This window comes from Somniosus microcephalus, chromosome 11 (genome assembly GCF_052327205.1).
Source record: "Somniosus microcephalus isolate GS21.2 chromosome 11, FLI_Smic_1.0, whole genome shotgun sequence".
Classification (NCBI taxonomy): domain Eukaryota; kingdom Metazoa; phylum Chordata; class Chondrichthyes; order Squaliformes; family Somniosidae; genus Somniosus; species Somniosus microcephalus.
In genome coordinates, this window is record NC_140997.1 from 137,132,012 (window position 1) to 137,204,100 (window position 72,089).

Consider the following 72,089-nt stretch of genomic DNA (forward strand, 5'->3'; position numbering starts at 1 on the left):
GGACACTCACCCTGGACACCACCACCTACTGGAATCATTGGTCACTAAATCTGGACACCGCCACCTACTGGAATCAGTGGGACACTCAACCTGGACAGTGACACCCACTGGATTCAGTGGGACAGTCACCCTGGACACCACCTCCAACTGGAATCAGTGCGACAATCACCCTGGACAGCACCAGCTTCTAGAATCAGTGGGACACTCAAGCTGGACACCGCCACCTACTGGAATCAGTGGGACATTCATCCTGGACACTGACACATACTGGATTCAGTGGTAAACACACCCTGGACACCACGAACTACTGGATTCAGTGGGACACTCAACCTGGACACCACCAACTGGAATCAGTGGGACACTCACCCTGGACAACGCCACCTACTGGATTCAGTGGGACACTCACCCTGGACACCACCACCTACTGGATTCAGTGGGAAACTCGCCCTGGAGACCACTACCTACTGGAATCAGTGGGACACTCAACCTGGACACCGCCACCTACTGGAATCAGTGGGACACTCATCCTGGACACCAGCACCTACTGGAATCAGTGGGACACTCACCCTGGACACCACCACCACTGAAATCAGTGGGACACTCACTCTGGACTCCAACACCTACTGGAATCAGTGGGACACTCCACCTGGGCACCACCACCTACTGCAATCAGTGGGGCAATCAACCTGGACAGCGCCACCTACTGGAATCAGTGGGACACTCATCCTGGACACTGACACCTACTGGAATCAGTGGGACACTCAACCTGGACACCGCCACCTACTGGAATCAGTGGGACACTCATCCTGGACACTGACACCTACTGGCTTCAGTGGTAAACACACCCTGGACACCACCACATACTGGATTCAGTGGGACACTCATCCTGGACACCACGACCTACTGGAATCAGTGGGATACTCACGCTGGACAGCGCCACCTACTTGAATCAGTGGGACACTCATCCTGGACACTGACACCTACTGGTTTCAGTGGTAAATACAACCTGGAAACCACCTCATACTGGATTCAGTGGGACACTCACCCTGGACACTGCTACCTATTGGATTCAGTGAGACACTCACCCTGTACAATGCCACCTACTGGTATCACTGGGACACTCACCCTGTAGAACGCCACCTACTGGAATCACTAGGACACTCACCCTGGATGTCGCCATCTACTGGAATCAGTGGGACCCTCTTCCTGGACACCGCTACCTACCGGAATCAGTGGGGCACTCAACCTGGACACCGCCACCTACTAGATTCATTGGGATACACACCCTGGACACAGCAACCTACTGGAATCAGTGGGATACTCAACCTGAACACTGCCACTTACTGAAATCAGTGGGACACTCACCCAGGGCACCGCCACCTACTGGAATCAGTGGGGCACTCAGCCTGGACACCACCACCTACTGGAATCAGTGGGTAACTCACCCTGTACATTGCCACCTACTGGTATCACTGGGACACTCATGCTGTATAACGCCATCTACTGGTATCACCGGGACACTCACCCTGCACACCGCCACCTACTGGTAGCAATGGGACACCCACCCTGGACATCGCCACCTACTGGAATCAGTGGGGCTCTTACCCTGGACACTGACACCTACTGGATTCAGTGGGACAGTCACCCTGGACACCACCACCTACTGGAATCAGTAGCACACTCACCCTGGACACCACCACCTACTGGAATCATTGGTCACTAAATCTGGACACCGCCACCTACTGGAATCAGTGGGACACTCAACCTGGACAGTGACACCTACTGGATTCAGTGGGACTGTCAACCTGGACACCACCTCCTACTGGAATCAGTGCGACACTCACCCTGGACACCACCACCACTGAAATCAGTGGGACACTCACCCTGGACTCCACCACCTACTGGAATCAGTGGGACACTCAACCTGGGCACCACCACCTACTGCAATCAGTGGGGCAATCAACCTGGACAGCGCCACCTACTGGAATCAGTGGGACACTCATCCTGCACACTGACACCTACTGGAATCAGTAGGACATTCACCCTGGACACCACCACCTACTGGAATCAGTGGGTAACTCACCCTGTTCAATGCCACCTACTGGTATCACTGGGACACTCATCATGTATAACGCTACCTACTGGTACCACCGGGACACTCACCCTGTACACCGCCACCTACTGGTATCACTGGTACACCCACCCTGGACATCGCCACCTACTGGAATCAGTGGGGCACTTACCCTGGACACTGACACCTACTGGATTCAGTGGTAAACACACCCTGGACACCACCACCTACTGGATTCAGTGGGACACTCAACCTGGACACCACCACCTACTGGAATCATTGATCACTAAATCTGGACACCGCCACCCACTGGAATCAGTGGGACACTCAACCTGGACAGTGATACCTACTGGATTCAGTGGGACAGTCACCCTGGACACAACCTCCTACTGGAATCAGTGCGACAAGCACCCTGGACAGCACTAGCTTCTTTAATCAGTGGGACACTCAAGCTGGACACCGCCACCTTCTTGAATCGGTAGGAAACTCAACCTGGACACCGCCACCTACTGGAATCAGTGGGACACTCACCCTGGACACCACCACCACTGAAATCAGTGGGACACTCACCCTGGACTCCACCACCTACTGGAATCAGTGGGACACTCAACCTGGGCACCACCACCTACTGCAATCAGTGGGGCAATCAACCTGGACAGCGCCACCTGCTGGAATCAGTGGGACACTCATCCTGGACACTGACACCTACTGGAATCAGTGGGACACTCAACCTGGACACCGCCACCTACTGGAATCAGTGGGACACTCATCCTGGACACTGACACCTACTGGCTTCAGTGGTAAAAACAACCTGGACACCACCACATACTGGATTCACTGGGACACTCATCCTGGACACTAACACCTACTGGATTCAGTGGGACACTCAACCTGGGCACCGCCACCTACTGGAATCAGTGGGACACTCAACCTGGACACTGACACCTACTGGAATCAGTGGGACACTCATCCTGGACACCACCACCTACTGGAATCAGTGGGACACTCACCCAGGACACCGCCACCTACCAGAATCAGTGGGGCACTCAGCTTGGACACCACCACCTACTGGAATCAGTGGGTAACTCACCCTGTACATTGCCACCTACTGGTATCACTGGGACACTCATGCTGTATAACGCCACCTACTGGTATCACCGGGACACTCAACCTGTACACCGCCACCTACTGGTATCACTGGGACACCCACCCTGGACATCTCCACCTACTGGAATCAGTGGGGCACTTACCCTGGAAACTGACACCTACTGGATTCAGTGGGACAGTCACCCTGGACACCACCACCTACTGGAATCAGTAGCACACTCACCCTGGACACCACCACCTACTGGAATCATTGGTCACTAAATCTGGACACCGCCACCGACTGGCATCAGTGGGACACCCACCCTGGACACCACCAGCTTCTAGAATCAGTGGGACACTCAAGCTGGACACCGCCACCTACTGGAATCAGTGGGAAACTCAACCTGGACACCGCCACCTACTGGAATCAGTGGGACACTCATCCTGGACACTGACACCTACTGGATTCATTGGTAAACCCACCCTGGACATCACCACCTATTGGAATCAGTGGGGCACTTACCCTGGACACTGACACCTACTGGAATCAGTGGGACAGTCACCCTGGACACCACCAACTGGAATCAGTAGCACACTCACCCTGGACACCACCACCTACTGGAATCATTGGTCACTAAATCTGGACACCGCCACCCACTGGAATCAGTGGGACACTCAACCTGGACAGTGATATCTACTGGATTCAGTGGGACAGTCACCCTGGACACCACCTCCTACTGGAATCAGTGCGACAATCACCCTGGACAGCACCAGCTTCTAGAATCAGTGGGACACTCAAGCTGGACACCGGCACCTACTTGAATCAGTGGGAAACTCAACCTGGACACCGCCATCTACTGGAATCAGTGGGACACTCATCCTGGACACTGACACCTACTGGATTCAGTGGTAAACACACCCTGGACACCACCAGCTGCTGGATTCAGTGGGACACTCAACGTGGACACCAGCACCTACTGGAATCAGTGGGACACTCACCCTGGACACTGCCACCTACTGGATTCAGTGGGACACTCACCTTGGACACCACCACCTACTGGATTCAGTGGGAAACTCACACTGGACACCGCCACCTACTGGAATCAGTGGGGCAATCAACCTGGACAGCGCCACCTACTGGAATCAGTGGGACACTCATCCTGCACACTGACACCTACTGGAATCAGTAGGACATTCACCCTGGACACCACCACCTACTGGAATCAGTGGGTAACTCACCCTGTACAATGCCACCTACTGGTATCACTGGGACACTCATCATGTATAACGCTACCTACTGGTACCACCGGGACACTCACCCTGTACACCGCCACCTACTGGTATCACTGGTACACCCACCCTGGACATCGCCACCTACTGGAATCAGTGGGGCACTTACCCTGGACACTGACACCTACTGGATTCAGTGGTAAACACACCCTGGACACCACCACCTACTGGATTCAGTGGGACACTCAACCTGGACACCACCACCTACTGGAATCATTGATCACTAAATCTGGACACCGCCACCCACTGGAATCAGTGGGACACTCAACCTGGACAGTGATACCTACTGGATTCAGTGGGACAGTCACCCTGGACACAACCTCCTACTGGAATCAGTGCGACAAGCACCCTGGACAGCACTAGCTTCTAGAATCAGTGGGACACTCAAGCTGGACACCGCCACCTTCTTGAATCGGTGGGAAACTCAACCTGGACACCGCCACCTACTGGAATCAGTGGGACACTCACCCTGGACACCACCACCACTGAAATCAGTGGGACACTCACCCTGGACTCCACCACCTACTGGAATCAGTGGGACACTCAACCTGGGCACCACCACCTACTGCAATCAGTGGGGCAATCAACCTGGACAGCGCCACCTGCTGGAATCAGTGGGACACTCATCCTGGACACTGACACCTACTGGAATCAGTGGGACACTCAACCTGGACACTGCCACCTACTGGAATCAGTGGGACACTCATCCTGGACACTGACACCTACTGGAATCAGTGGGACACTCAACCTGGACACCGCCACCTACTGGAATCAGTGGGACACTCATCCTGTACACTGACACCTACTGGATTCAATGGGACAGGCACCCTGGACACCACCACCTACTGGAATCAGTGCGACACTCACCCTGGACACCACCACCTACTTGAATCAGTGGGACACTCAACCTGGACACCGCCACCTACTGGAATCAGTGGGACACTCATCCTGGACACTGACACCTACAGGAATCAGGGGGACAGTTACTCTGGACACCACCACATTCTGGAATCAATGTGACACTCAACCTGGACACCGCCACCTACTGGAAGCAGTGGGACACTTATCCTGGACACTGACACCTACTGGATTCAGTGGGACAGTCACCCTGGACACCACTACCTACTGGAATCAGTAGGACACTCACGCTGGACACCGCCACCTCCTGGAATCATTGGGACACTCAACCTGGACACCGCCACCTACTGGAATCAGTGGGACACTCATCCTGGACACTGACACCTACTGGAATCAGTGGGACACTCAACCTGGACACCGCCACCTACTGGAATCAGTGGGACACTCATCCTGGACACTGACACCTACTGGATTCAGTGGGACAGTCACCCTGGACACCACCACCGACTGGAATCAGTGCGACACTCACCCTGGACACCACCACCTACTAGAATCAGTGGGACACTCAACCTGGACACCGCCACCTACTGGAATCAGTGGGACACTCATCCTGGACACTGACACCTACAGGAATCAGGGGGACAGTCACTCTGGACACCACTACATTCTGGAATCAATGTGACACTCAACCTGGACACCGCCACCTACTGGAAGCAGTGGGACACTTATCCTGGACACTGACACCTACTGGAATCAGTGGGACACTCACCCAGGACACCGCCACCTTCCGGAATCAGTGGGGCACTCAGCTTGGACACCACCACCTACTGGAATCAGTGGGTATCTCACCCTGTACATTGCCACCTACTGGTATCACTGGGACACTCATGCTGTATAACGCCACCTAATGGTATCACCGGGACACTCAACCTGTACACCGCCACCTACTGGTATCACTGGGACACCCACCCTGGACATCTCCACCTACTGGAATCAGTGGGGCACTTACCCTGGACACTGACACCTACTGGATTCAGTGGGACAGTCACCCTGGACACCACCACCTACTGGAATCAGTAGCACACTCACCCTGGACACCACCACCTACTGGAATCATTGGTCACTAAATCTGGACACCGCCACCTACTGGAATCAGTGGGACACTCACCCTGGACACCACCAGCTTCTGGAATCATTGGGACACTCAAGCTGGACACCGCCACCTACTGGAATCAGTGGGAAAATCAACCTGGACACCGCCACCTACTGGAATCAGTGGGACACTCATCCTGGACGCTGACACCGACTGGATTCAGTGGTAAACCCACCCTGGACATCGCCACCTATTGGAATCAGTGGGGCACTTACCCTGGACACTGACACCTACTGGATTCAGTGGGACAGTCACCCTGGACACCACCAACTGGAATCTGTAGCACACTCACCCTGGACACCACCACCTACTGGAATCATTGGTCACTAAATCTGGACACCGCCACCCACTGGAATCAGTGGGACACTCAACCTGGACAGTGATACCTACTGGATTCAGTGGGACAGTCACCCTGGACACCACCTCCTACTGGAATCAGTGCGACAATCACCCTGGACAGCACCAGCTTCTAGAATCAGTGGGACACTCAAGCTGGACACCGCCACCTACTTGAATCAGTGGGAAACTCAACCTGGACACCGCCATCTACTGGAATCAGTGGGACACTCATCCTGGACACTGACACCTACTGGATTCAGTGGTAAACACACCCTGGACACCACCACCTACTGGATTCAGTGGGACACTCAACCTGGACACCAGCACCTACTGGAATCAGTGGGACACTCACCCTGGACACCGCCACCTATTGGATTCAGTGGGACACTCACCTTGGACACCACCACCTACTGGATTCAGTGGGAAACTCACACTGGACACCGCCACCTACTGGAATCAGTGGGACACTCAACCTGGACACCGCCACCTACTGGAATCAGTGGGACACTCAACCTGGACACTGACACCTACTGGAATCAGTGGGACACTCATCCTGGACACCACCACCAACTGGAATCAGTGGGACACTCACCCTGGACACCACCACCACTGAAATCAGTGGGACACTCATCCTGGACTCCACCACCTGCTGGAATCAGTGGGACACTCAACCTGGGCACCACCACCTACTGCAATCAGTGGGGCAATCAACCTGGACAGCGCCACCTGCTGGAATCAGTGGGAGACTCATCCTGGACACTGACACCTGCTGGAATCAGTGGGACACTCAACCTGGACACCGCCACCTACTGGAATCAGTGGGACACTCATCCTGGACACTGACACCTACTGGCTTCAGTGGTAAAAACACCCTGGACACCACCACATACTGGATTCAGTGGGACACTCATCCTGGACACTAACACCTACTGGATTCAGTGGGACACTCAACCTGGACACCGCCACCTACTGGAATCAGTGGGACACTCAACCTGGACACTGACACCTACTGGAATCAGTGGGACACTCATCCTGGACACCACCACCTACTGGAATCAGTGGGACACTCACCCTGGACACCACCACCACTGAAATCAGTGGGACACTCACCCTGGACTCCACCACCTACTGGAATCAGTGGGACACTCAACCTCGGCACCACCACCTACTGCAATCAGTGGGGCAATCAACCTGGACAGCGCCACCTGCTGGAATCAGTGGGACACTCATCCTGGACACTGACACCTACTGGAATCAGTGGGACACTCAACCTGGACACGGCCACCTACTGGAATCAGTGGGACACTCATCCTGGAAACTTACACCTACTGGCTTCAGTGGTAAAAACACCCTGGACACCACCACATACTGGATTCAGTGGGACACTCATCCTGGACACTAACACCTACTGGATTCAGTGGGACACTCATCCTGGACACCACCACCTACTGGAATCAGTGGGACACTCACCCAGGACACCGCCACCTACCAGAATCAGTGGGGCACTCAGCTTGGACACCACCACCTACTGGAATCAGTGGGTAACTCACCCTGTACATTGCCACCTACTGGTATCACTGGGACACTCATGCTGTATAACGCCACCTATTGGTATCACCGGGACACTCAACCTGTACACCGCCACCTACTGGTATCACTGGGACACCCACCCTGGACATCTCCACCTACTGGATTCAGTGGGACACTCATCCTGGACACCACCACCTACTGGATTCAGTGGGACAGTCACCCTGGACACCACCACCTACTGGAATCAGTAGCACACTCACCCTGGACACCACCACCAACTGGAATCATTGGCCACTAAATCTGGACACCGCCACCTACTGGAATCAGTGGGACACTCACCCTGGACACCACCAGCTTCCAGAATCAGTGGGACACTCAAGCTGGACAACGCCACCTACTGGAATCAGTGGGAAATTCAACCTGGACACCGCCACCTACTGGAATCAGTGGGACACTCATCCTGGACACTGACACCTACCGGATTCAGTGGTAAACCCACCCTGGACATCGCCACCTATTGGAATCAGTGGGGCACTTACCCTGGACACTGACACCTACTGGATTCAGTGGGACACTCACCCTGGACACCACCAACTGGAATCAGTAGCACACTCACCCTGGACACCACCACCTACTGGAATCATTGGTCACTAAATCTGGACACCGCCACCTACTGGAATCAGTGGGACACTCAACCTGGACAGTGATACCTACTGGATTCAGTGGGACAGTCACCCTGGACACCACCTCCTACTGGAATCAGTGCGACAATCACCCTGGACAGCACCAGCTTCGAGAATCAGTGGGACACTTAAGCTGGACACCGCCACCTACTTGAATCAGTGGGAAACTCAACCTGGACACCGCCACCTACTGGAATCAGTGGGACACTCATCCTGGACACTGACACCTACTGGATTCAGTGGTAAACACACCCTGGACACCACCACCTACTGGATTCAGTGGGACACTCAACCTGGACACCAGCACCTACTGGAATCAGTGGGACACTCACCCTGGACACCGCCACCTACTGGAATCAGTGGGACACTCACCCTGGACACCACCACCTACTGGATTCAGTGGGAAACTCACACTGGACACCACCACCTACTGGAATCAGTGGGACACTCAACCTGGTCACCGCCACCTACTGGAATCAGTGAGACACTCAACCTGGACACTAACACCTACTGGAATCAGTGGGACACTCATCCTGGACACCACCACCAACTGGAATCAGTGGGACACTCACCCTGGACACCAACACCACTGAAATCAGTGGGACACTCACCCTGGACTCCACCACCTACTGGAATCAGTGGGACACTCAACCTGGGCACCACCACCTACTGCAATCAGTGGGGCAATCAACCTGGAAAGCGCCACCTACTGGAATCAGTGGGACACTCGTCCTGGACACTGACACCTACTGGAATCAGAGGGACACTCAACCTGGACACCGCCACCTACTGGAATCAGTGGGACACTCAAGCTGGACACCGCCACCTACTGGAATCAGTGGGAAAATCAACCTGGACACCGCCACCTACTGGAATCAGTGGGACACTCATCCTGGACGCTGACACCTACTGGATTCAGTGGTAAACCCACCCTGGACATCGCCACCTATTGGAATCAGTGGGGCACTTACCCTGGACACTGACACCTACTGGATTCAGTGGGACAGTCACCCTGGACACCACCAACTGGAATCTGTAGCACACTCACCCTGGACACCACCACCTACTGGAATCATTGGTCACTAAATCTGGACACCGCCACCCACTGGAATCAGTGGGACACTCAACCTGGACACTGATACCTACTGGATTCAGTGGGACAGTCACCCTGGACACCACCTCCTACTGGAATCAGTGCGACAATCACCCTGGACAGCACCAGCTTCTAGAATCAGTGGGACACTCAAGCTGGACACCGCCACCTACTTGAATCAGTGGGAAACTCAACCTGGACACCGCCATCTACTGGAATCAGTGGGACACTCATCCTGGACACTGACACCTACTGGATTCAGTGGTAAACACACCCTGGACACCACCACCTACTGGATTCAGTGGGACACTCAACCTGGACACCAGCACCTACTGGAATCAGTGGGACACTCACCCTGGACACCGCCACCTACTGGATTCAGTGGGACACTCACCTTGGACACCACCACCTACTGGATTCAGTGGGAAACTCACACTGGACACCGCCACCTACTGGAATCAGTGGGGCACTCAACCTGGACACCGCCACCTACTGGAATCAGTGGGACACTCAACCTGGACACTGACACCTACTGGAATCAGTGGGACACTCATCCTGGACACCACCACCAACTGGAATCAGTGGGACACTCACCCTGGACACCACCACCACTGAAATCAGTGGGACACTCATCCTGGACTCCACCACCTGCTGGAATCAGTGGGACACTCAACCTGGGCACCACCACCTACTGCAATCAGTGGGGCAATCAACCTGGACAGCGCCACCTGCTGGAATCAGTGGGAGACTCATCCTGGACACTGACACCTGCTGGAATCAGTGGGACACTCAACCTGGACACCGCCACCTACTGGAATCAGTGGGACACTCATCCTGGACACTGACACCTACTGGCTTCAGTGGTAAAAACACCCTGGACACCACCACATACTGGATTCAGTGGGACACTCATCCTGGACACTAACACCTACTGGATTCAGTGGGACACTCAACCTGGACACCGCCACCTACTGGAATCAGTGGGACACTCAACCTGGACACTGACACCTACTGGAATCAGTGGGACACTCATCCTGGACACCACCACCTACTGGAATCAGTGGGACACTCACCCTGGACACCACCACCACTGAAATCAGTGGGACACTCACCCTGGACTCCACCACCTACTGGAATCAGTGGGACACTCAACCTCGGCACCACCACCTACTGCAATCAGTGGGGCAATCAACCTGGACAGCGCCACCTGCTGGAATCAGTGGGACACTCATCCTGGACACTGACACCTACTGGAATCAGTGGGACACTCAACCTGGACACCGCCACCTACTGGAATCAGTGGGACACTCATCCTGGAAACTTACACCTACTGGCTTCAGTGGTAAAAACACCCTGGACACCACCACATACTGGATTCAGTGGGACACTCATCCTGGACACTAACACCTACTGGATTCAGTGGGACACTCATCCTGGACACCACCACCTACTGGAATCAGTGGGACACTCACCCAGGACACCGCCACCTACCAGAATCAGTGGGGCACTCAGCTTGGACACCACCACCTACTGGAATCAGTGGGTAACTCACCCTGTACATTGCCACCTACTGGTATCACTGGGACACTCATGCTGTATAACGCCACCTATTGGTATCACCGGGACACTCAACCTGTACACCGCCACCTACTGGTATCACTGGGACACCCACCCTGGAAATCTCCACCTGCTGGAATCAGTGGGGCACTTACCCTGGACACTGACACCTACTGGATTCAGTGGGACAGTCACCCTGGACACCACCACCTACTGGAATCAGTAGCACACTCACCCTGGACACCACCACCAACTGGAATCATTGGCCACTAAATCTGGACACCGCCACCTACTGGAATCAGTGGGACACTCACCCTGGACACCACCAGCTTCCAGAATCAGTGGGACACTCAAGCTGGACACCGCCACCTACTGCAATCAGTGGGAAATTCAACCTGGACACCGCCACCTACTGGAATCAGTGGGACACTCATCCTGGACACTGACACCTACTGGCTTCAGTGGTAAAAACACCCTGGACACCACCACATACTGGATTCAGTGGGACACTCATCCTGGACACTAACACCTACTGGATTCAGTGGGACACTCAACCTGGACACCGCCACCTACTGGAATCAGTGGGACACTCAACCTGGACACTGACACCTACTGGAATCAGTGGGACACTCATCCTGGACACCACCACCTACTGGAATCAGTGGGACACTCAACCTGGACAGTGATACCTACTGGATTCAGTGGGACAGTCACCCTGGACACCACCTCCTACTGGAATCAGTGCGACACTCACCCTGGACACCACCAGCTTCTAGAATCAGTGGGACAATCAAGCTGGACACCGCCACCTACTGGAATCAGTGGGAAACTCAACCTGGACACCGCCACCTACTGGAATCAGTGGGACACTCATCCTGGACACTGACATCTACTGGATTCAGTGGTAAACACAACCTGGACACCACCACCTTCTGGATTCAGTGGGACACTCAACCTGGACACTGTCACCTACTGGATTCAGTGGGACACTCACCCTGGACACCACCACCTACAGGAATCAGTGGGAAACTCACCCTGGACACCACCACGTACTGGAATCAGTGGGACAATCAACCTGGACACCGCCAGCTACTGGAATCAGTGGGACACTCAACCTGGATACTGACACCGACTGGAATCAGTGGGACACTCAACCTGGACACCGCCACCTACTGGAATCAGTGGGACACTCAACCTGGACACTGACACCTACTGGAATCAGTGGGACACTCAACCTGGACACTGACACCTACTGGAATCAGTGGGACTCTCATCCTGGACACCACCACCTACTGGAATTAGTGGGACACTCACCCTGTACACCACCACTACTGGAATCAGTGGGACACTCACCCAGGACACCGCCACCTACTGGAATCAGTGGGGCACTCAGCCTGGACACCACCACCTACTGGAATCAGTGGGTAACTCACCCTGTACATTGCCACCGACTGGTATCACTGGGACACTCACCCTGTATAACGCCACCTACTAGTATCACCGGGACACTCACCCTGTACAACGACACCTACTGGTGTCACTGTGACACTCACCCTGTGCAATGCCACCTACTGGTATCACTGGGACACACAACCTGGACATCGCCACCTACTGGAATCAGTGGGGCACTTACCCTGGACACCGCTAACCACTGGAAACAGTGGGACACTCAACCTGGACACCGCCACCTACTGGAATCTGTGGGACACTCATCCTGGACACTGACACCTACTGGAATCAGTGGGACACTCAACCTGGACACCGCCACCTACTGGAATCAGTGGGACACTCATCCTGGACACTGACACCTACTGGATTCAGTGGGACAGTCACCCTGGACACCACCACCTACTGGAATCAGTGCGACACTCACCCTGGACACCACCACCTACCAGAATCAGTGGGACACTCAACCTGGACACCGCCACCTACTGGAATCAGTGGGAAACTCAACCTGGACACCGCCACCTACTGGAATCAGTGGGACACTCATCCTGGACACTGACACCTACTGGATTCAGTGGTAAACACAACCTGGACACCACCACCTTCTGGATTCAGTGGGACAATCAACCTGGACACCACCACCTACTGGAGTCAGTGGGACACTCACCCTGGACACTGCCACCTACTGGATTCAGTGGGACACTCACCCTGGACACCACCACCTACAGGAATCAGTGGGAAACTCACCCTGGACACCACCACGTACTGGAATCAGTGGGACAATCAACCTGGACACCGCCAGCTACTGGAATCAGTGGGACACTCAACCTGTATACTGACACCTACTGGAATCAATGGGACACTCAACCTGGACACCGCCACCTACTGGAATCAGTGGGACACTCAACCTGGACACTGACACCTACTGGAATCAGTGGGACACTCAACCTGGACACTGCCACCTACTGGAATCAGTGGGACACTCAACCTGAACACTGACACCTACTGGAATCAGTGCGACACTCATCCTGGACACCACCACCTACTGGAATCAGTGGGACACTCACCCTGTACACCACCACTACTGGAATCAGTGGGACACTCACCCAGGACACCGCCACCGACTGGAATCAGTGGGGCACTCAGCCTGGACACCACCACCTACTGGAATCAGTGGGTAACTCACCCTGTACATTGCCACCGACTGGTATCACTGGGACACTCACCCTGTATAACGCCACCTACTAGTATCACCGGGACACTCACCCTGTACAACGACACCTACTGGTATCACTGGGACACTCATCCTGCACACTGACACCTACTGGAATCAGTAGGACATTCACCCTGGACACCACCACCTACTGGAATCAGTGGGTAACTCACCCTGTACAATGCCACCTACTGGTATCACTGGGACACTCATCATGTATAACGCTACCTACTGGTACCACCGGGACACTCACCCTGTACACCGCCACCTACTGGTATCACTGGTACACCCACCCTGGACATCGCCACCTACTGGAATCAGTGGGGCACTTACCCTGGACACTGACACCTACTGGATTCAGTGGTAAACACACCCTGGACACCACCACCTACTGGATTCAGTGGGACACTCAACCTGGACACCACCACCTACTGGAATCATTGATCACTAAATCTGGACACCGCCACCCACTGGAATCAGTGGGACACTCAACCTGGACAGTGATACCTACTGGATTCAGTGGGACAGTCACCCTGGACACAACCTCCTACTGGAATCAGTGCGACAAGCACCCTGGACAGCACTAGCTTCTAGAATCAGTGGGACACTCAAGCTGGACACCGCCACCTTCTTGAATCGGTGGGAAACTCAACCTGGACACCGCCACCTACTGGAATCAGTGGGACACTCACCCTGGACACCACCACCACTGAAATCAGTGGGACACTCACCCTGGACTCCACCACCTACTGGAATCAGTGGGACACTCAACCTGGGCACCACCACCTACTGCAATCAGTGGGGCAATCAACCTGGACAGCGCCACCTGCTGGAATCAGTGGGACACTCATCCTGGACACTGACACCTACTGGAATCAGTGGGACACTCAACCTGGACACTGCCACCTACTGGAATCAGTGGGACACTCATCCTGGACACTGACACCTACTGGCTTCAGTGGTAAAAACAACCTGGACACCACCACATACTGGATTCACTGGGACACTCATCCTGGACACTAACACCTACTGGATTCAGTGGGACACTCAACCTGGGCACCGCCACCTACTGGAATCAGTGGGACACTCAACCTGGACACTGACACCTACTGGAATCAGTGGGACACTCATCCTGGACACCACCACCTACTGGAATCAGTGGGACACTCACCCAGGACACCGCCACCTACCGGAATCAGTGGGGCACTCAGCTTGGACACCACCACCTACTGGAATCAGTGGGTAACTCACCCTGTACATTGCCACCTACTGGTATCACTGGGACACTCATGCTGTATAACGCCACCTACTGGTATCACCAGGACACTCAACCTGTACACCGCCACCTACTGGTATCACTGGGACACCCACCCTGGACATCTCCACCTACTGGAATCAGTGGGGCACTTACCCTGGAAACTGACACCTACTGGATTCAGTGGGACAGTCACCCTGGACACCACCACCTACTGGAATCAGTAGCACACTCACCCTGGACACCACCACCTACTGGAATCATTGGTCACTAAATCTGGACACCGCCACCGACTGGCATCAGTGGGACACCCACCCTGGACACCACCAGCTTCTAGAATCAGTGGGACACTCAAGCTGGACACCGCCACCTACTGGAATCAGTGGGAAACTCAACCTGGACACCGCCACCTACTGGAATCAGTGGGACACTCATCCTGGACACTGACACCTACTGGATTCAGTGGTAAACCCACCCTGGACATCACCACCTATTGGAATCAGTGGGGCACTTACCCTGGACACTGACACCTACTGGAATCAGTGGGACAGTCACCCTGGACACCACCAACTGGAATCAGTAGCACACTCACCCTGGACACCACCACCTACTGGAATCATTGGTCACTAAATCTGGACACCGCCACCCACTGGAATCAGTGGGACACTCAACCTGGACAGTGATATCTACTGGATTCAGTGGGACAGTCACCCTGGACACCACCTCCTACTGGAATCAGTGCGACAATCACCCTGGACAGCACCAGCTTCTAGAATCAGTGGGACACTCAAGCTGGACACCGGCACCTACTTGAATCAGTGGGAAACTCAACCTGGACACCGCCATCTACTGGAATCAGTGGGACACTCATCCTGGACACTGACACCTACTGGATTCAGTGGTAAACACACCCTGGACACCACCAGCTGCTGGATTCAGTGGGACACTCAACGTGGACACCAGCACCTACTGGAATCAGTGGGACACTCACCCTGGACACCGCCACCTACTGGATTCAGTGGGACACTCACCTTGGACACCACCACCTACTGGATTCAGTGGGAAACTCACACTGGACACCGCCACCTACTGGAATCAGTGGGACACTCAACCTGGACACCGCCACCTACTGGAATCAGTGGGACACTCAACCTGGACACTGACACCTACTGGAATCAGTGGGACACTCATCCTGGACACCACCACCAACTGGAATCAGTGGGACACTCAACCTGGACACCACCACCACTGAAATCAGTGGGACACTCATCCTGGACTCCACCACCTACTGGAATCAGTGGGACACTCAACCTGGGCACCACCACCTACTGCAATCAGTGGGGCAATCAACCTGGACAGCGCCACCTGCTGGAATCAGTGGGAGACTCATCCTGGACACTGACACCTGCTGGAATCAGTGGGACACTCACCCTGGACACCACCACCACTGAAATCAGTGGGACACTCATCCTGGACTCCACCACCTACTGGAATCAGTGGGACACTCAACCTGGGCACCACCACCTACTGCAATCAGTGGGGCAATCAACCTGGACAGCGCCACCTGCTGGAATCAGTGGGACACTCATCCTGGACACTGACACCTACTGGAATCAGTGGGACACTCAACCTGGACACCGCCACCTACTGGAATCAGTGGGACACTCATCCTGGACACTGACACCTACTGGCTTCAGTGGTAAAAACACCCTGGACACCACCACATACTGGATTCAGTGGGACACTCATCCTGGACACGAACACCTACTGGATTCAGTGGGACACTCAACCTGGACACCGCCACCTACTGGAATCAGTGGGACACTCAACCTGGACACTGACACCTACTGGAATCAGTGGGACACTCATCCTGGACACCACCACCTACTGGAATCAGTGGGACACTCACCCTGGACACCACCACCACTGAAATCAGTGGGACACTCACCCTGGACTCCACCACCTACTGGAATCAGTGGGACACTCAACCTCGGCACCACCACCTACTGCAATCAGTGGGGCAATCAACCTGGACAGCGCCACCTGCTGGAATCAGTGGGACACTCATCCTGGACACTGACACCTACTGGAATCAGTGGGACACTCAACCTGGACACCGCCACCTGCTGGAATCAGTGGGACACTCATCCTGGACACTAACACCTCCTGGATTCAGTGGGACACTCAACCTGGGCACCGCCACCTACTGGAATCAGTGGGACACTCAACCTGGACAGTGACAACTACTGGATTCAGTGGGACCGTCACCCTGGACACCACCTCCTACTGGAATCAGAGCGACACTCACCCTGGACACCACCAGCTTCTAGAATCAGTGGGACAATCAAGCTGGACACCGCCACCTACTGGAATCAGTGGGAAACTCAACCTGGACACCGCCACCTACTGGAATCAGTGGGACACTCATCCTGGACACTGACACCTACTGGATTCAGTGGTAAACACAACCTGGACACCACCACCTTCTGGATTCAGTGGGACACTCAACCTGGACACCACCACCTACTGGAGTCAGTGGGACACTCACCCTGGACACTGCCACCTACTGGATTCAGTGGGACACTCACCCTGGACACCACCACCTACAGGAATCAGTGGGAAACTCACCCTGGACACCACCACGTACTGGAATCAGTGGGACAATCAACCTGGACACCGCCAGCTACTGGAATCAGTGGGACACTCAACCTGGATACTGACTCCTACTGGAATCAGTGGGACACTCAACCTGGACACCGCCACCTACTGGAATCAGTGGGACACTCAACCTGGACACTGACACCTACTGGAATCAGTGGGACACTCAACCTGGACACTGACACCTACTGGAATCAGTGGGACACTCATCCTGGACACCACCACCTACTGGAATCAGTGGGACACTCACCCTGTACACCACCACTACTGGAATCAGTGGGACACTCACCCAGGACACCGCCACCTACTGGAATCAGTGGGGCACTCAGCCTGGACACCACCACCTACTGGAATCAGTGGGTAACTCACCCTGTACATTGCCACCGACTGGTATCACTGGGACACTCACCCTGTATAACGCCACCTACTGGTATCACCGGGACACTCACCCTGTACAACGACACCTACTGGTATCACTGGGACACTCACCCTGTACAATGCCACCTACTGGTATCACTGGGACACACAACCTGGACATCGCCACCTACTGGAATCAGTGGGGCACTTACCCTGGACACCGCTAACCACTGGAAACAGTGGGACACTCAACCTGGACACCGCCACCTACTGGAATCAGTGGGACACTCATCCTGGACACTGACACCTACTGGAATCAGTGGGACACTCAACCTGGACACCGCCACCTACTGGAATCAGTGGGACACTCATCCTGTACACTGACACCTACTGGATTCAATGGGACAGGCACCCTGGACACCACCACCTACTGGAATCAGTGCGACACTCACCCTGGACACCACCACCTACTTGAATCAGTGGGACACTCAACCTGGACACCGCCACCTACTGGAATCAGTGGGACACTCATCCTGGACACTGACACCTACAGGAATCAGGGGGACAGTTACTCTGGACACCACCACATTCTGGAATCAATGTGACACTCAACCTGGACACCGCCACCTACTGGAAGCAGTGGGACACTTATCCTGGACACTGACACCTACTGGATTCAGTGGGACAGTCACCCTGGACACCACTACCTACTGGAATCAGTAGGACACTCACGCTGGACACCGCCACCTCCTGGAATCATTGGGACACTCAACCTGGACACCGCCACCTACTGGAATCAGTGGGACACTCATCCTGGACACTGACACCTACTGGAATCAGTGGGACACTCAACCTGGACACCGCCACCTACTGGAATCAGTGGGACACTCATCCTGGACACTGACACCTACTGGATTCAGTGGGACAGTCACCCTGGACACCACCACCGACTGGAATCAGTGCGACACTCACCCTGGACACCACCACCTACTAGAATCAGTGGGACACTCAACCTGGACACCGCCACCTACTGGAATCAGTGGGACACTCATCCTGGACACTGACACCTACAGGAATCAGGGGGACAGTCACTCTGGACACCACTACATTCTGGAATCAATGTGACACTCAACCTGGACACCGCCACCTACTGGAAGCAGTGGGACACTTATCCTGGACACTGACACCTACTGGAATCAGTGGGACACTCACCCAGGACACCGCCACCTTCCGGAATCAGTGGGGCACTCAGCTTGGACACCACCACCTACTGGAATCAGTGGGTATCTCACCCTGTACATTGCCACCTACTGGTATCACTGGGACACTCATGCTGTATAACGCCACCTAATGGTATCACCGGGACACTCAACCTGTACACCGCCACCTACTGGTATCACTGGGACACCCACCCTGGACATCTCCACCTACTGGAATCAGTGGGGCACTTACCCTGGACACTGACACCTACTGGATTCAGTGGGACAGTCACCCTGGACACCACCACCTACTGGAATCAGTAGCACACTCACCCTGGACACCACCACCTACTGGAATCATTGGTCACTAAATCTGGACACCGCCACCTACTGGAATCAGTGGGACACTCACCCTGGACACCACCAGCTTCTGGAATCATTGGGACACTCAAGCTGGACACCGCCACCTACTGGAATCAGTGGGAAAATCAACCTGGACACCGCCACCTACTGGAATCAGTGGGACACTCATCCTGGACGCTGACACCGACTGGATTCAGTGGTAAACCCACCCTGGACATCGCCACCTATTGGAATCAGTGGGGCACTTACCCTGGACACTGACACCTACTGGATTCAGTGGGACAGTCACCCTGGACACCACCAACTGGAATCTGTAGCACACTCACCCTGGACACCACCACCTACTGGAATCATTGGTCACTAAATCTGGACACCGCCACCCACTGGAATCAGTGGGACACTCAACCTGGACAGTGATACCTACTGGATTCAGTGGGACAGTCACCCTGGACACCACCTCCTACTGGAATCAGTGCGACAATCACCCTGGACAGCACCAGCTTCTAGAATCAGTGGGACACTCAAGCTGGACACCGCCACCTACTTGAATCAGTGGGAAACTCAACCTGGACACCGCCATCTACTGGAATCAGTGGGACACTCATCCTGGACACTGACACCTACTGGATTCAGTGGTAAACACACCCTGGACACCACCACCTACTGGATTCAGTGGGACACTCAACCTGGACACCAGCACCTACTGGAATCAGTGGGACACTCACCCTGGACACCGCCACCTATTGGATTCAGTGGGACACTCACCTTGGACACCACCACCTACTGGATTCAGTGGGAAACTCACACTGGACACCGCCACCTACTGGAATCAGTGGGACACTCAACCTGGACACCGCCACCTACTGGAATCAGTGGGACACTCAACCTGGACACTGACACCTACTGGAATCAGTGGGACACTCATCCTGGACACCACCACCAACTGGAATCAGTGGGACACTCACCCTGGACACCACCACCACTGAAATCAGTGGGACACTCATCCTGGACTCCACCACCTGCTGGAATCAGTGGGACACTCAACCTGGGCACCACCACCTACTGCAATCAGTGGGGCAATCAACCTGGACAGCGCCACCTGCTGGAATCAGTGGGAGACTCATCCTGGACACTGACACCTGCTGGAATCAGTGGGACACTCAACCTGGACACCGCCACCTACTGGAATCAGTGGGACACTCATCCTGGACACTGACACCTACTGGCTTCAGTGGTAAAAACACCCTGGACACCACCACATACTGGATTCAGTGGGACACTCATCCTGGACACTAACACCTACTGGATTCAGTGGGACACTCAACCTGGACACCGCCACCTACTGGAATCAGTGGGACACTCAACCTGGACACTGACACCTACTGGAATCAGTGGGACACTCATCCTGGACACCACCACCTACTGGAATCAGTGGGACACTCACCCTGGACACCACCACCACTGAAATCAGTGGGACACTCACCCTGGACTCCACCACCTACTGGAATCAGTGGGACACTCAACCTCGGCACCACCACCTACTGCAATCAGTGGGGCAATCAACCTGGACAGCGCCACCTGCTGGAATCAGTGGGACACTCATCCTGGACACTGACACCTACTGGAATCAGTGGGACACTCAACCTGGACACCGCCACCTACTGGAATCAGTGGGACACTCATCCTGGAAACTTACACCTACTGGCTTCAGTGGTAAAAACACCCTGGACACCACCACATACTGGATTCAGTGGGACACTCATCCTGGACACTAACACCTACTGGATTCAGTGGGACACTCATCCTGGACACCACCACCTACTGGAATCAGTGGGACACTCACCCAGGACACCGCCACCTACCAGAATCAGTGGGGCACTCAGCTTGGACACCACCACCTACTGGAATCAGTGGGTAACTCACCCTGTACATTGCCACCTACTGGTATCACTGGGACACTCATGCTGTATAACGCCACCTATTGGTATCACCGGGACACTCAACCTGTACACCGCCACCTACTGGTATCACTGGGACACCCACCCTGGAAATCTCCACCTGCTGGAATCAGTGGGGCACTTACCCTGGACACTGACACCTACTGGATTCAGTGGGACAGTCACCCTGGACACCACCACCTACTGGAATCAGTAGCACACTCACCCTGGACACCACCACCAACTGGAATCATTGGCCACTAAATCTGGACACCGCCACCTACTGGAATCAGTGGGACACTCACCCTGGACACCACCAGCTTCCAGAATCAGTGGGACACTCAAGCTGGACACCGCCACCTACTGGAATCAGTGGGAAATTCAACCTGGACACCGCCACCTACTGGAATCAGTGGGACACTCATCCTGGACACTGACACCTACTGGCTTCAGTGGTAAAAACACCCTGGACACCACCACATACTGGATTCAGTGGGACACTCATCCTGGACACTAACACCTACTGGATTCAGTGGGACACTCAACCTGGACACCGCCACCTACTGGAATCAGTGGGACACTCAACCTGGACACTGACACCTACTGGAATCAGTGGGACACTCATCCTGGACACCACCACCTACTGGAATCAGTGGGACACTCAACCTGGACAGTGATACCTACTGGATTCAGTGGGACAGTCACCCTGGACACCACCTCCTACTGGAATCAGTGCGACACTCACCCTGGACACCACCAGCTTCTAGAATCAGTGGGACAATCAAGCTGGACACCGCCACCTACTGGAATCAGTGGGAAACTCAACCTGGACACCGCCACCTACTGGAATCAGTGGGACACTCATCCTGGACACTGACATCTACTGGATTCAGTGGTAAACACAACCTGGACACCACCACCTTCTGGATTCAGTGGGACACTCAACCTGGACACTGTCACCTACTGGATTCAGTGGGACACTCACCCTGGACACCACCACCTACAGGAATCAGTGGGAAACTCACCCTGGACACCACCACGTACTGGAATCAGTGGGACAATCAACCTGGACACCGCCAGCTACTGGAATCAGTGGGACACTCAACCTGGATACTGACACCGACTGGAATCAGTGGGACACTCAACCTGGACACCGCCACCTACTGGAATCAGTGGGACACTCAACCTGGACACTGACACCTACTGGAATCAGTGGGACACTCAACCTGGACACTGACACCTACTGGAATCAGTGGGACACTCATCCTGGACACCACCACCTACTGGAATTAGTGGGACACTCACCCTGTACACCACCACTACTGGAATCAGTGGGACACTCACCCAGGACACCGCCACCTACTGGAATCAGTGGGGCACTCAGCCTGGACACCACCACCTACTGGAATCAGTGGGTAACTCACCCTGTACATTGCCACCGACTGGTATCACTGGGACACTCACCCTGTATAACGCCACCTACTAGTATCACCGGGACACTCACCCTGTACAACGACACCTACTGGTGTCACTGTGACACTCACCCTGTGCAATGCCACCTACTGGTATCACTGGGACACACAACCTGGACATCGCCACCTACTGGAATCAGTGGGGCACTTACCCTGGACACCGCTAACCACTGGAAACAGTGGGACACTCAACCTGGACACCGCCACCTACTGGAATCTGTGGGACACTCATCCTGGACACTGACACCTACTGGAATCAGTGGGACACTCAACCTGGACACCGCCACCTACTGGAATCAGTGGGACACTCATCCTGGACACTGACACCTACTGGATTCAGTGGGACAGTCACCCTGGACACCACCACCTACTGGAATCAGTGCGACACTCACCCTGGACACCACCACCTACCAGAATCAGTGGGACACTCAACCTGGACACCGCCACCTACTGGAATCAGTGGGAAACTCAACCTGGACACCGCCACCTACTGGAATCAGTGGGACACTCATCCTGGACACTGACACCTACTGGATTCAGTGGTAAACACAACCTGGACACCACCACCTTCTGGATTCAGTGGGACAATCAACCTGGACACCACCACCTACTGGAGTCAGTGGGACACTCACCCTGGACACTGCCACCTACTGGATTCAGTGGGACACTCACCCTGGACACCACCACCTACAGGAATCAGTGGGAAACTCACCCTGGACACCACCACGTACTGGAATCAGTGGGACAATCAACCTGGACACCGCCAGCTACTGGAATCAGTGGGACACTCAACCTGTATACTGACACCTACTGGAATCAATGGGACACTCAACCTGGACACCGCCACCTACTGGAATCAGTGGGACACTCAACCTGGACACTGACACCTACTGGAATCAGTGGGACACTCAACCTGGACACTGCCACCTACTGGAATCAGTGGGACACTCAACCTGAACACTGACACCTACTGGAATCAGTGCGACACTCATCCTGGACACCACCACCTACTGGAATCAGTGGGACACTCACCCTGTACACCACCACTACTGGAATCAGTGGGACACTCACCCAGGACACCGCCACCGACTGGAATCAGTGGGGCACTCAGCCTGGACACCACCACCTACTGGAATCAGTGGGTAACTCACCCTGTACATTGCCACCGACTGGTATCACTGGGACACTCACCCTGTATAACGCCACCTACTAGTATCACCGGGACACTCACCCTGTACAACGACACCTACTGGTATCACTGGGACACTCACCCTGCACAATGCCACCTACTGGTATCACTGGGACACACAACCTGGACATCGCCACCTACTGGAATCAGTGGGGCACTTACCCTGGACACCGCTAACCACTGGAAACAGTTGGACACTCAACCTGGACACCGCCACCTACTGGAATCAGTGGGACACTCATCCTGGACACTGACACCTACTGGAATCAGTGGGACACTCAACCTGGACACCGCCACCTACTGGAATCAGTGGGACACTCATCGTGGACACTGACACCTACTGGATTCAGTGGGACAGTCACCCTGGACACCACCACCGACTGGAATCAGTGCGACACTCACCCTGGACACCACCACCTACTAGAATCAGTGGGACACTCAACCTGGACACCGCCACCTACTGGAATCAGTGGGACACTCATCCTGGACACTGACACCTACAGGAATCAGGGGACAGTCACTCTGGACACCACCACATTCTGGAATCAATGTGACACTCAACCTGGACACCGCCACCTACTGGAAGCAGTGGGACACTTATCCTGGACACTGACACCTACTGGATTCAGTGGGACAGTCACCCTGGACACCACTACCTACTGGAATCAGTCGGACACTCACGCTGGACACCGCCACCTCCTGGAATCATTGGGACACTCAACCTGGACACCGCCACCTACTGGAATCAGTGGGACACTCATCCTGGACACTGACACCTACTGGATTCAGTGGTCAACACACCCTGGACACTGACACCTACTGGAATCAGTGGGACACTCATCCTGGACACTACCACCTACTGGAATCAGTGGGATACTCACCCTGGACACCACCACCACTGGAATCAGTGGGACACTGACCCCGGACTCCACCACCTACTGGAATCGGTGGGACACTCACCCTGGGCACCACCACCTACTGCAATCAGTGGGGCACTCAACCTGCACACCGCCACCTACTGGAATCAGTGGGACACTCACCCTGGACAGCGCCATCTATTGGATTCAGTGGGACACTCACTTGTACAATGCCAACTACTGGTATCACTGCGACACTCACCCTGGACACCACCACCTACTGGAATCAGTGGGACACTCACCCTGGACACCACCACCTGCTGGAATCAGTGGGATACTCACCCTGGACAGCGCCATCTCCTGGAATCAGTGGGGCACTCAACCTGGACACCGCCACCTACTGGATTAATTGGGATACACACCCTGGACACAGCAACCTACTGGAATCAGTGGGACACTCAGCCTGGACACCACCACCTACTGGAATCAGTGGGTAACTCACCCTGTACAATGCCACCTACTGGTATCACTGGGACACTCATCCTGTATAACACCACCTTCTGGTATCACCGGGACACTCACCCTGTACACCGCCACCTACTGGTATCACTGGGACACCCACACTGGACATCGCCACCTACTGGAATCAGTGCGGCACTTACCCTTGACACTGACACCTACTGGATTCAGTGGGACAGTCACCCTGGACACCACCACCTACTGGAATCAGTAGGACACTCACCCTGGACACCACCACCTGCTGGAATCATTGGTCACTAAATCTGGACACCGCCACCTCCTGGAATCAGTGGGACTCTCAACCTGGACAGCGACACCCACTGGATTCAGTGGGACAGTCACCCTGGACACCACCTCCAACTGGAATCAGTGGGACACTCACCCTGGACAGCACCAGCTTCTAGAATCAGTGGGACACTCAAGCTGGATACCGCCACCTACTGGAATCAGTGGGACATTCATCCTGGACACTGACACATACTGGATTCAGTGGTAAACACACACTGGACACCACGACCTACTGGATTCAGTGGGACACTCAACCTGGACACCACCAACTGGAATCAGTGGGACACTCACCCTGGACAACGCCACCTACTGGATTCAGTGGGACACTCACCCTGGACACCACCACCTACTGGATTTAGTGGGAAACTCACCCTGGAGACCACTACCTACTGGAATCAGTGGGACAGTCAACCTGGACACCGCCACCTACTGGAATCAGTGGGACACTCATCCAGGACATCAGCACCTACTGGAATCAGTGGGACACTCACCCTGGACTCCACCACCTACTGGAATCAGTGGGACACTCCACCTGGGCACCACCACCTACTGCAATCAGTGGGGCAATCAACCTGGACAGCGCCACCGACTGGAATCAGTGGGACACTCATCCTGGACACTGACACCTACTGGAATCAGTGGGACACTCAACCTGGACACCGCCACCTACTGGAATCAGTGGGACACTCATCCTGGACACTGACCCCTACTGGCTTCAGTGGTAAACACACCCTGGACACCACCACATACTGGATTCAGTGGGACACTCATCCTGGACACCACGACCTACTGGAATCAGTGGGATACTCACGCTGGACAGCGCCACCTACTTGAATCAGTGGGACACTCATCCTGGAGACTGACACCTACTGGTTTCATTGGTAAATACAACCTGGACACCACCTCATACTGGATTCAGTGGGACACTCACCCTGGACACTGCTACCTATTGGAATCAGTGGGACACTCACGCTGGACAGCGCCACCTACTGGAATCAGTGAGACAATCACCCTGTACAATGCCACCTACTGGTATCACTGGGACACTCACCCTGTAGAACGCCACCTACTGGAATCACTAGGACACTCACCCTGGATATCGCCATCTACTGGAATCAGTGGGACCCTCTTCCTGGACACCGCAACCTACCGGAATCAGTGGGGCACTCAACCAGGACACCGCCACCTACTGGATTCATTGGGATACACACCCTGGACACAGCAACCTACTGGAATCAGTGGGATACTCAACCTGAACACTGCCACTTACTGAAATCAGTGGGACACTCACCCAGGACACCGCCACCTACTGGAATCAGTGGGGCACTCAGCCTGGACACCACCACCTACTGGAATCAGTGGGTAACTCACCCTGTACAATGCCACCTACTGGTATCACTGGGACACTCATGCTGTATAACGCCATCTACTGGTATCACCGGGACACTCACCCTGCACACCGCCACCTACTGGTAGCACTGGGACACCCACCCTGGACATCGCCACCTACTGGAATCAGTGGGGCACTTACCCTGGACACTGACACCTACTGGATTCAGTGGGACAGTCACCCTGGACACCACCACCTACTGGAATCAGTAGCACACTCACCCTGGACACCACCACTTAATGGAATCATTGGTCACTAAATCTGGACACCGCCGCCTACTGGAATCAGTGGGACACTCAACCTGGACAGTGACACCTACTGGATTCAGTGGGACAGTCAACCTGGACACCACCTCCTACTGGAATCAGTGCGACACTCACCCTGGACACCACCACCACTGAAATCAGTGGGACACTCACCCTGGACTCCACCACCTACTGGAATCAGTGGGACACTCAACCTGGGCACCACCACCTACTGCAATCAGTGGGGCAATCAACCTGGACAGCGCCACCTACTGGAATCAGTGGGACACTCATCCTGCACACTGACACCTACTGGAATCAGTAGGACATTCAACCTGGACACCACCACCTACTGGAATCAGTGGGTAACTCACCCTGTACAATGCCACCTACTGGTATCAGTGGGACACTCATCCTGTATAACGCCACATACTGGTATCACCGGGACACTCACCCTGTACACCGCCACCTACTGGTATCACTGGTACACCCACCCTGGACATCGCCACCTACTGGAATCAGTGGGGCACTTACCCTGGACACTGACATCTTCTGGATTCAGTGGGACAGTCACCCTGGACACCACCACCTACTGGAATCAGTAGCATACTCACCCTGGACACCACCACCTACTGGAATCATTGGTCACTAAATCTGGACACCGCCATTTACTGGAATCAGTGGGACACTCAACCTGGACAGTGACACCCACTGGATTCAGTGGGACAGTCACCCTGGACACCACCTCCTACTGGAATCAGTGCGACAATCACCCTGGACCGTACCAGCTTCTAGAATCAGTGGGACACTCAAGCTGGACACCGCCACCTGCTGGAATCAGTGGGAAACTCAACATGGACACCGCCACCTACTGGAATCAGTGGGACACTCATCCTGGACACTGACACCTACTGGATTCAGTGGTAAACACACCCTGGACACCACCACCTACTGGATTCAGTGGGACACTCAACCTGGACACCACCTACTGGAATCAATGGGACACTTACCCTGGACACCGCCACCTACTGGATTCAGTGGGACACTCACCCTGGACACCACCACCTACTGGATTCAGTGGGAAACTCAACCTGGACACCACTACCTACTGGAATCAGTGGGACACTCAACCTGGACACCGCCACCTACTGGAAGCAGTGGGACACTCATCCTGGACACCAACACCTACTGGAATCAGTGTGACACTCACCCTGGACACCACCACCACTGAAATCAGTGGGACACTCAACCTGGGCACCTCCACCTACTGCAATCAGTGGGGCAATCAACCTGGACAGCGCCACCTACTGGAATCAGTGGGACACTCATCCTGGACACTGACACCTACTGGAATCAGTGGGACACTCAACCTGGACACCGCCACATACTGGAATCAGTGGGACACTCATCCTGGACACTGATACCTACTGGCTTCAGTGGTAAACACACCCTGGACACCAACACATACTGGATTCAGTGGGTCACTCATCCTGGACACCACCACCTACTGGAATCAGTGGGACACTCACCCTGGACAGCGCCACCTACTGGAATCAGTGGGGCACTCAGCCTGGACACCACCACCTACTGGAATCAGTGGGTAACTCACCCTGTACATTGCCACCTACTGGTATCACTGGGACACTCATGCTGTATAACGCCACCTACTGGTATCACCGGGACACTCAACCTGTACACCGCCACCTACTGGTATCACTGGGACACCCACCCTGGACATCTCCACCTACTGGAATCAGTGGGGCACTTACCCTGGACACTGACACCTTCTGGATTCAGTGGGGCAGCCACCCTGGACACCACCACCTACTGGAATCAGTAGCACACTCACCCTGGACACCACCACCTACTGGAATCATTGGTCACTAAATCTGGACACCGCCACCTACTGGAATCAGTGGGACACTCACCCTGGACACCACCAGCTTCTAGAATCAGTGGGACACTCAAGCTGGACACCGCCACCTACTGGAATCAGTGGGAAACTCAACCTGGACACCACCACCTACTGGAATCAGTGGGACACTCATCCTGGACACTGACACCTACTGGATTCAGTGGTAAACCCACCCTGGACATCGCCACCTATTGGAATCAGTGGGGCACTTACCCTGGACACTGACACCTACTGGATTCAGTGGGACAGTCACCCTGGACACCACCAACTGGAATCAATAGCACACTCACCCTGGACACCACCACCTACTGGAATCATTGGTCACTAAATCTGGACACCGCCACCTACTGGAATCAGTGGTACACTCAACCTGGACAGTGATACCTACTGGATTCAGTGGGACAGTCACCCTGGACACCACCTCCTACTGGAATCAGTGCGACAATCACCCTGGACAGCACCAGCTTCTAGAATCAGTGGGACACTCAAGCTGGACACCGCCACCTACTTGAATCAGTGGGAAACTCAACCTGGACACCGCCACCTACTGGAATCAGTGGGACACTCATCCTGGACACTGACACCTACTGGATTCAGTGGTAAACACACCCTGGACACCACCACCTACTGGATTCAGTGGGACACTCAACCTGGACACCAGCACCTACTGGAATCAGTGGGACACTCACCCTGGACACCGCCACCTACTGGATTCAGTGGGACACTCACCCTGGACACCACCACCTACTGGATTCAGTGGGAAACTCACACTGGACACCACCACCTACTGGGATCAGTGGGACACTCAACCTGGACACCGCCACCTACTGGAATCAGTGGGACACTCAACCTGGACACTGACACCTACTGGAATCAGTGGGACACTCATCCTGGACACCACCACCAACTGGAATCAGTGGGACACTCACCCTGGACACCACCACCACTGAAATCAGTGGGACACTCACCCTGGACTCCACCACCTACTGGAATCAATGGGACACTCAACCTGGGCACCACCACCTACTGCAATCAGTGGGGCAATCAACCTGGACAGCGCCACCTACTGGAATCAGTGGGACACTCGTCCTGGACACTGACACCTACTGGAATCAGTGGGACACTCAACCTGGACACCGCCACCTACTGGAATCAGTGGGACACTCATCCTGGACACTGACACCTACTGGATTCAGTGGTGAAAACACCCTGGACACCACCACATACTGGATTCAGTGGGACACTCATCCTGGACACCACCACCTACTGGAATCAGTGGGATACTCACCCTGGACAGCGCCACCTACTGGAATCAGTGGGACACTCATCCTGGACACTGACACCTACTGGATTCAGTGGTAAATACAACCGGGACACCACCTCCTACTGGATTCAGTGGGACACTCACCCTGGACACTGCTACCTATGGGAATCAGTGGGACACTCACCCTGGACAGCGCCACCTACTGGAATCAGTGAGACACTCACCCTGTACAATGCTACCTACTGGTTTCACTGGGACACTCACCCTGTAGAACGCCACCTACTGGAATCACTAGGACACTCACCCTGGATATCGCCATCTACTGGAATCAGTGGGACCCTCTTCCTGGACACCGCTACCTACCGGAATCAGTGGGGCACTCAACCTGGACACCGCCACCTACTGGATTCATTGGGATACACACCCTGGACACAGCAACCTACTGGAATCAGTGGGATACTCAACCTGAACACTGCCACTTACTGAAATCAGTGGGACACTCACCCAGGACACCGCCACCTACTGGAATCAGTGGGGCACTCAGCCTGGACACCACCACCTACTGGAATCAGTGGGTAACTCACCCTGTACATTGCCACCTACTGGTATCACTGGGACACTCATGCTGTATAACGCCATCTACTGGTATCACCGGGACACTCACCCTGCACACCGCCACCTACTGGTAGCACTGGGACACCCACCCTGGACATCGCCACCTACTGGAATCAGTGGGGCACTTACCCTGGACACTGACACCTACTGGATTCAGTGGGACAGTCACCCTGGACACCACCACCTACTGGAATCAGTAGCACACTCACCCTGGACACCACCACCTACTGGAAGCATTGGTCACTAAATCTGGACACCGCCACCTACTGGAATCAGTGGGACACTCAACCTGGACACCACCACTTACTGGAATCAGTGGGTAACTCACCCTGTACAATGCCACCTACTGGTATCACTGGGACACTCATCCTGTATAACACCACCTACTGGTATCACCGGGACACTCACCCTGTACACCGCCACCTACTGGTATCACTGGGACACCCACCCTGGACATCGCCATCTACTGGAATCAGTGGGGCACTTACCCTTGACACTGACACCTACTGGATTCAGTGGGACAGTCACCCTGGACACCACCTCCTACTGGAATCAGTGCGACAATCACCCTGGACAGCACCAGCTTCGAGAATCAGTGGGACACTCAAGCTGGACACCGCCACCTACTGGAATCAGTGGGACACTCATCCTGGACACTGACACATACTGGATTCAGTGGTAAACACACCCTGGACACCACGACCTACTGGATTCAGTGGGACACTCAACCTGGACACCACCTACTGGAATCAGTGGGACACTCACCCTGGACAACGGCACCTACGGGATTCAGTGGGACACTCACCCTGGACACCACCACCTACTGGATTCAGTGGGAAACTCACCCTGGACACCACTACCTACTGGAATCAGTGGGACACTCAACCTGGACACCGCCACCTACTGGAATCAGTGGGGCACTCATCCTGGACACCAGCACCTACTGGAATCAGTGGGACACTCACCCTGGACACCACCACCGCTGAAATCAGTGGGACACTCATCCTGGACTCCACCACCTACTGGAATCAGTGGGACACTCCACCTGGGCACCACCACCTACTGCAATCAGTGGGGCAATCAACCCGGACAGCACCACCTACTGGAATCAGTGGGACACTCATCCTGTACACTGACACCTACTGGAATCAGTGGGACACTCAACCTGGACTCCGCCACCTACTGGAATCAGTGGGACACTCATCCTGGACACTGACACCTACTGGCTTCAGTGGTAAAAACACCCTGGACACCGCCACATACTGGATTCAGAGGGACAGTCATCCTGGACGCCACGACCTACTGGAATCAGTGGGATACTCACCCTGGACAGCGCCACCTACTGGAATCAGTGGAACACTCATCCTGGACACTGACACCTACTGGTTTCAGTGGTAAATACAACCTGGACACCACCTCATACTGGATTCAGTGGGACACTCACCCTGGACACTGCTACCTATTGGAATCAGTGGGACACTCACCCTGGACAGCGCCACCTACTGGAATCAGTGAGACACTCACCCTGTACAATGCCACCTACTGGTATCACTGGGACACTCACCCTGTAGAGCGCCACCTACTGGAATCACTAGGACTCTCACCCTGGATATCGCCATCTACTGGAATCAGTGGGACCCTCTCCCTGGACACCGCTCCCTACCGGAATCAGTGGGGCAGTCAACCTGGACACCGCCACCTACTGGATTCATTGGGATACACACCCTGGACACAGCAACCTACTGGAATCAGTGGGATACTCAACCTGAACACTGCCACTTACTGAAATCAGTGGTACACTCACCCAGGACACCGCCACCTACTGGAATCAGTGGGGCACTCAGCCTGGACACCACCACCTACTGGAATCAGTGGGTAACTCACCCTGTACATTGCCACCTACTGGTATCACTGGGACACTCATGCTGTATAACGCCATCTACTGGTATCACCGGGACACTCACCCTGCACACCGCCACCTACTGGTAGCACTGGGACACCCACCCTGGACATCGCCACCTACTGGAATCAGTGGGGCACTTATCCTGGACACTGACACCGACTGGATTCAGTGGGACAGTCACCCTGGACACCACCACCTACTGGAATCAGTAGCACACTCACCCTGGACACCACCACCTACTGGAATCATTGGTCACTAAATCTGGACACCGCCACCTACTGGAATCAGTGGGACACTCAACCTGGACAGTGACACCTACTGGATTCAGTGGGACAGTCACCCTGGACACCACCTCCTACTGGAATCAGTGCAACACTCACCCTGGACACCACCACCACTGAAATCAGTGGGACACTCACCCTGGACTCCACCACCTACTGGAATCAGTGGGACACTCAACCTGGACACTGCCACCTACTGGAATCAGTGGGACACTCATCCTGGACACTGATACCTACTGGCTTCAGTGGTAAACACACCCTGGACACCAACACATACTGGATTCAGTGGGACACTCATCCTGGACACCACCACCTACTGGAATCAGTGGGATACTCACCCTGGACAGCGCCACCTACTGGAATCAGTGGGACACTCATCCCGGACACTAACACGTACTGGAATCAGTGGGACAATCAACCTGGACACCGCCAGCTTCTGGAATCAGTGGGACACTCAACCTGGACACTGACACCTACTGGAATCAGTGGGACACTCAACCTGGACACCGCCACCTACTGGAATCAGTGGGACACTCAACCTGGACACTGACATCTACTGGAATCAGTGGGACACTCAACCTGGACACCGCCACCGACTGGAATCAGTGGGACACTCAACCTGGACACTGACACCTACTGGAATCAGTGGGACACTCATCCTGGACACCACCACCTACTGGAATCAGTGGGACACTCACCCTGTACGCCACCACTACTGGAATCAGTGGGACACTCACCCAGGACACCGCCACCTACTGGAATCAGTGGGGCACTCAGCCTGGACACCACCACCTACTGGAATCAGTGGGTAACTCACCCTGTACATTGCCACCGACTGGTATCACTGGGACACTCACCCTGTATAACGCCACCTACTAGTATCACCGGGACACTCACCCTGTACAACGACACCTACTGGTATCACTGGGACACTCACCCTGTACAATGCCACCTACTGGTATCACTGGGACACACAACCTGGACATCGCCACCAACTGGAATCAGTGGGGCACTTACCCTGGACACCGCTAACCACTGGAAACAGTGGGACACTCAACCTGGACACCGCCATCTCCTGGAATCAGTGGGACACTCATCCTGGACACTGACACCTACTGGAATCAGTGGGACACTCAACCTGGACACTGCCACCTACTGGAATCAGTGGGACACTCATCCTGGACACTGACACCTACTGGATTCAGTGGGACAGTCACCCTGGACACCACCACCGACTGGAATCAGTGCGACACTCACCCTGGACACCACCACCTACTAGAATCAGTGGGACACTCAACCTGGACACCGCCACCTACTGGAATCAGTGGGACACTCATCCTGGACACTGACACCTACAGGAATCAGGGGGACAGTCACTCTGGACACCACCACATTCTGGAATCAATGTGACACTCAACCTGGACACCGCCACCTACTGGAAGCAGTGGGACACTTATCCTGGACACTGACACCTACTGGATTCAGTGGGACAGTCACCCTGGACACCACTACCTACTGGAATCAGTAGGACACTGACGCTGGACACCGCCACCTCCTGGAATCATTGGGACACTCAACCTGGACACCGCCACCTACTGGAATCAGTGGGACACTCATCCTGGACACTGACACCTACTGGATTCAGTGGTAAACACACCCTGGACACTGACACCTACTGGAATCAGTGGGACACTCATCCTGGACACCACCACCTACTGGAATCAGTGGGATACTCACCCTGGACACCACCACCACTGGAATCAGTGGGACACTGACCCTGGACTCCACCACCTACTGGAATCGGTGGGACACTCACCCTGGGCACCACCACCTACTGCAATCAGTGGGGCACTCAACCTGCACACCGCCACCTACTGGAATCACTGGGACACTCACCCTGGACAGCGCCATCTATTGGATTCAGTGGGACACTCACTTGTACAATGCCAACTACTGGTATCACTGCGACACTCACCCTGGACACCACCACCCACTGGAATCAGTGGGACACTCACCCTGGACACCACCACCTGCTGGAATCAGTGGGATACTCACCCTGGACAGCGCCATCTCCTGGAATCAGTGGGGCACTTACCCTTGACACTGACACCTACTGGATTCAGTGGGACAGTCACCCTGGACACCACCACCTACTGGAATCAGTAGGACACTCATCCTGGACACCACCACCTACTGGAATCATTGGTCACTAAATCTGGACACCGCCACCTACTGGAATCAGTGGGACACACAACCTGGACACCGCCACCTGCTGGAATCAGTGGGACACTCAACCTGGACACTGACATCTACTGGAATCAGTGGGACACTCAACCTGGACACCGCCACCGACTGGAATCAGTGGGACACTCAACCTGGACACTGACACCTACTGGAATCAGTGGGACACTCATCCTGGACACCACCACCTACTGGAATCAGTGGGACACTCACCCTGTACGCCACCACTACTGGAATCAGTGGGACACTCACCCAGGACACCGCCACCTACTGGAATCAGTGGGGCACTCAGCCTGGACACCACCACCTACTGGAATCAGTGGGTAACTCACCCTGTACATTGCCACCGACTGGTATCACTGGGACACTCACCCTGTATAACGCCACCTACTAGTATCACCGGGACACTCACCCTGTACAACGACAGCTACTGGTATCACTGGGACACTCACCCTGTACAATGCCTCCTACTGGTATCACTGGGACACACAACCTGGACATCGCCACCAACTGGAATCAGTGGGGCACTTACCCTGGACACCGCTAACCACTGGAAACAGTGGGACACTCAACCTGGACACCGCCATCTCCTGGAATCAGTGGGACACTCATCCTGGACACTGACACCTACTGGAATCAGTGGGACACTCAACCTGGACACTGCCACCTACTGGAATCAGTGGGACACTCATCCTGGACACTGACACCTACTGGATTCAGTGGGACAGTCACCCTGGACACCACCACCGACTGGAATCAGTGCGACACTCACCCTGGACACCACCACCTACTAGAATCAGTGGGACACTCAACCTGGACACCGCCACCTACTGGAATCAGTGGGACACTCATCCTGGACACTGACACCTACAGGAATCAGGGGGACAGTCACTCTGGACACCACCACATTCTGGAATCAATGTGACACTCAACCTGGACACCGCCACCTACTGGAAGCAGTGGGACACTTATCCTGGACACTGACACCTACTGGATTCAGTGGGACAGTCACCCTGGACACCACTACCGACTGGAATCAGTAGGACACTCACGCTGGACACCGCCACCTCCTGGAATCATTGGGACACTCAACCTGGACACCGCCACCTACTGGAATCAGTGGGACACTCATCCTGGACACTGACACCTACTGGATTCAGTGGTAAACACACCCTGGACACTGACACCTACTGGAATCAGTGGGACACTCATCCTGGACACCACCACCTACTGGAATCAGTGGGATACTCACCCTGGACACCACCACCACTGGAATCAGTGGGACACTGACCCTGGACTCCACCACCTACTGGAATCGGTGGGACACTCACCCTGGGCACCACCACCTACTGCAATCAGTGGGGCACTCAACCTGCACACCGCCACCTACTGGAATCACTGGGACACTCACCCTGGACAGCGCCATCTATTGGATTCAGTGGGACACTCACTTGTACAATGCCAACTACTGGTATCACTGCGACACTCACCCTGGACACCACCACCTACTGGAATCAGTGGGACACTCACCCTGGACACCACCACCTGCTGGAATCAGTGGGATACTCACCCTGGACAGCGCCATCTCCTGGAATCAGTGGGGCACTTACCCTTGACACTGACACCTACTGGATTCAGTGGGACAGTCACCCTGGACACCACCACCTACTGGAATCAGTAGGACACTCACCCTGGACACCACCACCTACTGGAATCATTGGTCACTAAATCTGGACACCGCCACCTACTGGAATCAGTGGGACACTCAACCTGGACAGTGACACCCACTGGATTCAGTGGGACAGTCACCCTGGACACCACCTCCAACTGGAATCAGTGCGACAATCACCCTGGACAGCACCAGCTTCTAGAATCAGTGGGACACTCAAGCTGGACACCGCCACCTACTGGAATCAGTGGGACATTCATCCTGGACACTGACACATACTGGATTCAGTGGTAAACACACCCTGGACACCACGAACTACTGGATTCAGTGGGACACTCAACCTGGACACCACCAACTGGAATCAGTGGGACACTCACCCTGGACAACGCCACCTACTGGATTCAGTGGGACACTCACCCTGGACACCACCACCTACTGGATTCAGTGGGAAACTCGCCCTGGAGACCACTACCTACTGGAATCAGTGGGACACTCAACCTGGACACCGCCACCTACTGGAATCAGTGGGACACTCATCCTGGACACCAGCACCTACTGGAATCAGTGGGACACTCACCCTGGACACCACCACCACTGAAATCAGTGGGACACTCACTCTGGACTCCAACACCTACTGGAATCAGTGGGACACTCCACCTGGGCACCACCACCTACTGCAATCAGTGGGGCAATCAACCTGGACAGCGCCACCTACTGGAATCAGTGGGACACTCATCCTGGACACTGACACCTACTGGAATCAGTGGGACACTCAACCTGGACACCGCCACCTACTGGAATCAGTGGGACACTCATCCTGGACACTGACACCTACTGGCTTCAGTGGTAAACACACCCTGGACACCACCACATACTGGATTCAGTGGGACACTCATCCTGGACACCACGACCTACTGGAATCAGTGGGATACTCACGCTGGACAGCGCCACCTACTTGAATCAGTGGGACACTCATCCTGGACACTGACACCTACTGGTTTCAGTGGTAAATACAACCTGGAAACCACCTCATACTGGATTCAGTGGGACACTCACCCTGGACACTGCTACCTATTGGATTCAGTGAGACACTCACCCTGTACAATGCCACCTACTGGTATCACTGGGACACTCACCCTGTAGAACGCCACCTACTGGAATCACTAGGACACTCACCCTGGATGTCGCCATCTACTGGAATCAGTGGGACCCTCTTCCTGGACACCGCTACCTACCGGAATCAGTGGGGCACTCAACCTGGACACCGCCACCTACTAGATTCATTGGGATACACACCCTGGACACAGCAACCTACTGGAATCAGTGGGATACTCAACCTGAACACTGCCACTTACTGAAATCAGTGGGACACTCACCCAGGACACCGCCACCTACTGGAATCAGTGGGGCACTCAGCCTGGACACCACCACCTACTGGAATCAGTGGGTAACTCACCCTGTACATTGCCACCTACTGGTATCACTGGGACACTCATGCTGTATAACGCCATCTACTGGTATCACCGGGACACTCACCCTGCACACCGCCACCTACTGGTAGCAATGGGACACCCACCCTGGACATCGCCACCTACTGGAATCAGTGGGGCTCTTACCCTGGACACTGACACCTACTAGATTCAGTGGGACAGTCACCCTGGACACCACCACCTACTGGAATCAGTAGCACACTCACCCTGGACACCACCACCTACTGGAATCATTGGTCACTAAATCTGGACACCGCCACCTACTGGAATCAGTGGGACACTCAACCTGGACAGTGACACCTACTGGATTCAGTGGGACTGTCAACCTGGACACCACCTCCTACTGGAATCAGTGCGACACTCACCCTGGACACCACCACCACTGAAATCAGTGGGACACTCACCCTGGACTCCACCACCTACTGGAATCAGTGGGACACTCAACCTGGGCACCACCACCTACTGCAATCAGTGGGGCAATCAAACTGGACAGCGCCACCTACTGGAATCAGTGGGACACTCATCCTGCACACTGACACCTACTGGAATCAGTAGGACATTCACCCTGGACACCACCACCTACTGGAATCAGTGGGTAACTCACCCTGTTCAATGCCACCTACTGGTATCACTGGGACACTCATCATGTATAACGCTACCTACTGGTACCACCGGGACACTCACCCTGTACACCGCCACCTACTGGTATCACTGGTACACCCACCCTGGACATCGCCACCTACTGGAATCAGTGGGGCACTTACCCTGGACACTGACACCTACTGGATTCAGTGGTAAACACACCCTGGACACCACCACCTACTGGATTCAGTGGGACACTCAACCTGGACACCACCACCTACTGGAATCATTGATCACTAAATCTGGACACCGCCACCCACTGGAATCAGTGGGACACTCAACCTGGACAGTGATACCTACTGGATTCAGTGGGACAGTCACCCTGGACACAACCTCCTACTGGAATCAGTGCGACAAGCACCCTGGACAGCACTAGCTTCTTTAATCAGTGGGACACTCAAGCTGGACACCGCCACCTTCTTGAATCGGTAGGAAACTCAACCTGGACACCGCCACCTACTGGAATCAGTGGGACACTCACCCTGGACACCACCACCACTGAAATCAGTGGGACACTCACCCTGGACTCCACCACCTACTGGAATCAGTGGGACACTCAACCTGGGCACCACCACCTACTGCAATCAGTGGGGCAATCAACCTGGACAGCGCCACCTGCTGGAATCAGTGGGACACTCATCCTGGACACTGACACCTACTGGAATCAGTGGGACACTCAACCTGGACACCGCCACCTACTGGAATCAGTGGGACACTCATCCTGGACACTGACACCTACTGGCTTCAGTGGTAAAAACAACCTGGACACCACCACATACTGGATTCACTGGGACACTCATCCTGGACACTAACACCTACTGGATTCAGTGGGACACTCAACCTGGGCACCGCCACCTACTGGAATCAGTGGGACACTCAACCTGGACACTGACACCTACTGGAATCAGTGGGACACTCATCCTGGACACCACCACCTACTGGAATCAGTGGGACACTCACCCAGGACACCGCCACCTACCAAAATCAGTGGGGCACTCAGCTTGGACACCACCACCTACTGGAATCAGTGGGTAACTCACCCTGTACATTGCCACCTACTGGTATCACTGGGACACTCATGCTGTATAACGCCACCTACTGGTATCACCGGGACACTCAACCTGTACACCGCCACCTACTGGTATCACTGGGACACCCACCCTGGACATCTCCACCTACTGGAATCAGTGGGGCACTTACCCTGGAAACTGACACCTACTGGATTCAGTGGGACAGTCACCCTGGACACCACCACCTACTGGAATCAGTAGCACACTCACCCTGGACACCACCACCTACTGGAATCATTGGTCACTAAATCTGGACACCGCCACCGACTGGCATCAGTGGGACACCCACCCTGGACACCACCAGCTTCTAGAATCAGTGGGACACTCAAGCTGGACACCGCCACCTACTGGAATCAGTGGGAAACTCAACCTGGACACCGCCACCTACTGGAATCAGTGGGACACTCATCCTGGACACTGACACCTACTGGATTCATTGGTAAACCCACCCTGGACATCACCACCTATTGGAATCAGTGGGGCACTTACCCTGGACACTGACACCTACTGGAATCAGTGGGACAGTCACCCTGGACACCACCAACTGGAATCAGTAGCACACTCACCCTGGACACCACCACCTACTGGAATCATTGGTCACTAAATCTGGACACCGCCACCCACTGGAATCAGTGGGACACTCAACCTGGACAGTGATATCTACTGGATTCAGTGGGACAGTCACCCTGGACACCACCTCCTACTGGAATCAGTGTGACAATCACCCTGGACAGCACCAGCTTCTAGAATCAGTGGGACACTCAAGCTGGACACCGGCACCTACTTGAATCAGTGGGAAACTCAACCTGGACACCGCCATCTACTGGAATCAGTGGGACACTCATCCTGGACACTGACACCTACTGGATTCAGTGGTAAACACACCCTGGACACCACCAGCTGCTGGATTCAGTGGGACACTCAACGTGGACACCAGCACCTACTGGAATCAGTGGGACACTCACCCTGGACACTGCCACCTACTGGATTCAGTGGGACACTCACCTTGGACACCACCACCTACTGGATTCAGTGGGAAACTCACACTGGACACCGCCACCTACTGGAATCAGTGGGGCAATCAACCTGGACAGCGCCACCTACTGGAATCAGTGGGACACTCATCCTGCACACTGACACCTACTGGAATCAGTAGGACATTCACCCTGGACACCACCACCTACTGGAATCAGTGGGTAACTCACCCTGTACAATGCCACCTACTGGTATCACTGGGACACTCATCATGTATAACGCTACCTACTGGTACCACCGGGACACTCACCCTGTACACCGCCACCTACTGGTATCACTGGTACACCCACCCTGGACATCGCCACCTACTGGAATCAGTGGGGCACTTACCCTGGACACTGACACCTACTGGATTCAGTGGTAAACACACCCTGGACACCACCACCTACTGGATTCAGTGGGACACTCAACCTGGACACCACCACCTACTGGAATCATTGATCACTAAATCTGGACACCGCCACCCACTGGAATCAGTGGGACACTCAACCTGGACAGTGATACCTACTGGATTCAGTGGGACAGTCACCCTGGACACAACCTCCTACTGGAATCAGTGCGACAAGCACCCTGGACAGCACTAGCTTCTAGAATCAGTGGGACACTCAAGCTGGACACCGCCACCTTCTTGAATCGGTGGGAAACTCAACCTGGACACCGCCACCTACTGGAATCAGTGGGACACTCACCCTGGACACCACCACCACTGAAATCAGTGGGACACTCACCCTGGACTCCACCACCTACTGGAATCAGTGGGACACTCAACCTGGGCACCACCACCTACTGCAATCAGTGGGGCAATCAACCTGGACAGCGCCACCTGCTGGAATCAGTGGGACACTCATCCTGGACACTGACACCTACTGGAATCAGTGGGACACTCAACCTGGACACCGCCACCTACTGGAATCAGTGGGACACTCATCCTGGACACTGACACCTACTGGCTTCAGTGGTAAAAACAACCTGGACACCACCACATACTGGATTCACTGGGACACTCATCCTGGACACTAACACCTACTGGATTCAGTGGGACACTCAACCTGGGCACCGCCACCTACTGGAATCAGTGGGACACTCAACCTGGACACTGACACCTACTGGAATCAGTGGGACACTCATCCTGGACACCACCACCTACTGGAATCAGTGGGACACTCACCCAGGACACCGCCACCTACCGGAATCAGTGGGGCACTCAGCTTGGACACCACCACCTACTGGAATCAGTGGGTAACTCACCCTGTACATTGCCACCTACTGGTATCACTGGGACACTCATGCTGTATAACGCCACCTACTGGTATCACCGGGACACTCAACCTGTACACCGCCACCTACTGGTATCACTGGGACACCCACCCTGGACATCTCCACCTACTGGAATCAGTGGGGCACTTACCCTGGAAACTGACACCTACTGGATTCAGTGGGACAGTCACCCTGGACACCACCACCTACTGGAATCAGTAGCACACTCACCCTGGACACCACCACCTACTGGAATCATTGGTCACTAAATCTGGACACCGCCACCGACTGGCATCAGTGGGACACCCACCCTGGACACCACCAGCTTCTAGAATCAGTGGGACACTCAAGCTGGACACCGCCACCTACTGGAATCAGTGGGAAACTCAACCTGGACACCGCCACCTACTGGAATCAGTGGGACACTCATCCTGGACACTGACACCTACTGGATTCAGTGGTAAACCCACCCTGGACATCACCACCTATTGGAATCAGTGGGGCACTTACCCTGGACACTGACACCTACTGGAATCAGTGGGACAGTCACCCTGGACACCACCAACTGGAATCAGTAGCACACTCACCCTGGACACCACCACCTACTGGAATCATTGGTCACTAAATCTGGACACCGCCACCCACTGGAATCAGTGGGACACTCAACCTGGACAGTGATATCTACTGGATTCAGTGGGACAGTCACCCTGGACACCACCTCCTACTGGAATCAGTGCGACAATCACCCTGGACAGCACCAGCTTCTAGAATCAGTGGGACACTCAAGCTGGACACCGGCACCTACTTGAATCAGTGGGAAACTCAACCTGGACACCGCCATCTACTGGAATCAGTGGGACACTCATCCTGGACACTGACACCTACTGGATTCAGTGGTAAACACACCCTGGACACCACCAGCTGCTGGATTCAGTGGGACACTCAACGTGGACACCAGCACCTACTGGAATCAGTGGGACACTCACCCTGGACACCGCCACCTACTGGATTCAGTGGGACACTCACCTTGGACACCACCACCTACTGGATTCAGTGGGAAACTCACACTGGACACCGCCACCTACTGGAATCAGTGGGACACTCAACCTGGACACCGCCACCTACTGGAATCAGTGGGACACTCAACCTGGACACTGACACCTACTGGAATCAGTGGGACACTCATCCTGGACACCACCACCAACTGGAATCAGTGGGACACTCAACCTGGACACCACCACCACTGAAATCAGTGGGACACTCATCCTGGACTCCACCACCTACTGGAATCAGTGGGACACTCAACCTGGGCACCAGCACCTACTGCAATCAGTGGGGCAATCAACCTGGACAGCGCCACCTGCTGGAATCAGTGGGAGACTCATCCTGGACACTGACACCTGCTGGAATCAGTGGGACACTCACCCTGGACACCACCACCACTGAAATCAGTGGGACACTCATCCTGGACTCCACCACCTACTGGAATCAGTGGGACACTCAACCTGGGCACCACCACCTACTGCAATCAGTGGGGCAATCAACCTGGACAGCGCCACCTGCTGGAATCAGTGGGACACTCATCCTGGACACTGACACCTACTGGAATCAGTGGGACACTCAACCTGGACACCGCCACCTACTGGAATCAGTGGGACACTCATCCTGGACACTGACACCTACTGGCTTCAGTGGTAAAAACACCCTGGACACCACCACATACTGGATTCAGTGGGACACTCATCCTGGACACGAACACCTACTGGATTCAGTGGGACACTCAACCTGGACACCGCCACCTACTGGAATCAGTGGGACACTCAACCTGGACACTGACACCTACTGGAATCAGTGGGACACTCATCCTGGACACCACCACCTACTGGAATCAGTGGGACACTCACCCTGGACACCACCACCACTGAAATCAGTGGGACACTCACCCTGGACTCCACCACCTACTGGAATCAGTGGGACACTCAACCTCGGCACCACCACCTACTGCAATCAGTGGGGCAATCAACCTGGACAGCGCCACCTGCTGGAATCAGTGGGACACTCATCCTGGACACTGACACCTACTGGAATCAGTGGGACACTCAACCTGGACACCGCCACCTGCTGGAATCAGTGGGACACTCATCCTGGACACTAACACCTCCTGGATTCAGTGGGACACTCAACCTGGGCACCGCCACCTACTGGAATCAGTGGGACACTCAACCTGGACAGTGACAACTACTGGATTCAGTGGGACCGTCACCCTGGACACCACCTCCTACTGGAATCAGAGCGACACTCACCCTGGACACCACCAGCTTCTAGAATCAGTGGGACAATCAAGCTGGACACCGCCACCTACTGGAATCAGTGGGAAACTCAACCTGGACACCGCCACCTACTGGAATCAGTGGGACACTCATCCTGGACACTGACACCTACTGGATTCAGTGGTAAACACAACCTGGACACCACCACCTTCTGGATTCAGTGGGACACTCAACCTGGACACCACCACCTACTGGAGTCAGTGGGACACTCACCCTGGACACTGCCACCTACTGGATTCAGTGGGACACTCACCCTGGACACCACCACCTACAGGAATCAGTGGGAAACTCACCCTGGACACCACCACGTACTGGAATCAGTGGGACAATCAACCTGGACACCGCCAGCTACTGGAATCAGTGGGACACTCAACCTGGATACTGACTCCTACTGGAATCAGTGGGACACTCAACCTGGACACCGCCACCTACTGGAATCAGTGGGACACTCAACCTGGACACTGACACCTACTGGAATCAGTGGGACACTCAACCTGGACACCGCCACCTACTGGAATCAGTGGGACACTCAACCTGGACACTGACACCTACTGGAATCAGTGGGACACTCATCCTGGACACCACCACCTACTGGAATCAGTGGGACACTCACCCTGTACACCACCACTACTGGAATCAGTGGGACACTCACCCAGGACACCGCCACCTACTGGAATCAGTGGGGCACTCAGCCTGGACACCACCACCTACTGGAATCAGTGGGTAACTCACCCTGTACATTGCCACCGACTGGTATCACTGGGACACTCACCCTGTATAACGCCACCTACTGGTATCACCGGGACACTCACCCTGTACAACGACACCTACTGGTATCACTGGGACACTCACCCTGTACAATGCCACCTACTGGTATCACTGGGACACACAACCTGGACATCGCCACCTACTGGAATCAGTGGGGCACTTACCCTGGACACCGCTAACCACTGGAAACAGTGGGACACTCAACCTGGACACCGCCACCTACTGGAATCAGTGGGACACTCATCCTGGACACTGACACCTACTGGAATCAGTGGGACACTCAACCTGGACACCGCCACCTACTGGAATCAGTGGGACACTCATTCTGTACACTGACACCTACTGGATTCAATGGGACAGGCACCCTGGACACCACCACCTACTGGAATCAGTGCGACACTCACCCTGGACACCACCACCTACTTGAATCAGTGGGACACTCAACCTGGACACCGCCACCTACTGGAATCAGTGGGACACTCATCCTGGACACTGACACCTACAGGAATCAGGGGGACAGTTACTCTGGACACCACCACATTCTGGAATCAATGTGACACTCAACCTGGACACCGCCACCTACTGGAAGCAGTGGGACACTTATCCTGGACACTGACACCTACTGGATTCAGTGGGACAGTCACCCTGGACACCACTACCTACTGGAATCAGTAGGACACTCACGCTGGACACCGCCACCTCCTGGAATCATTGGGACACTCAACCTGGACACCGCCACCTACTGGAATCAGTGGGACACTCATCCTGGACACTGACACCTACTGGAATCAGTGGGACACTCAACCTGGACACCGCCACCTACTGGAATCAGTGGGACACTCATCCTGGACACTGACACCTACTGGATTCAGTGGGACAGTCACCCTGGACACCACCACCGACTGGAATCAGTGCGACACTCACCCTGGACACCACCACCTACTAGAATCAGTGGGACACTCAACCTGGACACCGCCACCTACTGGAATCAGTGGGACACTCATCCTGGACACTGACACCTACAGGAATCAGGGGGACAGTCACTCTGGACACCACTACATTCTGGAATCAATGTGACACTCAACCTGGACACCGCCACCTACTGGAAGCAGTGGGACACTTATCCTGGACACTGACACCTACTGGAATCAGTGGGACACTCACCCAGGACACCGCCACCTTCCGGAATCAGTGGGGCACTCAGCTTGGACACCACCACCTACTGGAATCAGTGGGTATCTCACCCTGTACATTGCCACCTACTGGTATCACTGGGACACTCATGCTGTATAACGCCACCTAATGGTATCACCGGGACACTCAACCTGTACACCGCCACCTACTGGTATCACTGGGACACCCACCCTGGACATCTCCACCTACTGGAATCAGTGGGGCACTTACCCTGGACACTGACACCTACTGGATTCAGTGGGACAGTCACCCTGGACACCACCACCTACTGGAATCAGTAGCACACTCACCCTGGACACCACCACCTACTGGAATCATTGGTCACTAAATCTGGACACCGCCACCTACTGGAATCAGTGGGACACTCACCCTGGACACCACCAGCTTCTGGAATCATTGGGACACTCAAGCTGGACACCGCCACCTACTGGAATCAGTGGGAAAATCAACCTGGACACCGCCACCTACTGGAATCAGTGGGACACTCATCCTGGACGCTGACACCGACTGGATTCAGTGGTAAACCCACCCTGGACATCGCCACCTATTGGAATCAGTGGGGCACTTACCCTGGACACTGACACCTACTGGATTCAGTGGGACAGTCACCCTGGACACCACCAACTGGAATCTGTAGCACACTCACCCTGGACACCACCACCTACTGGAATCATTGGTCACTAAATCTGGACACCGCCACCCACTGGAATCAGTGGGACACTCAACCTGGACAGTGATACCTACTGGATTCAGTGGGACAGTCACCCTGGACACCACCTCCTACTGGAATCAGTGCGACAATCACCCTGGACAGCACCAGCTTCTAGAATCAGTGGGACACTCAAGCTGGACACCGCCACCTACTTGAATCAGTGGGAAACTCAACCTGGACACCGCCATCTACTGGAATCAGTGGGACACTCATCCTGGACACTGACACCTACTGGATTCAGTGGTAAACACACCCTGGACACCACCACCTACTGGATTCAGTGGGACACTCAACCTGGACACCAGCACCTACTGGAATCAGTGGGACACTCACCCTGGACACCGCCACCTATTGGATTCAGTGGGACACTCACCTTGGACACCACCACCTACTGGATTCAGTGGGAAACTCACACTGGACACCGCCACCTACTGGAATCAGTGGGACACTCAACCTGGACACCGCCACCTACTGGAATCAGTGGGACACTCAACCTGGACACTGACACCTACTGGAATCAGTGGGACACTCATCCTGGACACCACCACCAACTGGAATCAGTGGGACACTCACCCTGGACACCACCACCACTGAAATCAGTGGGACACTCATCCTGGACTCCACCACCTGCTGGAATCAGTGGGACACTCAACCTGGGCACCACCACCTACTGCAATCAGTGGGGCAATCAACCTGGACAGCGCCACCTGCTGGAATCAGTGGGAGACTCATCCTGGACACTGACACCTGCTGGAATCAGTGGGACACTCAACCTGGACACCGCCACCTACTGGAATCAGTGGGACACTCATCCTGGACACTGACACCTACTGGCTTCAGTGGTAAAAACACCCTGGACACCACCACATACTGGATTCAGTGGGACACTCATCCTGGACACTAACACCTACTGGATTCAGTGGGACACTCAACCTGGACACCGCCACCTACTGGAATCAGTGGGACACTCAACCTGGACACTGACACCTACTGGAATCAGTGGGACACTCATCCTGGACACCACCACCTACTGGAATCAGTGGGACACTCACCCTGGACACCACCACCACTGAAATCAGTGGGACACTCACCCTGGACTCCACCACCTACTGGAATCAGTGGGACACTCAACCTCGGCACCACCACCTACTGCAATCAGTGGGGCAATCAACCTGGACAGCGCCACCTGCTGGAATCAGTGGGACACTCATCCTGGACACTGACACCTACTGGAATCAGTGGGACACTCAACCTGGACACCGCCACCTACTGGAATCAGTGGGACACTCATCCTGGAAACTTACACCTACTGGCTTCAGTGGTAAAAACACCCTGGACACCACCACATACTGGATTCAGTGGGACACTCATCCTGGACACTAACACCTACTGGATTCAGTGGGACACTCATCCTGGACACCACCACCTACTGGAATCAGTGGGACACTCACCCAGGACACCGCCACCTACCAGAATCAGTGGGGCACTCAGCTTGGACACCACCACCTACTGGAATCAGTGGGTAACTCACCCTGTACATTGCCACCTACTGGTATCACTGGGACACTCATGCTGTATAACGCCACCTATTGGTATCACCGGGACACTCAACCTGTACACCGCCACCTACTGGTATCACTGGGACACCCACCCTGGACATCTCCACCTGCTGGAATCAGTGGGGCACTTACCCTGGACACTGACACCTACTGGATTCAGTGGGACAGTCACCCTGGACACCACCACCTACTGGAATCAGTAGCACACTCACCCTGGACACCACCACCAACTGGAATCATTGGCCACTAAATCTGGACACCGCCACCTACTGGAATCAGTGGGACACTCACCCTGGACACCACCAGCTTCCAGAATCAGTGGGACACTCAAGCTGGACAACGCCACCTACTGGAATCAGTGGGAAATTCAACCTGGACACCGCCACCTACTGGAATCAGTGGGACACTCATCCTGGACACTGACACCTACCGGATTCAGTGGTAAACCCACCCTGGACATCGCCACCTATTGGAATCAGTGGGGCACTTACCCTGGACACTGACACCTACTGGATTCAGTGGGACAGTCACCCTGGACACCACCAACTGGAATCAGTAGCACACTCACCCTGGACACCACCACCTACTGGAATCATTGGTCACTAAATCTGGACACCGCCACCTACTGGAATCAGTGGGACACTCAACCTGGACAGTGATACCTACTGGATTCAGTGGGACAGTCACCCTGGACACCACCTCCTACTGGAATCAGTGCGACAATCACCCTGGACAGCACCAGCTTCGAGAATCAGTGGGACACTTAAGCTGGACACCGCCACCTACTTGAATCAGTGGGAAACTCAACCTGGACACCGCCACCTACTGGAATCAGTGGGACACTCATCCTGGACACTGACACCTACTGGATTCAGTGGTAAACACACCCTGGACACCACCACCTACTGGATTCAGTGGGACACTCAACCTGGACACCAGCACCTACTGGAATCAGTGGGACACTCACCCTGGACACCGCCACCTACTGGAATCAGTGGGAGACTCACCCTGGACACCACCACCTACTGGATTCAGTGGGAAACTCACACTGGACACCACCACCTACTGGAATCAGTGGGACACTCAACCTGGTCACCGCCACCTACTGGAATCAGTGAGACACTCAACCTGGACACTAACACCTACTGGAATCAGTGGGACACTCATCCTGGACACCACCACCAACTGGAATCAGTGGGACACTCACCCTGGACACCAACACCACTGAAATCAGTGGGACACTCACCCTGGACTCCACCACCTACTGGAATCAGTGGGACACTCAACCTGGGCACCACCACCGACTGCAATCAGTGGGGCAATCAACCTGGAAAGCGCCACCTACTGGAATCAGTGGGACACTCGTCCTGGACACTGACACCTACTGGAATCAGAGGGACACTCAACCTGGACACCGCCACCTACTGGAATCAGTGGGACACTCAAGCTGGACACCGCCACCTACTGGAATCAGTGGGAAAATCAACCTGGACACCGCCACCTACTGGAATCAGTGGGACACTCATCCTGGACGCTGACACCTACTGGATTCAGTGGTAAACCCACCCTGGACATCGCCACCTATTGGAATCAGTGGGGCACTTACCCTGGACACTGACACCTACTGGATTCAGTGGGACAGTCACCCTGGACACCACCAACTGGAATCCGTAGCACACTCACCCTGGACACCACCACCTACTGGAATCATTGGTCACTAAATCTGGACACCGCCACCCACTGGAATCAGTGGGACACTCAACCTGGACACTGATACCTACTGGATTCAGTGGGACAGTCACCCTGGACACCACCTCCTACTGGAATCAGTGCGACAATCACCCTGGACAGCACCAGCTTCTAGAATCAGTGGGACACTCAAGCTGGACACCGCCACCTACTTGAATCAGTGGGAAACTCAACCTGGACACCGCCATCTACTGGAATCAGTGGGACACTCATCCTGGACACTGACACCTACTGGATTCAGTGGTAAACACACCCTGGACACCACCACCTACTGGATTCAGTGGGACACTCAACCTGGACACCAGCACCTACTGGAATCAGTGGGACACTCACCCTGGACACCGCCACCTACTGGATTCAGTGGGACACTCACCTTGGACACCACCACCTACTGGATTCAGTGGGAAACTCACACTGGACACCGCCACCTACTGGAATCAGTGGGGCACTCAACCTGGACACCGCCACCTACTGGAATCAGTGGGACACTCAACCTGGACACTGACACCTACTGGAATCAGTGGGACACTCATCCTGGACACCACCACCAACTGGAATCAGTGGGACACTCACCCTGGACACCACCACCACTGAAATCAGTGGGACACTCATCCTGGACTCCACCACCTGCTGGAATCAGTGGGACACTCAACCTGGGCACCACCACCTACTGCAATCAGTGGGGCAATCAACCTGGACAGCGCCACCTGCTGGAATCAGTGGGAGACTCATCCTGGACACTGACACCTGCTGGAATCAGTGGGACACTCAACCTGGACACCGCCACCTACTGGAATCAGTGGGACACTCATCCTGGACACTGACACCTACTGGCTTCAGTGGTAAAAACACCCTGGACACCACCACATACTGGATTCAGTGGGACACTCATCCTGGACACTAACACCTACTGGATTCAGTGGGACACTCAACCTGGACACCGCCACCTACTGGAATCAGTGGGACACTCAACCTGGACACTGACACCTACTGGAATCAGTGGGACACTCATCCTGGACACCACCACCTACTGGAATCAGTGGGACACTCACCCTGGACACCACCACCACTGAAATCAGTGGGACACTCACCCTGGACTCCACCACCTACTGGAATCAGTGGGACACTCAACCTCGGCACCACCACCTACTGCAATCAGTGGGGCAATCAACCTGGACAGCGCCACCTGCTGGAATCAGTGGGACACTCATCCTGGACACTGACACCTACTGGAATCAGTGGGACACTCAACCTGGACACCGCCACCTACTGGAATCAGTGGGACACTCATCCTGGAAACTTACACCTACTGGCTTCAGTGGTAAAAACACCCTGGACACCACCACATACTGGATTCAGTGGGACACTCATCCTGGACACTAACACCTACTGGATTCAGTGGGACACTCATCCTGGACACCACCACCTACTGGAATCAGTGGGACACTCACCCAGGACACCGCCACCTACCAGAATCAGTGGGGCACTCAGCTTGGACACCACCACCTACTGGAATCAGTGGGTAACTCACCCTGTACATTGCCACCTACTGGTATCACTGGAACACTCATGCTGTATAACGCCACCTATTGGTATCACCGGGACACTCAACCTGTACACCGCCACCTACTGGTATCACTGGGACACCCACCCTGGAAATCTCCACCTGCTGGAATCAGTGGGGCACTTACCCTGGACACTGACACCTACTGGATTCAGTGGGACAGTCACCCTGGACACCACCACCTACTGGAATCAGTAGCACACTCACCCTGGACACCACCACCAACTGGAATCATTGGCCACTAAATCTGGACACCGCCACCTACTGGAATCAGTGGGACACTCACCCTGGACACCACCAGCTTCCAGAATCAGTGGGACACTCAAGCTGGACACCGCCACCTACTGGAATCAGTGGGAAATTCAACCTGGACACCGCCACCTACTGGAATCAGTGGGACACTCATCCTGGACACTGACACCTACTGGCTTCAGTGGTAAAAACACCCTGGACACCACCACATACTGGATTCAGTGGGACACTCATCCTGGACACGAACACCTACTGGATTCAGTGGGACACTCAACCTGGACACCGCCACCTACTGGAATCAGTGGGACACTCAACCTGGACACTGACACCTACTGGAATCAGTGGGACACTCATCCTGGACACCACCACCTACTGGAATCAGTGGGACACTCAACCTGGACAGTGATACCTACTGGATTCAGTGGGACAGTCACCCTGGACACCACCTCCTACTGGAATCAGTGCGACACTCACCCTGGACACCACCAGCTTCTAGAATCAGTGGGACAATCAAGCTGGACACCGCCACCTACTGGAATCAGTGGGAAACTCAACCTGGACACCGCCACCTACTGGAATCAGTGGGACACTCATCCTGGACACTGACACCTACTGGATTCAGTGGTAAACACAACCTGGACACCACCACCTTCTGGATTCAGTGGGACACTCAACCTGGACACTGTCACCTACTGGATTCAGTGGGACACTCACCCTGGACACCACCACCTACAGGAATCAGTGGGAAACTCACCCTGGACACCACCACGTACTGGAATCAGTGGGACAATCAACCTGGACACCGCCAGCTACTGGAATCAGTGGGACACTCAACCTGGATACTGACACCGACTGGAATCAGTGGGACACTCAACCTGGACACCGCCACCTACTGGAATCAGTGGGACACTCAACCTGGACACTGACACCTACTGGAATCAGTGGGACACTCAACCTGGACACTGACACCTACTGGAATCAGTGGGACACTCATCCTGGACACCACCACCTACTGGAATTAGTGGGACACTCACCCTGTACACCACCACTACTGGAATCAGTGGGACACTCACCCAGGACACCGCCACCTACTGGAATCAGTGGGGCACTCAGCCTGGACACCACCACCTACTGGAATCAGTGGGTAACTCACCCTGTACATTGCCACCGACTGGTATCACTGGGACACTCACCCTGTATAACGCCACCTACTAGTATCACCGGGACACTCACCCTGTACAACGACACCTACTGGTGTCACTGTGACACTCACCCTGTGCAATGCCACCTACTGGTATCACTGGGACACACAACCTGGACATCGCCACCTACTGGAATCAGTGGGGCACTTACCCTGGACACCGCTAACCACTGGAAACAGTGGGACACTCAACCTGGACACCGCCACCTACTGGAATCTGTGGGACACTCATCCTGGACACTGACACCTACTGGAATCAGTGGGACACTCAACCTGGACACCGCCACCTACTGGAATCAGTGGGACACTCATCCTGGACACTGACACCTACTGGATTCAGTGGGACAGTCACCCTGGACACCACCACCTACTGGAATCAGTGCGACACTCACCCTGGACACCACCACCTACCAGAATCAGTGGGACACTCAACCTGGACACCGCCACCTACTGGAATCAGTGGGAAACTCAACCTGGACACCGCCACCTACTGGAATCAGTGGGACACTCATCCTGGACACCACCACCTACTGGAATCAGTGGGACACTCACCCTGGACACCACCACCACTGAAATCAGTGGGACACTCACCCTGGACTCCACCACCTACTGGAATCAGTGGGACACTCAACCTCGGCACCACCACCTACTGCAATCAGTGGGGCAATCAACCTGGACAGCGCCACCTGCTGGAATCAGTGGGACACTCATCCTGGACACTGACACCTACTGGAATCAGTGGGACACTCAACCTGGACACCGCCACCTACTGGAATCAGTGGGACACTCATCCTGGAAACTTACACCTACTGGCTTCAGTGGTAAAAACACCCTGGACACCACCACATACTGGATTCAGTGGGACACTCATCCTGGACACTAACACCTACTGGATTCAGTGGGACACTCATCCTGGACACCACCACCTACTGGAATCAGTGGGACACTCACCCAGGACACCGCCACCTACCAGAATCAGTGGGGCACTCAGCTTGGACACCACCACCTACTGGAATCAGTGGGTAACTCACCCTGTACATTGCCACCTACTGGTATCACTGGAACACTCATGCTGTATAACGCCACCTATTGGTATCACCGGGACACTCAACCTGTACACCGCCACCTACTGGTATCACTGGGACACCCACCCTGGAAATCTCCACCTGCTGGAATCAGTGGGGCACTTACCCTGGACACTGACACCTACTGGATTCAGTGGGACAGTCACCCTGGACACCACCACCTACTGGAATCAGTAGCACACTCACCCTGGACACCACCACCAACTGGAATCATTGGCCACTAAATCTGGACACCGCCACCTACTGGAATCAGTGGGACACTCACCCTGGACACCACCAGCTTCCAGAATCAGTGGGACACTCAAGCTGGACACCGCCACCTACTGGAATCAGTGGGAAATTCAACCTGGACACCGCCACCTACTGGAATCAGTGGGACACTCATCCTGGACACTGACACCTACTGGCTTCAGTGGTAAAAACACCCTGGACACCACCACATACTGGATTCAGTGGGACACTCATCCTGGACACGAACACCTACTGGATTCAGTGGGACACTCAACCTGGACACCGCCACCTACTGGAATCAGTGGGACACTCAACCTGGACACTGACACCTACTGGAATCAGTGGGACACTCATCCTGGACACCACCACCTACTGGAATCAGTGGGACACTCAACCTGGACAGTGATACCTACTGGATTCAGTGGGACAGTCACCCTGGACACCACCTCCTACTGGAATCAGTGCGACACTCACCCTGGACACCACCAGCTTCTAGAATCAGTGGGACAATCAAGCTGGACACCGCCACCTACTGGAATCAGTGGGAAACTCAACCTGGACACCGCCACCTACTGGAATCAGTGGGACACTCATCCTGGACACTGACACCTACTGGATTCAGTGGTAAACACAACCTGGACACCACCACCTTCTGGATTCAGTGGGACACTCAACCTGGACACTGTCACCTACTGGATTCAGTGGGACACTCACCCTGGACACCACCACCTACAGGAATCAGTGGGAAACTCACCCTGGACACCACCACGTACTGGAATCAGTGGGACAATCAACCTGGACACCGCCAGCTACTGGAATCAGTGGGACACTCAACCTGGATACTGACACCGACTGGAATCAGTGGGACACTCAACCTGGACACCGCCACCTACTGGAATCAGTGGGACACTCAACCTGGACACTGACACCTACTGGAATCAGTGGGACACTCAACCTGGACACTGACACCTACTGGAATCAGTGGGACACTCATCCTGGACACCACCACCTACTGGAATTAGTGGGACACTCACCCTGTACACCACCACTACTGGAATCAGTGGGACACTCACCCAGGACACCGCCACCTACTGGAATCAGTGGGGCACTCAGCCTGGACACCACCACCTACTGGAATCAGTGGGTAACTCACCCTGTACATTGCCACCGACTGGTATCACTGGGACACTCACCCTGTATAACGCCACCTACTAGTATCACCGGGACACTCACCCTGTACAACGACACCTACTGGTGTCACTGTGACACTCACCCTGTGCAATGCCACCTACTGGTATCACTGGGACACACAACCTGGACATCGCCACCTACTGGAATCAGTGGGGCACTTACCCTGGACACCGCTAACCACTGGAAACAGTGGGACACTCAACCTGGACACCGCCACCTACTGGAATCTGTGGGACACTCATCCTGGACACTGACACCTACTGGAATCAGTGGGACACTCAACCTGGACACCGCCACCTACTGGAATCAGTGGGACACTCATCCTGGACACTGACACCTACTGGATTCAGTGGGACAGTCACCCTGGACACCACCACCTACTGGAATCAGTGCGACACTCACCCTGGACACCACCACCTACCAGAATCAGTGGGACACTCAACCTGGACACCGCCACCTACTGGAATCAGTGGGAAACTCAACCTGGACACCGCCACCTACTGGAATCAGTGGGACACTCATCCTGGACACTGACACCTACTGGATTCAGTGGTAAACACAACCTGGACACCACCACCTTCTGGATTCAGTGGGACAATCAACCTGGACACCACCACCTACTGGAGTCAGTGGGACACTCACCCTGGACACTGCCACCTACTGGATTCAGTGGGACACTCACCCTGGACACCACCACCTACAGGAATCAGTGGGAAACTCACCCTGGACACCACCACGTACTGGAATCAGTGGGACAATCAACCTGGACACCGCCAGCTACTGGAATCAGTGGGACACTCAACCTGTATACTGACACCTACTGGAATCAATGGGACACTCAACCTGGACACCGCCACCTACTGGAATCAGTGGGACACTCAACCTGGACACTGACACCTACTGGAATCAGTGGGACACTCAACCTGGACACTGCCACCTACTGGAATCAGTGGGACACTCAACCTGAACACTGACACCTACTGGAATCAGTGGGACACTCATCCTGGACACCACCACCTACTGGAATCAGTGGGACACTCACCCTGTACACCACCACTACTGGAATCAGTGGGACACTCACCCAGGACACCGCCACCGACTGGAATCAGTGGGGCACTCAGCCTGGACACCACCACCTACTGGAATCAGTGGGTAACTCACCCTGTACATTGCCACCGACTGGTATCACTGGGACACTCACCCTGTATAACGCCACCTACTAGTATCACCGGGACACTCACCCTGTACAACGACACCTACTGGTATCACTGGGACACTCACCCTGCACAATGCCACCTACTGGTATCACTGGGACACACAACCTGGACATCGCCACCTACTGGAATCAGTGGGGCACTTACCCTGGACACCGCTAACCACTGGAAACAGTTGGACACTCAACCTGGACACCGCCACCTACTGGAATCAGTGGGACACTCATCCTGGACACTGACACCTACTGGAATCAGTGGGACACTCAACCTGGACACCGCCACCTACTGGAATCAGTGGGACACTCATCGTGGACACTGACACCTACTGGATTCAGTGGGACAGTCACCCTGGACACCACCACCGACTGGAATCAGTGCGACACTCACCCTGGACACCACCACCTACTAGAATCAGTGGGACACTCAACCTGGACACCGCCACCTACTGGAATCAGTGGGACACTCATCCTGGACACTGACACCTACAGGAATCAGGGGACAGTCACTCTGGACACCACCACATTCTGGAATCAATGTGACACTCAACCTGGACACCGCCACCTACTGGAAGCAGTGGGACACTTATCCTGGACACTGACACCTACTGGATTCAGTGGGACAGTCACCCTGGACACCACTACCTACTGGAATCAGTCGGACACTCACGCTGGACACCGCCACCTCCTGGAATCATTGGGACACTCAACCTGGACACCGCCACCTACTGGAATCAGTGGGACACTCATCCTGGACACTGACACCTACTGGATTCAGTGGTCAACACACCCTGGACACTGACACCTACTGGAATCAGTGGGACACTCATCCTGGACACTACCACCTACTGGAATCAGTGGGATACTCACCCTGGACACCACCACCACTGGAATCAGTGGGACACTGACCCCGGACTCCACCACCTACTGGAATCGGTGGGACACTCACCCTGGGCACCACCACCTACTGCAATCAGTGGGGCACTCAACCTGCACACCGCCACCTACTGGAATCAGTGGGACGCTCACCCTGGACAGCGCCATCTATTGGATTCAGTGGGACACTCAGTTGTACAATGCCAACTACTGGTATCACTGCGACACTCACCCTGGACACCACCACCTACTGGAATCAGTGGGACACTCACCCTGGACACCACCACCTGCTGGAATCAGTGGGATACTCACCCTGGACAGCGCCATCTCCTGGAATCAGTGGGGCACTCAACCTGGACACCGCCACCTACTGGATTAATTGGGATACACACCCTGGACACAGCAACCTACTGGAATCAGTGGGACACTCAGCCTGGACACCACCACCTACTGGAATCAGTGGGTAACTCACCCTGTACAATGCCACCTACTGGTATCACTGGGACACTCATCCTGTATAACACCACCTTCTGGTATCACCGGGACACTCACCCTGTACACCGCCACCTACTGGTATCACTGGGACACCCACACTGGACATCGCCACCTACTGGAATCAGTGCGGCACTTACCCTTGACACTGACACCTACTGGATTCAGTGGGACAGTCACCCTGGACACCACCACCTACTGGAATCAGTAGGACACTCACCCTGGACACCACCACCTGCTGGAATCATTGGTCACTAAATCTGGACACCGCCACCTCCTGGAATCAGTGGGACTCTCAACCTGGACAGCGACACCCACTGGATTCAGTGGGACAGTCACCCTGGACACCACCTCCAACTGGAATCAGTGGGACACTCACCCTGGACAGCACCAGCTTCTAGAATCAGTGGGACACTCAAGCTGGATACCGCCACCTACTGGAATCAGTGGGACATTCATCCTGGACACTGACACATACTGGATTCAGTGGTAAACACACCCTGGACACCACGACCTACTGGATTCAGTGGGACACTCAACCTGGACACCACCAACTGGAATCAGTGGGACACTCACCCTGGACAACGCCACCTACTGGATTCAGTGGGACACTCACCCTGGACACCACCACCTACTGGATTTAGTGGGAAACTCACCCTGGAGACCACTACCTACTGGAATCAGTGGGACAGTCAACCTGGACACCGCCACCTACTGGAATCAGTGGGACACTCATCCAGGACATCAGCACCTACTGGAATCAGTGGGACACTCACCCTGGACTCCACCACCTACTGGAATCAGTGGGACACTCCACCTGGGCACCACCACCTACTGCAATCAGTGGGGCAATCAACCTGGACAGCGCCACCGACTGGAATCAGTGGGACACTCATCCTGGACACTGACACCTACTGGAATCAGTGGGACACTCAACCTGGACACCGCCACCTACTGGAATCAGTGGGACACTCATCCTGGACACTGACCCCTACTGGCTTCAGTGGTAAACACACCCTGGACACCACCACATACTGGATTCAGTGGGACACTCATCCTGGACACCACGACCTACTGGAATCAGTGGGATACTCACGCTGGACAGCGCCACCTACTTGAATCAGTGGGACACTCATCCTGGAGACTGACACCTACTGGTTTCATTGGTAAATACAACCTGGACACCACCTCATACTGGATTCAGTGGGACACTCACCCTGGACACTGCTACCTATTGGAATCAGTGGGACACTCACGCTGGACAGCGCCACCTATTGGAATCAGTGAGACAATCACCCTGTACAATGCCACCTACTGGTATCACTGGGACACTCACCCTGTAGAACGCCACCTACTGGAATCACTAGGACACTCACCCTGGATATCGCCATCTACTGGAATCAGTGGGACCCTCTTCCTGGACACCGCAGCCTACCGGAATCAGTGGGGCACTCAACCTGGACACCGCCACCTACTGGATTCATTGGGATACACACCCTGGACACAGCAACCTACTGGAATCAGTGGGATACTCAACCTGAACACTGCCACTTACTGAAATCAGTGGGACACTCACCCAGGACACCGCCACCTACTGGAATCAGTGGGGCACTCAGCCTGGACACCACCACCTACTGGAATCAGTGGGTAACTCACCCTGTACATTGCCACCTACTGGTATCACTGGGACACTCATGCTGTATAACGCCATCTACTGGTATCACCGGGACACTCACCCTGCACACCGCCACCTACTGGTAGCACTGGGACACCCACCCTGGACATCGCCACCTACTGGAATCAGTGGGGCACTTACCCTGGACACTGACACCTACTGGATTCAGTGGGACAGTCACCCTGGACACCACCACCTACTGGAATCAGTAGCACACTCACCCTGGACACCACCACTTAATGGAATCATTGGTCACTAAATCTGGACACCGCCGCCTACTGGAATCAGTGGGACACTCAACCTGGACAGTGACACCTACTGGATTCAGTGGGACAGTCAACCTGGACACCACCTCCTACTGGAATCAGTGCGACACTCACCCTGGACACCACCACCACTGAAATCAGTGGGACACTCACCCTGGACTCCACCACCTACTGGAATCAGTGGGACACTCAACCTGGGCACCACCACCTACTGCAATCAGTGGGGCAATCAACCTGGACAGCGCCACCTACTGGAATCAGTGGGACACTCATCCTGCACACTGACACCTACTGGAATCAGTAGGACATTCAACCTGGACACCACCACCTACTGGAATCAGTGGGTAACTCACCCTGTACAATGCCACCTACTGGTATCAGTGGGACACTCATCCTGTATAACGCCACATACTGGTATCACCGGGACACTCACCCTGTACACCGCCACCTACTGGTATCACTGGTACACCCACCCTGGACATCGCCACCTACTGGAATCAGTGGGGCACATACCCTGGACACTGACATCTTCTGGATTCAGTGGGACAGTCACCCTGGACACCACCACCTACTGGAATCAGTAGCATACTCACCCTGGACACCACCACCTACTGGAATCATTGGTCACTAAATCTGGACACCGCCATTTACTGGAATCAGTGGGACACTCAACCTGGACAGTGACACCCACTGGATTCAGTGGGACAGTCACCCTGGACACCACCTCCTACTGGAATCAGTGCGACAATCACCCTGGACCGTACCAGCTTCTAGAATCAGTGGGACACTCAAGCTGGACACCGCCACCTGCTGGAATCAGTGGGAAACTCAACATGGACACCGCCACCTACTGGAATCAGTGGGACACTCATCCTGGACACTGACACCTACTGGATTCAGTGGTAAACACACCCTGGACACCACCACCTACTGGATTCAGTGGGACACTCAACCTGGACACCACCTACTGGAATCAATGGGACACTTACCCTGGACACCGCCACCTACTGGATTCAGTGGGACACTCACCCTGGACACCACCACCTACTGGATTCAGTGGGAAACTCAACCTGGACACCACTACCTACTGGAATCAGTGGGACACTCAACCTGGACACCGCCACCTACTGGAAGCAGTGGGACACTCATCCTGGACACCAACACCTACTGGAATCAGTGTGACACTCACCCTGGACACCACCACCACTGAAATCAGTGGGACACTCAACCTGGGCACCTCCACCTACTGCAATCAGTGGGGCAATCAACCTGGACAGCGCCACCTACTGGAATCAGTGGGACACTCATCCTGGACACTGACACCTACTGGAATCAGTGGGACACTCAACCTGGACACCGCCACATACTGGAATCAGTGGGACACTCATCCTGGACACTGATACCTACTGGCTTCAGTGGTAAACACACCCTGGACACCAACACATACTGGATTCAGTGGGTCACTCATCCTGGACACCACCACCTACTGGAATCAGTGGGACACTCACCCTGGACAGCGCCACCTACTGGAATCAGTGGGGCACTCAGCCTGGACACCACCACCTACTGGAATCAGTGGGTAACTCACCCTGTACATTGCCACCTACTGGTATCACTGGGACACTCATGCTGTATAACGCCACCTACTGGTATCACCGGGACACTCAACCTGTACACCGCCACCTACTGGTATCACTGGGACACCCACCCTGGACATCTCCACCTACTGGAATCAGTGGGGCACTTACCCTGGACACTGACACCTTCTGGATTCAGTGGGACAGTCACCCTGGACACCACCACCTACTGGATTCAGTGGGACAGTCACCCTGGACACCACCACCTACTGGAATCAGTAGCACACTCACCCTGGACACCACCACCTACTGGAATCATTGGTCACTAAATCTGGACACCGCCACCTACTGGAATCAGTGGGACACTCACCCTGGACACCACCAGCTTCTAGAATCAGTGGGACACTCAAGCTGGACACCGCCACCTACTGGAATCAGTGGGAAACTCAACCTGGACACCGCCACCTACTGGAATCAGTGGGACACTCATCCTGGACACTGACACCTACTGGATTCAGTGGTAAACCCACCCTGGACATCGCCACCTATTGGAATCAGTGGGGCACTTACCCTGGACACTGACACCTACTGGATTCAGTGGGACAGTCACCCTGGACACCACCAACTGGAATCAATAGCACACTCACCCTGGACACCACCACCTACTGGAATCATTGGTCACTAAATCTGGACACCGCCACCTACTGGAATCAGTGGTACACTCAACCTGGACAGTGATACCTACTGGATTCAGTGGGACAGTCACCCTGGACACCACCTCCTACTGGAATCAGTGCGACAATCACCCTGGACAGCACCAGCTTCTAGAATCAGTGGGACACTCAAGCTGGACACCGCCACCTACTTGAATCAGTGGGAAACTCAACCTGGACACCGCCACCTACTGGAATCAGTGGGACACTCATCCTGGACACTGACACCTACTGGATTCAGTGGTAAACACACCCTGGACACCACCACCTACTGGATTCAGTGGGACACTCAACCTGGACACCAGCACCTACTGGAATCAGTGGGACACTCACCCTGGACACCGCCACCTACTGGATTCAGTGGGACACTCACCCTGGACACCACCACCTACTGGATTCAGTGGGAAACTCACACTGGACACCACCACCTACTGGGATCAGTGGGACACTCAACCTGGACACCGCCACCTACTGGAATCAGTGGGACACTCAACCTGGACACTGACACCTACTGGAATCAGTGGGACACTCATCCTGGACACCACCACCAACTGGAATCAGTGGGACACTCACCCTGGACACCACCACCACTGAAATCAGTGGGACACTCACCCTGGACTCCACCACCTACTGGAATCAATGGGACACTCAACCTGGGCACCACCACCTACTGCAATCAGTGGGGCAATCAACCTGGACAGCGCCACCTACTGGAATCAGTGGGACACTCGTCCTGGACACTGACACCTACTGGAATCAGTGGGACACTCAACCTGGACACCGCCACCTACTGGAATCAGTGGGACACTCATCCTGGACACTGACACCTACTGGATTCAGTGGTGAAAACACCCTGGACACCAGCACATACTGGATTCAGTGGGACACTCATCCTGGACACCACCACCTACTGGAATCAGTGGGATACTCACCCTGGACAGCGCCACCTACTGGAATCAGTGGGACACTCATCCTGGACACTGACACCTACTGGATTCAGTGGTAAATACAACCGGGACACCACCTCCTACTGGATTCAGTGGGACACTCACCCTGGACACTGCTACCTATGGGAATCAGTGGGACACTCACCCTGGACAGCGCCACCTACTGGAATCAGTGAGACACTCACCCTGTACAATGCTACCTACTGGTTTCACTGGGACACTCACCCTGTAGAACGCCACCTACTGGAATCACTAGGACACTCACCCTGGATATCGCCATCTACTGGAATCAGTGGGACCCTCTTCCTGGACACCGCTACCTACCGGAATCAGTGGGGCACTCAACCTGGACACCGCCACCTACTGGATTCATTGGGATACACACCCTGGACACAGCAACCTACTGGAATCAGTGGGATACTCAACCTGAACACTGCCACTTACTGAAATCAGTGGGACACTCACCCAGGACACCGCCACCTACTGGAATCAGTGGGGCACTCAGCCTGGACACCACCACCTACTGGAATCAGTGGGTAACTCACCCTGTACATTGCCACCTACTGGTATCACTGGGACACTCATGCTGTATAACGCCATCTACTGGTATCACCGGGACACTCACCCTGCACACCGCCACCTACTGGTAGCACTGGGACACCCACCCTGGACATCGCCACCTACTGGAATCAGTGGGGCACTTACCCTGGACACTGACACCTACTGGATTCAGTGGGACAGTCACCCTGGACACCACCACCTACTGGAATCAGTAGCACACTCACCCTGGACACCACCACCTACTGGAAGCATTGGTCACTAAATCTGGACACCGCCACCTACTGGAATCAGTGGGACACTCAACCTGGACAGTGACACCTACTGGATTCAGTGGGACAGTCAACCTGGACACTACCTCCTACTGGAATCAGTGCGACACTCACCCTGGACACCACCACCACTGAAATCAGTGGGACACTCACCCTGGCCCCAACCACCTACTGGAATCAGTGGGACACTCAACCTGGGCACCACCACCTACTGCAATCAGTGGGGCAATCAACCTGGACAGCGCCACCTGCTGGAATCAGTGGGACACTCATCCTGCACACTGACACCTACTGGAATCAGTAGGACATTCACCCTGGACACCACCACCAACTGGAATCAGTGGGTAACTCACCCTGTACAATGCCACCTACTGGTATCACTGGGACACTCATCCTGTATAACGCCACCTACTGGTATCACCGGGACACTCACCCTGTACACCGCCACCTACTGGTATCACTGGTACACCCACCCTGGACATCGCCACCTACTGGAATCAGTGGGGCGCTTACCCTGGACACTGACACCTACTGGATTCAGTGGGACAGTCACCCTGGACACCACCACCTACTGGAATCAGTAGGACACTCACCCTGCAGACCACCACCTACTGGAATCATTGGTCACTAAATCTGGACACCGCCACTTACTGGAATCAGTGGGACACTCAACCTGGACAGTGACACCCACTGGATTCAGTGGGACAGTCACCCTGGATACCACCTCCTACTGGAATCAGTGCGACAATCACCCTGGAGCGCACCAGCTTCTAGAATCAGTGGGACACTCAAGCTGGACACCGCCACACCTGCTGGAATCAGTGGGAAACTCAACATGGACACCGCCACCTATTGGAATCAGTGGGACACTCATCCTGCACACTGACACCTACTGGAATCAGTAGGACTTTCACCCTGGACACCACCACCTACTGGAATCAGTGGGTAACTCACCCAGTACAATGCCACCTACTGGTATGAGTGGAACACTCATCTTGTATAACGCCACATACTGGTATCACCGGGACACTCACCCTGTACACCGCCACCTACTGGTATCACTGGTACACCCACACTGGACATCGCGACCTACTGGAATCAGTGGGGCACATACCCTGGACACTGACACCTACTGGATTCAGTGGGACAGTCACCCTGGACAACACCACCTACTGGAATCAGTAGCATACTCACCCTGGACACCACCACCTACTGGAATCATTGGTCACTAAATCTGGACACGGCCATTTACTGGAATCAGTGGGACACTCAACCTGGACAGTGACACCCACTGGATTCAGTGGGACAGTCACCCTGGACACCACCTCCTACTGGAATCAGTGCGACAATCTCCCTGGACCGCACCAGCTTCTAGAATCAGTGGGACACTCAAGCTGGACACCGCCACCTGCTGGAATCAGTGGGAAACTCAACATGGACACCGCCACCTACTGGAATCAGTGGGACACTCATCCTGGACACTGACACCTACTGGATTCAGTGGTAAACACACCCTGGACACCACCACCTACTGGATTCAGTGGGACTCTGAACCTGGACACCACCTACTGGAATCAATGGGACACTTACCCTGGACACCGCCACCTACTGGATTCAGTGGGACACTCACCCTGGACACCACCACCTACTGGATTCAGTGGGAAACTCAACCTGGACACCACTACCTACTGGAATCAGTGGGACACTCAACCTGGACACCGCCACCTACTGGAAGCAGTGGGACACTCATCCTGGACACCAACACCTACTGGAATCAGTGTGACACTCACCCTGGACACCGCCACCTACTGGAATCAGTGGGACACTCAACCTGGGCACCTCCACCTACTGCAATCAGTGGGGCAATCAACCTGGACAGCGCCACCTACTGGAATCAGTGGGACACTCATCCTGGACACTGACACCTACTGGAATCAGTGGGACACTCAACCTGGACACCGCCACATACTGGAATCAGTGGGACACTCATCCTGGACACTGATACCTACTGGCTTCAGTGGTAAACACACCCTGGACACCAACACATACTGGATTCAGTGGGTCACTCATCCTGGACACCACCACCTACTGGAATCAGTGGGATACTCACCCTGGACAGCGCCACCTACTGGAATCAGTGGGACACTCAACCTGGACACTGACACCTACTGGAATCAGTGGGGCACTCAGCCTGGACACCACCACCTACTGGAATCAGTGGGTAACTCACCCTGTACATTGCCACCTACTGGTATCACTGGGACACTCATGCTGTATAACGCCACCTACTGGTATCACCGGGACACTCAACCTGTACACCGCCACCTACTGGTATCACTGGGACACTCATCCTGGACACTGACACCTACTGGATTCAGTGGTAAACCCACCCTGGACATCGCCACCTATTGGAATCAGTGGGGCACTTACCCTGGACACTGACACCTACTGGATTCAGTGGGACAGTCACCCTGGACACCACCAACTGGAATCAGTAGCACACTCACCCTGGACACCACCACCTACTGGAATCATTGGTCACTAAATCTGGACACCGCCACCTACAGGAATCAGTGGGACACTCCACCTGGACAGTGATACCTACTGGATTCAGTGGGACAGTCACCCTGGACACCACCTCCTACTGGAATCAGTGCGACAATCACCCTGGACAGCACCAGCTTCTACAATCAGTGGGACACTCAAGCTGGACACCGCCACCTACTTGAATCAGTGGGAAACTCAACCTGGACACCGCCACCTACTGGAATCAGTGGGACACTCATCCTGGACACTGACACCTACTGGATTCAGTGGTAAACACACCCTGGACACCACCACCTACTGGATTCAGTGGGACACTCAACCTGGACACCAGCACCTACTGGAATCAGTGGGACACTCACCCTGGACACCGCCACCTACTGGATTCAGTGGGACACTCACCCTGGACACCACCACCTACTGGATTCAGTGGGAAACTCACACTGGACACCACCACCTACTGGGATCAGTGGGACACTCAACCTGGACACCGCCACCTACTGGAATCAGTGGGACACTCAACCTGGACACAGACACCTACTGGAATCAGTGGGACACTCATCCTGGACACCACCACCAACTGGAATCAGTGGGACACTCACCCTGGACACCACCACCACTGAAATCAGTGGGACACTCACCCTGGACTCCACCACCTACTGGAATCAGTGGGACACTCAACCTGGGCACCACCACCTACTGCAATCAGTGGGGCAATCAACCTGGACAGCGCCACCTACTGGAATCAGTGGGACACTCATCCTGGACACTGACACCTACTGGAATCAGTGGGACACTCAACCTGGACACCGCCACCTACTGGAATCATTGGGACACTCATCCTGGACACTGACACCTACTGGCTTCAGTGGTAAAAACACCCTGGACACCACCACATACTGGATTCCGTGGAACACTCATCCTGGACACCACCACCTACTGGAATCAGTGGGATACTCACCCTGGACAGCGCCACCTACTGGAATCAGTGGGACACTCATCCTGGACACTGACACCTACTGGATTCAGTGGTAAATACAACCGGGACACCACCTCCTACTGGATTCAGTGGGACACTCACCCTGGACACTGCTACCTATGGGAATCAGTGGGACACTCACCCTGGACAGCGCCACCTACTGGAATCAGTGAGACACTCACCCTGTACAATGCCACCTACTGGTATCACTGGGACACTCACCCTGTAGAACGCCACCTACTGGAATCACTAGGACACTCACCCTGGATATCGCCATCTCCTGGAATCAGTGGGACCCTCTTCCTGGACACCGCTCCCTACCGGAATCAGTGGGGCACTCAACCTGGACACCGCCACCTACTGGATTCATTGGGATACACACCCTGGACACAGCAACCTACTGGAATCAGTGGGATACTCAACCTGAACACTGCCACTTACTGAAATCAGTGGGACACTCACCCAGGACACCGCCACCTACTGGAATCAGTGGGGCACTCAGCCTGGACACCACCACCTACTGGAATCAGTGGGTAACTCACCCTGTACATTGCCACCTACTGGTATCACTGGGACACTCATGCTGTATAACGCCATCTACTGGTATCACCGGGACACTCACCCTGCACACCGCCACCTACTGGTAGCATTGGGACACCCACCCTGGACATCGCCACCTACTGGAATCAGTGGGGCACTTACCCTGGACACTGACACCTACTGGATTCAGTGGGACAGTCACCCTGGACACCACCACCTACTGGAATCAGTAGCACACTCACCCTGGACACCACCACCTACTGGAATCATTGGTCACTAAATCTGGACACCGCCACCTACTGGAATCAGTGGGACACTCAACCTGGACAGTGACACCTACTGGATTCAGTGGGACAGTCAACCTGGACACCACCTCCTACTGGAATCAGTGCGACACTCACCCTGGACACCACCACCACTGAAATCAGTGGGACACTCACCCTGGACTCCACCACCTACTGGAATCAGTGGGACACTCAACCTGGGCACCACCACCTACTGCAATCAGTGGGGCAATCAACCTGGACAGCGCCACCTACTGGAATCAGTGGGACACTCATCCTGCACACTGACACCTACTGGAATCAGTAGGACATTCACCCTGGACACCACCACCAACTGGAATCAGTGGGTAACTCACCCTGTACAATGCCACCTACTGGTATCACTGGGACACTCATCCTGTATAACGCCACCTACTGGTATCACCGGGACACTCACCCTGTACACCGCCACCTACTGGTATCACTGGTACACCCACCCTGGACATCGCCACCTACTGGAATCAGTGGGGCACTTACCCTGGACACTGACACCTACTGGATTCAGTGGGACAGTCACCCTGGACACCACCACCTACTGGAATCATTAGGACACTCACCCTGCAGACCACCACCTACTGGAATCATTGGTCACTAAATCTGGACACCGCCACTTACTGCAATCAGTGGGACACTCAACCTGGACAGTGACACCCACTGGATTCAGTGGGACAGTCCCCCTGGACACCACCTCCTACTGGAATCAGTGCGACAATCACCCTGGACCGCACCAGCTTCTAGAATCAGTGGGACACTCAAGCTGGACACCGCCACCTGCTGGAATCAGTGGGAAACTCAACATGGACACTGACACCTACTGGATTCAGTGGTAAACACACCCTGGACACCACCACCGACTGGATTCAGTGGGACACTCAACCTGGACACCATGTACTGGAATCAGTGGGACACTTACCCTGGACACCGCCACCTACTGGACTCAGTGGGACACTCACCCTGGACACCACCACCTACTGGATTCAGTGGGAAACTCAACCTGGACACCACTACCTACTGGAATCAGTGGGACACTCAACCTGGACACCGCCACCTACTGGAATCAGTGGGACACTCATGCTGGACACCAACACCTACTGGAATCAGTGTGACACTCACCCTGGACACCACCACCACTGAAATCAGTGGGACACTCAACCTGGGCACCTCCACCTACTGCAATCAGTGGGGCAATCAACCTGGACAGCGCCACCTACTGGAATCAGTGGGACACTCATCCTGGACACTGACACCTACTGGAATCAGTGGGACACTCAACCTGGACACCGCCACATACTGGAATCAGTGGGACACTCATCCTGGACACTGATACCTACTGGCTTCAGTGGTAAACACACCCTGGACACCAACACATACTGGATTCAGTGGGTCACTCATCCTGGACACCACCACCTACTGGAATCAGTGGGATACTCACCCTGGACAGCGCCACCTACTGGAATCAGTGGGACACTCATCCTGGACACTAACACCTACTGGATTCAGTGGGACACTCAACCTGGACACCGCCACCTACTGGAATCAGTGGGACACTCAACCTGGACACTGACACCTACTGGAATCAGTGGGACACTCATCCTGGACACCACCACCTACTGGAATCAGTGGGACACTCACCCAGGACACCGCAACCTACTGGAATCAGTGGGGCACTCAGCCTGGACACCACCACCTACTGGAATCAGTGGGTAACTCACCCTGTACATTGCCACCTACTGGTATCACTGGGACACTCATGCTGTATAACGCCACCTACTGGTATCACCGGGACACTCAACCTGTACACCGCCACCTACTGGTATCACTGGGACACCCACCCTGGACATCTCCACCTAC